Raw genomic sequence first — 71,507 nt, forward strand, 5'->3', positions numbered from 1 at the left:
ACTACAAGCCACTTAGTCTACTGAGTGTACTTAGCAAACTATACACCAGACACTTGTACTTTAAGTTACAGGACTGGTTAGAGCAAGGTAACATTTTGCTAGAGGAATAAGCAGGCTTTTTACCTGGTTGTTCAGCGTTGGACCTGAGACTCATCCTGAAACATCTGACTGAGAAATATACAGCCTCGTATACTGGCGAACTTCATGCAGCGTTCATTGACTTTAAATCTGCTTTCAGCTAGATCAGTAGAGTCCTATTCTGGAGGAAACTGCAAGAACTATCCATAGATAAAAGACTGTTAATCCTTTCTTGGGGGTTGACGATGGTGACATCCCCAAGGATGAGCCATAGCCAGGGCCAGCCACTATGGCCCTCTGCAGCCAGGGTCCTTTGGCAACAGGTAGGTTCCCAAGGGGAGGGGTGGTAGTTGCATGAGTGCATCTTTCACGGCATTCCTGTCCTTTCCCCCCATGCCAGCTTGGTAAGTTGTGTCTCTCCCTTTTACAGGACCTGCTGCTGCTGCTGAGGAGGAGCCTGGGCCCAGCCACCGCCTGAGACGCAAGGAGGGGGAGATGGCCCTTGATGCCAGGGCCCTGGACAGCCTCCTGCAAGAGCAGCAGAGCAGTAAGCATGGCAGAGATCAAGGGGAGGGAGTGGAGAAGGGGCACCAAGAAACCCTTCCCGTGGGAGTGGGTGATTAGAAGCACAGCCCTCTCCTAACCACCTTCTTTTTCTTTCCCCTGCAGATCGCCAGCTCAAGGACAGTGTCTGCGTTGGACGATAGCCTGCAAAAGATTTTTGAGGGCATGCAGATGCTCCAGCAATGTCTGCAGGCCATCCTTCAGCGAATGCTCAACCCACCCCCTTCCCTCTCCTTAAACCAGCTCCCCTCCCTCATTTCCCTCCCCTGTTTCAGATTGTTATTGTTGTTATTGTAAATAAAAAACCATTTTTTAAAAAAATGACTCCTTCAGCGAAGCTGCATTGTTGTACCACCAACCACTGTTTGTGAATGAACTGTTTATTTTGTGAATGAACTGTGACATATTTTGCACAGTTGTGCAGTTTCAATGTAGGCAGGATCACCATAGGGGAACAGTGAGGTGGGCATGGTGGGAGGTGGGAAGGGACGGGAAGGGGTGGGAAGGAAGGGATACCCTTAGGAGGGAAGATGTCCTCATTAGGGAACATCATGGTGCTCAATGCCTTCTTAGGTGCCATTCCCACTGGGCAAAAAAGCGGCTTATTTAGTTGCGATTCTGACTCGGATTCTGACTCGAATCTGACCCATCGTTCCCATTAAAAATGGGTGCAAACAGGTTTTTTTAACCGGGTTTTTTTACCCCTGTTTTCATTCCCATTGGTATTTTCCCTGTGGTAATTTGAAGCGGTTTATTTTGCTCCCCGTTCCCATTGCCCTTCCAGAACCTCTTTTTTTTATAAAATCAGCTGTCAATCAAGCGCTTAAGCACTTGACGTCACAGCCAATCAGCTGCTTAGGCGCTTTTCCCCTCCGGGAAAGGAAGAAAGAGCCTCTATTTGCCCCCAATCCCTTGGCATCCAGCCTCTTCTTTGTCTCCCCATAGTTCCTCTGAGAAAGAAAGGAGAGGAGCCTCTATTCCCCCAAATCCCTTTGCCTCCCCCATTGCTCCCTGGGCTGCCTGGGCTGCAATCATGCAGACATGTACTGCAAAGCCCATCTGCTGCTCAGGCGCTCAGGCAGAGGCAAAAAAAGAATAATAATAATAATAATAATAATAGTTAAAAATGGTGTTCAATGGCTCTCCTCACACATCGGTCTATGAATGTGGAGCAGAAGGGAGGTTGCAGGGGGAGTAATGTGTTTACTGCATTTGGAGCTCAATGTAGCATGATCGCCTTACCCTGCTTCCCAATCCACTGAGGGAAAGGCTGTGAGAATGGAAGGAAATGGTGCCGGCGATGCAGAAGGAGAACAAAGAGGGTGACACCCCCAGGCCAGTCCCTTGAGCACTGCTCCTCCCATCTCCAGGTTCCCGAATCAGACACCCTTTCATTCCCATTCATTTGCCCCAATCAGATTCAGGAGGCACATTTTAATAATAATTAAATAATTTATAAGGCTAAAACATTAAAAATATTAAAAGTCATTAGGAGACTACATATTTACAAAAATTACTAACAGCACCACACAGCATTAAAATCCCAATCCCAGTCAAAGTTTTCAAATTGTACAAATATAGTTATGTACAGAATTCCCTCATCTATGCTGAACAAGACTATGCCTAGAAGAGTATGTATACACTAGCAGCTTAGAGAGAGCATTTTTAATTTCCTTTTTCTCATTGCATAGACTATGGGATTCATTAGAGGTGGAACCATGGAATATATCAGGGTCAGTGCCAAATCAAGAGGTAATGGGGCACCAGAGGAAGGTTTGAGGTAAGCAGAAAAGCCTGTGAATACAAATATGGAGAAAACAATGAGATGGGGGAGACAAGTTGACAAAGCTTTTTGTCTTCCCTGAAGAGAGGGGATTTTCATCACTGTCATGAAAATGTGCACATAAGTAATAATAATGAAAATGAAACACCCAACACCAAGCAGACCACTTAACAAAAGAGCCCCAACTTCCACCAAGTACAAGTCAGAGCAGGTAAGCTTGAGTAATTGTGGGATTTCACAGAAAAACTGATTGACAACATTAGAACAAAATGGAGCTACAAAGGTGCCAGCAGTGTGCAATGCTCCATAGAGGAAACTGATGACCCATATAGTAGTCACTATCCTGAGGCAGGCTTCCAAATTCATCACCATCGCATAATGAAGTGGATTGCAAATGGCAACATAGCGATCATAGGCCATGACTGTTAGAAGAAAGAAATCAGTAGATAAAAAGAAGATATAGAAGAGAACTTGAGCAACACATCCAGAATAAGAAATGTGTCTTGTATTCATGAAAATATTAGCCATTGTTGATGGGAAAATAACTGAAACTTGGCCCACATCATTTGTCGCCAAGGCCATCACAAAGAAGTACATGGGAGTGTGCAAGTGATGGTTAGAAGCTATGGCAGAGATGATCAGAAGATTTCCTGCAGCAGTTGCCAAGTAAAAGACAAGGAATCCAACAAATTGTAGAATCTGCACCTCCCAAACCTCAGAGAAGTCCAGGAGAAGAAACAATGACAATGAGGATTTATTCAGTGGACCTTGCTGCTCCGTATGCATGTTGCCTGTGAAAGAAAGCAGAACAACGGTTCTCAGAATGAGCATAGGAGAAACAGAGGGACAGTACTTTAAGTTGATCTGGTATTGTTATTGTTGTTGTTATTTTTATTATGGTTGCAAATTTATTCTTTGTGGATGCTTTCAAGGGACTATTTTATTTTAAAGTTTGAAATCTGGATGAAATTAACCCTAAATAATTGACAGTCACAAACTGGCTTCTTTTGAACAATACTTCACAGGACCAAGCATATTGTTTCGAACGCGTAGCATATAATCCATACAAACATATGGATCAAGGTGGGAAACAAGAACAGACCAACCAGTAGACAAGATCAGTTAAAAATATACATCACTTTAAAAAAACAAATATGATACATATGTATTAATAAAATCCACATTTAAAATTAATCATTTAACATTTACAATTTACAAATCACCAGGATAGGCCTGCCAGAAGAGAATGATCTTTAATGTTGTTTTAAATTTGGGCAGCGTATTCAGCTGTTGAATCTATTCTGGCAAGTGTTTCCAAAATCTAGGAGCAGCTAAAGAAAAAAAATCCTCTTGTTGACAGTTTCCAGTCTAGCCCTGGTTGACTGGGGTAAATTTTCCCCAGGACCTGGGTGTACAGGATGGGTTATAGAGGAGGAGGCCATCCTTTAGGTAACCTGGACCCAAACCATGTAGGGTTTTAAAGGTAATAACCAAAACTTTGCACCTTGCCCAGAAACTAATTGGCAGACAGTGGAGTCATTTTGATATTGATGTAATGTGATCAGTTCTGGATGTGTCAGTAACCAATCTGGGTGCCATGTTTTGAACAAATCAAAGTTTCTGAACTTGATACAGAGGTAGCCCATTGTATAGTACTGTACATTTAAAAGTCCAGCGTTGAGGTTAGCAGCCCATCCAGTGGAAAAAGCAGGGATTTGAACCTTGTTCTCCAGAGTCTTTCTCTAACACTTAAACCATTACACTACACTGACTCTCTTTCTCTGTTTTGCCCCTATGAAAAAAGGATGTAACCACTCTCCATATAAAATGAATTACAGAAACACACACACAAAGATTCCTCACCAAGATCCCTCTTCCTTCTCCAAAATAGTGTTTGAGGGGGCAAAGGAGTCTGTGCCAGTGGCACAGCCTTTCCCTCACTGCCACCAGCACTCCCTCCCAAAAGGAACAACAGCAACACAAATCCAAGCAAGCAGGGCTGTTATCCATGACCTGTTCCTGCCCCTCTTTGCCCTCCTTTTCCTTCTTACCAAGTGTGTGATCTCAACCCAAATGTGCTCCTGCTTCATCTCCTTCCTCCCAACCAGGCAATGATATGGATAATGGGGGGAAGGATCTATTTGGTGACACAGGAGTGTGTGTGTGTGTGTGTGTGAAATGTGTGCATGGTATTATAGAGGGAAAGTGATGTTATTGATGCTCTGCAATTATAAGTTTAATTTTCACTTTCTTTAAAACCTCCTGAAGAAGGAATCCCCATATCAATATCAGATTTCATTTTAACAGTTCAGTCTACTCAAGTAAGACCCACCAAGTTCAGTCCAATGAGTATAGGGCTGCAACTGAAATCCCTTTCTGAAGGCATGTTTTGGTATATATTGTGTGACCTTGTGAGAAATTATTGAATTCTTAAGAATGACATGTTTGCCTGCAGCTAATATTAGAAAATGTTTCAGCATCCTAATAATGTGGTCGCACACATCACTTACGCTATGTTAATTTCAGAAGGAATCACAAGAAAGGGCAAAAATGTGAAGAGAAAATGTACAGAAGGAAAAACATGATAATGCTGAAGGAAAAGAAAGCATGTGAGAACATTTGAGCAAGTCCCAAAAATGGTAAGAAAGGTTCCGAATCACTTACTACTTTTCTTCACAGTTGATCCTAACTTCAGATGCACTTTATTTCTTCAATGACAAGCTAGCTGTGTATCTGGTCAGATAGACATGCCATTGTATGAAAGACTTCTACTTTAATGAAAAGAGTCTTCATTTGAGGAGAAGATTTATTTATCTCCCTTTTGGGTTTCTGGAAAGCTGCTCCCAGGGGTAGCAATTACAACTCAACAGTAAAAGTGTGTAAAAATGAAATTTAGTTTTGGCTTGTTAACTTTGGTAATAGCACTAGGAAGATTAACAATATTTAGGTACATTAAAATGTGAAAATTACTAAAGAAAGCTAATTCTTTCCATCTTGCTATTTCAAAAGCTGTATAATCTATTTAAAGCATTCCTTCAAAGTACAGATAAATTTTGCTGACCAACCATGGGAATAAAGAGAGCAAACACAGTGGGCCGGTACACACAGCCAAAAAGCGGTGTCCTGGCAGCGATAGTAGGGCAGCGCCATTATAAAGTGGCACCACCCACACGGGGAGTGTATAGATGATGTGTGGGCATCTGAGCACCCACTCATCACTTACAGGAAGCGGCGTCATAAGGTCTGCAACTCATCCCTTATCACACTGCAAAAAGGAGCTGCTCTAGGTGGCTCCTTTTTTGCTGTGCAGCGTTCCCGTGCTGTTTGGTTGCTTCGGCAAAGCAGTGCAGCAAAGAGGGGCAGTGTACAGCCCCAGTGATTGAGTTGAAATTGACCACTTTATGTTAAATATAAACCTATTTAACCTTTAACCCCTAAAAGCTGCATAGTGCAGGGAGAGGCAACCTAGCATAGGAGCTGCTGAGGCAGTAGTCTCAGCCAGACCTCCTCCCCAGCTAGGTGAAACTACCTGAGTGCATGGTGAAATGCCTTAGATTCAAGTAGAACCCAATAGCTAGATTGCTCCCCAGCCAGTTCACAACTGGAAGGCCAACCTAAGACATACATACCCACGTTCCATAACTTAAAGTGAAGGCTCAGCCTCCAGCCTAGCCCCAAGTTAAATATTCCATGGTAACATGACTAGAGGCCCCCTCCCTTCACTAAATGTGTGCCACAGGTGTACACCAAATTCTTACTTATCTCCCCATGCTACCTGCCACGGGTAAGGAGTAAGCATCTGCTTAGCCCCTATCCCCAACCAAACTGACCAAAAGGCCCTCTCTCCCTATTACACATCTCCCAGGAATAGAGGATTATCTGACTCTGATAAGTGAATGTCATAGGCTCTGTAGAATTCAGACTTCGGAAAAGTATCTGAAGATGTGACAAAAAGTAGCCCAACCTCTTAATTAAGGCATTTCTAATTTCTCTCCTCATCTTTCTACTCACTTTGTCAACGCACCCTGGATTTCCTTCTCCCCATCATTTTGACAGGGCAAAATGGTAGACCACATTACATAAATCCCCTGCCAGTTGGCCTGTATGATCCTCATATCATAGATGTCCCGAATAATAATGGCTTTGCTAGGTCATCAAATTTACCATGTGTAAATTTTGCACAGAATATATCCCAAACTGCAAAGATTCTCATCAGCCTAGGATTTTCTCCTCAACTGTTTCCTCAATATGCAAAATGTATGTTTTTCAACCATTTGTGCTTCTCAAGTGAAGAGAAGCACATAAAACCACTGCAGATACTGTGCAAAAAAGTACAGATATTGTAGAACTCCTACTTGTAAAACTGCAACAAGTACTATGTAATTTCATTTGTGACAGACTAAAAACCACACAGAGAACTTTCAGAATGCAAACGGTGTTTTATTATCACTATGTAAATCTGTTTAGAAAGAGAGAGGGATTGTATAACATAGTACTTAGAGTATTTGGATAAGATAAGGAGTGGTCTCTTTCACACCACACATACAATTTTAACTACCATAACTCCATCCTGTGAAGTCCTGGGATTTGTAGTTTATGGATGAGTATTTAGAATTCTGTGCCAGAGAGCTATCGTGACAATCGTGTTAACTTTCTTTAGAGGTGAGCTCTCTTAAACTAGTAACAATATTAGATTTTTATTCCAAGACCCCTGGAGAAAATCCATTTCTAAATTCTATGTTCTGTGTTGTTCTAGTAGTATGGATACAGTTTACAAATGGTCTTTTACCTTAAGACAATAATCTAATTATGTCTGCAAAATCTTTCCTGAATTGCAGCTCAAAATCAGTTGGAACATTAGTTGGAAAATATTGTTTTGTTGTGTTGTTTTGCCTATATGTGCAGTTGAAGAGGATGGAAGGCTGTCTCTTCTCCCAATACTATGTGGCTTCCTGTCATTTAATTTAATGTCACTCAGGAACAACGATGGCATTGATTAACGCGACTTCCTCCCCCCTCAAATTAACAAATGATGATGCTTGTTCTTTCAATAGAATTTGAATTTTTCCAGTGATGCTAGTTTTTCTGTATTCTTTTCTTCCTAAAAGAGCTGTGAACCCTCATGAGGAAGAAATCTGGAGGTTGGGCAGCTTCAAGATGCTCCAGGGGATAAGATCCACTCCTTTTTTGGCCAGGAAAAAGCTGGCCCCCCACAGCCCCATTGTGGCTTCATGATGCTCTGGTGGTGTGTGGCATGTAAATGCTTTGCCGCTAGAGCATCATGAAGCCACCCATGTCTGGCCAGCAGGGCAGCTTCAAGCTGACTTCTCAGCATCATTGGGCTGTCTGTTCTGGCCCAATCTTTGCCACTCCTTTTTCAGCCAGCTTCAAGGTGGATTGGGGCTGCAGTGTGTGTTTGCTGCAGCCCCAATCCATCTTTGGATGGGGCAGCTTCATGTCGCCCCTTCCTGCCCGTCTTTTCCCCCCTTAAATAAATAGAATTAAAATTAGTTGTGACTTGAGTTCCAGTGCCTCCAGTGGACCTCCTCCAAGAAGGAGTAAATTTGGATTCAGTTTTGCGATAATATGCTCACAATATCAAGTGTATACAATTAGCACTTACAGCATATACAATTTTTTTTTGCTTACTTTATATTCAAAAGGTGTCCAAACTTTTCCTCTAAGTAAGTATCTATTCCATATCTGGTTATGAAAGTGAACTACATGTTTTAAAACTAGACCTAACAAGGCTATAAATCAAATTAACAATGGAAGAACTTCCTTGATGCCAGAAAGGAGTCCCACATTGAAACATTTTCCAAAGCGCAACTTTTATATCCTGGTTTCTCATAGTGTAGATAATTGGATTCATCAAAGGGGGTACTACAGAATATAATACAGTCACTACCACATCCAGCTCTGAGGGAGAACCTGAAATAGGCTTCAGATAGGCAATGCTCCCAGTGCTTATGAACAAGGAGACAACAATAAGATGAGGCAGGCATGTTGAGAAGGCCTTACTGCGTCCTTGAGTGGTGGGGATTCTTAGTACTGACTTGAAAATCTGCACATATGAAGCCACTATGAAACCAAAACAAGGGAAGACTATAAATATACTGAAAACAATGACTCCAACTTCAACAAGGTACATATCATCACAGGAGGTTTTCAGCAGTTGTGGGATTTCACAGAAGAACTGACCGATGGTATTGGAGCAAAATGTAATTGCAAAAGTGCTGCCAGTGTGCAAAGCTGAATAAAGAAGGCCAGCTAGCCATGCACTGGTTGCCAGCTGAATGCAGACTTTCCTGCTCATCACTGTTTCATAGTGCAGTGGGTCACAAATGGCAACATATCTATCGTATGCCATGGCTGTGAGGAGGAACAAATCAGATATCAAGAAAAAAAACAAAGAAAACACTTGTGCAACACATCCATAATATGAAATATCTCTTGTGTTCCAGAGAGAATTAATCATGGCTTTGGGGATAGTGACAGAAATAGAACCAAGGTCCACAATAGATAAATTTACCAAGAAAAAGTACATGGGTGTATGAAGCTGGTGGTCCACAAAAATAGCTGAAATAATTAGAAAATTTGCCATCAAGACTGCCAAATAAATCACTAAAAGAAGGGTGAAGTACATAATATTTTGTTCCTCAGTGTCAGAAAAACCCAGAAGAAGAAAGCTTGTAATGGAAGTTGCATTTCGCATTTCTTTCTAGGGTGCTGTACTGCGTTTCTGTAGAGGAGAACAGAAGTAGAACTAGATTAGTAGTAGTAGTAGTAGTAGTAATAGTGATACAGCTTGATCATTCTTTATCATAATAACTAGTAGAAAAGAAATGAAGGAGAAGAGATATAAATAAAATGAGACCAAAAACATTTTAAAAATAAACAGATATATCAGTCTTATACATGGCACCTAAATACTCAGAAGAAAATAGACTGCAACCCATTAAGCTGTATATTTGGCACTATTCATAAATCTTTGCTTATTTTGTTTTCACAGATCAGAATGAAACACTTCAAAAGTTTTTTTTTTTTCAAAGTTAGGTGCAGTTACAAAAGCTTTCATAAATTTCTTAGTCATTCTTTCATTCTTGCAAATATTTCATTTGCAAACAAATAATATTTTGTGCAAAATTCAATATTTTGCACACATTTTTTTTATTTTGCACAAACACATGTTGTGCAAAAAAGTGAGCTGCCATCCTTTCAGTAATTACGAGACCACAACCAGACTTACAATCTCATAACTTTGAGAATGCATGTTTATAGTTATTAATGACTTACTGTTACCATAAGAATCAACCTTTTCATCTAGGCAGAAACTCAACTGATGACTTTCTGAGGCTGCAGATGAAGGTGCTGGAAAGTGACATCTTCAGCCCTGTCCTGGTTAAAAGACACATTGAGAGAAGCAATTGTGGCAGAACCCCAAGAGGTCTCTCCATCTGCTTTTTCTCAATGCTACTCATGACCAGGAGAGCATTGCAAACTTTGTTTTCCAGTGCTCCAATCTGTAGCACCTCAAAAACATTTCAGTTTGGGCACTCCCTAGCTGAAAGGATTTTGAAAGTTAGGGCACTATCTAGCTGAAAATGTTCCGGGGGAGTGACATTGTCCAATGTAGCTTCTATGCTTGATATAGTTATGATACAGGACCTTAGTCCATGCTGGACCTTAGTCCATGCTTTTTGCATGACGTTTCCCTGAAATGCGAAGCAAGAAAACCCTATCAAGAATGAAAAAAACTTTTGTAACACCATGAAACATTTTGAGACACCCTTTCAAGACCAAGAAAAAAAATGTGAATGCTCTTTACATTACTGCTTCAAAGCTTCCCAATGTGAGCTGTTTCAAACATTTCAGAGCTCTGAAACAGAACCAGGTTAACACATATTATCCAAGATGGAACAAGAATAGTACCCAAGACCAGGCATTTTGTGGCACCTTATGCTGAAAACCTCACAAGTATCTCTTCCCTGCCTCTAACAATAACAATGCAATAATAAAAAATGTAAAAAACGAAAAGACAGTTGCCTTTTCATGACACGCGAAATCAGTTTTCTCAAATAGCTGTCTCACTATGTCTGTTGGTATAGCCAACGGTGAACCTTCATATCAAGCAGAGGCCAGCACTATAAGGCCTCTGAAGTCCTCTTTACTTCAGATATCTGAGGTAGAAAAGACAGGTGGGGATGTGGTGGCTTAGTGGTTAAGACATAAGGTTGGCAGTTCAAGGTCTGGGTGCTTCATGATGGGGTGAGCTCCTGTCACTAGTTCCAGCTTCTGCCAAACTAGCAGTTTGAAAGCATGAAAATGCGAGTAGATAAATAGGTACCACTTCTCAGTGGGAAGGTAACAGCATTCGGTGCAGTCATGCTGACAACCAGAGCAGTCCTCAAACAATGCTGGCTCTTCAGCTTAGTAATGGAGATGAGCATCACCCCCTACAGTCAGTTACAACTAGACATTAATGTCAAGGGACTACCTTTGTATGAAGACAGAGGGTGCATCTACATGGTAGAAGTCATGCAATTTAACACAATTTCAAATGTTGTAGCTATAGCCTATGGAATCCTGGGATTTCTAGATTTATAAGGGCTTTATCCTTCTCTGCGAAAGAGTGCTGGTGCCACACAAAACTACAAATCTCAGGATTCTGTAGGATGGAGACATGGTAGTTAGACCAGCGTCAAACTGCAATGTTTCTACAGTGTAGATGCACCCAAAGTCAGCCCAATAAAGAAAAGATTAGGCAAAGACAAATATTATCTTAATCAAAGATAAACTAATATTATCCAAATATTTTGTTTAAATAGTTACAATAGTTAACATTTTATACCATATTTCAAGTAGTAAGTTTCAGATTCATCATTTCATGCACAAGCTAAGCAGCCAGTATTTTTTCAACATTACAGGATATGGGGTTAGAGGATAAGAACAAGTAATTGCTGACAAGTATCAGATTGAGACAGCTTCAAATATTGTGAACTATTCTAATGGCATTACAGAAGAGGTCTGGAGAAGAAAAGCAGGGGGTGGAAATTGAGATTTACCTCTTACTGTTGCATTCTCATTCTTATCATTCTTTGTTATCTTCCCTGAGGCTTCACTCAGAAAGTCACATAGCCTATATTGAACTTCCTTCTAATCCATGTATTCTACTGTATAATTGACGTGGATTGTAGTAAATGTGTTTCTTTTATGTCTGTCTACTCTGCATGCATTTTTGGAAATAACCTCTTAGAAAGCCCAGCAGAATTCAGTGATTAAAATCTCAAGAGACATTATTAATGTTTGTAGGCTGAAATACCCCTAAGAAAAGCAAGGTGCTAGATCAGGTGATCAATAGCATGGTGTTTGGATTTGAAGAGAAATTAGAAGAATTCAGTGATAAAAATCCCAAGAGACATTATTAATGTTTGTAGATAGAAATGCCCCTAAGTAAAGCAAAGTGCTACATCACATAGTCAATGGAAGAGTGTTTGGATTTGTATAATCAAAGAGAATCCTGCTTTCCTTCCCTTCTTCACGTGCATGGCATCATATACAAAAAGAGTTCCTCAAGTAAGTAGTCATTAAAAGCCTTCTTGAACAATTTATTCATTCATGTAATTGATATCCTATTCTTCTCCTAACATAGTACACAGGGTGGCTTAAAAGATGCAGGCTTTTGCATACAGTGGAGGGTGTGGCTTGCCAAAACAGCACTTTTCTGCATGGCATTCAATGTTTGAAATTGCTGTTTTAACTGATGGCTAAGATTTAACTGGATTCTACAAAACCAGATTCTAGAATGGCTTTTAGGAGCTTTCAAAGGCCTTGTTCCCACTATGTTTAAATCCGGATCATGATCTGGGTTAAACAGGCACTTCAGAAATTTATTCAGAAACAGGGGCCATGCTTTTTGCCCATTTTTGCTCATTTAACCCACATCAAAAAGACGCTGAGAAAATGGGGGCCTTGTTCTCACTACATTTAAATCCGGATTGTGATCCAGGTTAAATGGGCATGGTTCACCCTGAATTTGATTTCAGAAATCGATTAAGAAAGGGGGTAAATGCTTTTTGCCCATTTTTGCCCATTTAACCCATGTCAAAAAGATGCTAGGAAAATGGGTGTTTTTTGGGCTGAATTGATTTATTTAGAAATAAATCATTTCAGTCCAAGTGGGAACCAGGCAGATTCAAATCAGAATCAAACCTGCGCTGGTTCCCACTGGCAGCCCGGTCGGGGGGGGTGGGGGGGGGCAGCTGGCATTGACCAGTCTTTCCTGCCCCCAAAATCCCCAGCCCAGGATCCTTACCGACTTCTTTGGCCCTTGACCGAGTTCCCTGGGCTTTTTAAAAAATTTCAGGAAGGGAGAAGGAAGGTAAGGGAAAGGGAACGAAGGAAGGATAGATGTATAAATATCCAAATACAGATAAGGGAAGAGAGGGAATAGGTTGGAAGCGATAGGCAGGAAAGGGGGGGAAGGGTGGAAAATAGGGGGAGGGAAATGGGAAAGGGAAGGGGGAAGGGAGAAAGAGAAAGTAAGGGAATAACTAAAGTGGAAGAAAAAGGAGGACATGGTAAGGTAAAAGTAACAGAAGTATGTATGAATTTTGAAAGGTGTGTAAATAAGTGACAAATTTTACCTTGCTTACATAAATGTAACTGTATGTAAATAAATAAATTTTAAAAAATTTAAATTTTTTTCCTGCGACCGGGAAGGCTGGAAGGAAGTTGCAGAGATGCCGGAAGGCTTGCGACCTCCTTCCTGGCTTGACCCCAGCTTCTTTGCGACCTCCTTCTGGCCTCCCCAGCCATGGGAAACTTTTTTAAAAGGTGCAGGGAAGCCGGGAAGTGGCTAAAGAAGCCAGTAAGGAGGCTGGCCCATGGATTTGAGGGTCAGGAGAGGCCAGAGACAGACTGGGCCATCAAGCTGCCCCCTCCCCGGCCATTGAACCGATTTCTGAAACCGGTGCAAACATAGTGGGAACCACGTTTTTTCAGAACCCGTTTCAAGAATCAGTTTAGGAAACAGATTTTCTGGTAAGTGGGAACAAGTGTATTTTAAGCTGTTTTTAAAAGTTTTTATCTTTGTGTTGTTTTACTTGTTTTCTACTTGTTGTTCGTCTCAGAAGCCCTTATGGTCTGGAAAGTGATACAGAAATACAATGTAAAAAATTGGTCAGCTGAGTGAGACTTCGACCCGGGATGCATCTGGCTGGCAGCATCCCACCTAGATCAGTGGCGATTTAGGTATGATAACATCCAGTGGCATCCTGGATCCAAGTGATAAGATCCTACGTAGATTGTGGATTGGGCAGAGCCAAGCCTATTTATATGCACCAAACTCTGCCTGTGTGTAGTACTGTACATTTCCTTGTATAAATTCATTTTGTCAGTACTGGCACAGCTTTTTAATCTCCTGAGGTCATTTTAATTGCCCCTTTAATTTGGTGTCATCTGCAAATTTGATAAGCATGCCTTCTATTCTGTCATCCAGAATAGAACAGCTCTGGACCCAGGACAGACCCCATTTGTTTCAGAGAAGAAAAAGACATATTCCCAGGATAATTGTGTGATCACGCTGAAGATTTTTATGACATTGAGCTTATTTAGGACTTATCCTGGGAAGAACCAGGAATATTCCAGCAACAAATCTTTTCCAGGACTTCCCCATGAATGTTTTGTTACTAGAGCATTCCTGGATCTTCATGGGTTAAGTCCTGGATAAACATGATGTGTCTGAAAATTTGAATGTGATAATACCCGCCATTAAAACTAAACATGACTTTATCCCATTGGGGATAAGTCATTTTAAAACGAGTGGGATAATCTCCTTAGTTTTGTCAGGTTTTTGAAATAACAAGAAAAGACAGTTGAAATTGATGGCTTGCAGGGCTGACAATCAGCTGTTGCTATTTACAAGTTTGTGTTCTACCTAAATACTAAATCAATGGCAGCTTTCCGTATTTACAGATTCTGCATCCACAGATTCAATGGGACTTCAGCATCCACAGATTTTGGTATCCATGCAGTGGGAAGTCCTGGAACCAATCCGCAGTGGATAACAAGAGCCCTGGTGGCACAGTGATTAATAAATGCCTGTACTGCAGCCACTCACTTAAAACCATAGGTTTTCAAGTTCGGTACCAGTGAAAGGGCTCAAATTTGACTCAGGCTTGCATCCTTCCGAGGTCATTAAAATGAGTACCCAGATTGTTGGGGGCAGTTAGCTTACAGTTGTAAACCGCTTAGACAATGGTGGCTTAGTATGAAGCGGTATATAAATTAAGATGTTTTGTTTTTTATTATTTTTAGTTAACTGGTTATGTATTTCCATGTAAAATTGACATATAATCAACATTCATAAATAACAACATTCATAAATATGAAGGGCCCACACGTCAGCATACAGAATTTTTTGGGTTCATGTTCAGCCTAAATAAATGCAAAAGCTTGCCAACCTTCAAAGGATATTTATTTTAATAAGGAACACCTGCTGGTCCGATAAGAAACAAGCTTTCTGACAATCTAATAAGGTACATAACTTATAATAATGAAAACTTTGCAGCCCTAATGTGTCTGAAATTATGTGCTATGAACAAAGGAATTGCAGCTACAAAATTTACTAGACACAAATGACACTGAAACATCCTATAATTGAAAATTATTCTTCATTCCAAACATGGAAGGATTGCTCACTTCATTAGAGCTTAAGGCAGAATTTACCAAAGAAGACAAAAAAAGCTATTCACAAGAAAGAACTTCAAACCCAGCAGGTTTTTCAGAGCACTTTTTAGCTCCCTGTTTCTTAAGCTGTAGATGAGTGGATTCATCAAGGGTGGCACCATCGTATATATCATGGTCAGGGATAAATCAAAAGATGATGGGGAATCTGAGGCAGATTTAAAGTAAGATGGATATGAAGTAAATACAAATACAGACAATACACTGAGGTGTGCCAGGCAAGTTGAGAAAGCTCTCCTCCTTCCCTGCCCAGCAGGAAATCTCATCACTGTAGTTAAGATGTACATATAACTCACAACAATGAAAACAAAGCAGCCTACTGCAACAACTGCACTCAACAAAAGAATTCCAATTTCAATCAAATACAAGTCAGAGCAGGCTAGCTTAAGTAAGTGTGGGATTTCACAGAAAAATTGGTTCACTCTGTTGGAACAAAAGGGGGATACAAAGGTGCCTATAGTGTGTAACACAACATAGAACAAGCTAATGATCCACACAGCAGTAACCATTTGAAAGCAGGCATACTTGTTCACCACAGCTTCATACTGTAATGGTTTGCAAATGGCAACATATCGATCATATGCCATGACTGTCAGAAGAGAGCAATTAGATGCTAAAAAGAATACATTGAACAGGACTTGAGCAACACATCCAGAATAAGAAATATGACTGTCATTTCTAAGAGAATTGACCATGGAGACAGGTAGAATGACTGAAATTTGCCCCACATCCTGTATGGCCAAGTTCATCAGAAAGAAGTACATAGGGGTATGCAAATGGTAGTCAGAGACTATTGTAGAGACAATGAGAAGATTCCCTGTTACTGCTGTCAGGTAAAAGATGAGGAATACAATGAAGTGTAGAATTTGCAGCTCCCAAACATCTGAGAACTGCAGAAGAAGAAACTCTGAAAGAGAGGATTTATTAACTGGACTTTGCTCTTCAGCATACAGACTCCCTGTGAAAGTAAAGAATGAGACTCGTTAGAATGAGTGGTAGCATAGTACTAAGAGTTTTGATTCTAAGCTGGTATTATATGGTTATGGCTGTTACTGCAGCTGTTACACTTAAGAACTCGCATCCTGTGTGTATGACATCAAGGCAGTATCTTATCTGAAAGCCTGAAATTTGAAGGAAATCAACTCTAAAACAGATTGTGGAGGGTGTAATCATATAGCACAATTTTATATCATTGATAGTATTTTAATTGTCATGAATCTACCCTATGGAATCCTGAGATTTGTAGTACTGTGAGTAATTGAGAATTCTCTGCCACCAAGCTATTGTGTTGTCATTAGAAAATACCCTAGGAAATTCTAAGAACTTCACCAAAATAAAAATCACAGGTTTCTATAGGGTGAACACATGGCTGTTTAGCATGTTATCTAACTGGTTCAATTATGCAGAGTGGATACAGACTGAGGAGTTTATCACACACATTTTTCTATACATTCTCAGAACGAGTAAGTAATGTGCATGGCTGAGTGAAAACGGAGTTTATCACATGCTAAACTACCGGCAAGGCATCCCCATGCCGTCACGGATCCTAACCCATTCCCGAGCCAGGCTGAGGTGTGTGAATTTTGCTCAGCCAGAAAGTTTTCTTGCTCAGCAGGAATCTTTACAGCTGAGCAAAATTCATGCGCCTCACCCTGGCTCGGGAATGGGTTAGGGTCAGTGATGGCAGGGGGATGCCTTGCCAACAGTTCAACATGCTTTTGATACTGTTCCCAGATCTAGATTGTGGGAAAAACCTATGAATAGTTCAATTGACAAACAGCTACTCCTCCTGCTTATTAAATCGCATGAGGATAATCGGCTGAAAGTGAGATGTAGCTCAGCAGGCCATATGTCCAAAGAAATCCAAGTTAAGATCGGAGTTAGACAAGGATGTGTTCTAGCCCCTATTCTGTTCAATTATTATATAAATTCCTTAGTTCCCCATTTGAATAAGATCTCTTTCCACCCTCCCAAAATAACAAATAGACATGTAAATCTACTTCTTTATGCCGATGACGTTGTCATATTATCTCTGACTCCCATCGGATTAAGAAGAGCTCTGAGGTCGCTAGTCACTTATTGTAGTGAAGAAAGATTAACAATAAATTGTTCTAAAACTAAAATCATTACTTTCTCTAAGCAACCCAGAAGAAGAAATTGGAAACTGGGAAAAGAAACTATTGAACAGGTTAAGACATTCAAATACCTGGGAATTGTGCTTCAGGCCACGGGTAATAGAACTGCACACTTGGGATATGTTTCAAAAAATGCACAAAAAACAGCTAATGTAATCCAACAATACTTTTTTTCTAAGGGAACCCAATTTATTCCAGCAGCAATTAAACTCTTCCAGGCTAAGGCCAGACCACAACTCTTATATGGGGCTCAATTAGGCCCTTATAAGGATCTTATGCCCCTTGAACGGGTGCAAACAAATTTTTTAAGGAAAATCTTTCAAGTTGGTAGCAGCGTTCCCAACGTGGTATTGAGAAGAGAGGCTGGAGTCAGTAAAATTGAAACAAGTATGTGGATTTATGTTTTATTCTATTGGCTTAAACTAAATAAAACCCCGGATGGACTAACAAAATATATCTTGACCGATACCTATAAATCTTACTGGGAATCGGCCATAAATAAGAAACTATTATCCATAGGCCTATCGAAAGAGTTCATACTAGAATTAAATCTCGATCAGGCCAAACTGTCCATAAAACAGAGACTACTCAATATAGAAGGACAGATAGAGACTGCTGCCTTTCCGGGGCGCTTTCTAATCAACAGATCAATTTCTATGCTGACACCTGCTTCATACTTGTTCCAAATTACAATACCCAAATTTAGAAGAGCTTTCTCTTTAGCCCGCTTTAACGCTCTCCCTTCAGCGGTTTTAGAAGGAAGATATAAGAAAACTCCTTTCAAAGCACGGCTTTGCCCTTGCAACAACTGTGATACTGAAACCCTTGAACATACTTTCCTGTATTGCCTATTCTTCAAAGATATCCGGTTTCAACTGATTACCCCACTTTTGGAAAAATTCCCAGGAAGCTCAGACACTGTACTTGTTTGTAATCTCTTGAATAGCCAGTCGCCTAGTATTGTATATACAGTGGCTAAATTTTGCTACATCGTATGTAAAATATGCCATCTCATGACGAGACAAAACCTCGAAGGCTAATAGAAAGTGTCACTCACACAGGCCAAAATCTGGACACTATCGGAGCTAGTAACATATTGTGCTACTCAACCTTCGCTGCTTTAGCCGCATGTATACATATTCTATTTTTATCCTCAATTCTGTTTTTAATGTTTTTATTATATAAGTAGCAATGTACAATTAATACAATTACATTCTGTTTTGTATTGCTGCAATTGCATTCTGTACTATATTGCTGGTCAATGACCGAATAAAATTTTAAGTAAGTGATAAACTCCATTTTCACTCAGACACACACATTCCCTGCTACTGCCCAGAACAGATAAAAAAGTGTGTGCAATAAACTTCTGAGTCTCACACTGGTTCTACTGTTGTGATATTTCAAATGGATGACCAAAAATGTTTATCCCCCAAATGCCTGATTTTTAATGCTCATTCCTTCCCATACCTTTACTCATCTATGTTCTTGCTACCCTAATCATGTAGGGCACCTTGACAACAGCTGATAGAGGATTTTATAGTTAAAAGTAAAAATATCACTTAAAGCAGAATGAAGCTTTATAACTGCTTATGTGAAAGGGTTATACTCATTAGTCAACAAAGGAATCAATCAAATATCTATTGATCACTTTATTGACACTTTTCATTTTCCACAAGACTAGGATTTAGGGTGATTTACAGTTTAAATATCTACTTTTAGTATCAGCTAAAGGAATCTATCTTCAGTACTTTTTTCGTTCAGGGAAAGAAATCAGGCACATGCACGGTCTCTGTGACACTAGACACCACTATAGGAGCAGGTGCTGAAAAAACTCCTACCAAAAGTCCTCTTACATTTCAGAATGCAATCAACTTAATAAATGACTGATGATAATTGGGAAGCAATAAACAGGAATAATTATTTAGCTGGTAGTCAAGGCTAAAAGAAAATTGGGAATAATTCTGCATCCAAAAAGCATTTGGCCTCCTCATCTTTCATAGCCAAAATATTCTAAACATGACACCAGATATTCTAAGAGTCAAATACAAAAGAAGGTGAATTTTAGGATAAAGCTGTTGAAGAAAGACTACTATTTACCACATAACTATTGTCAAATGTTAACTCACCAGTAGGCTCATGAAAACCAATCATTTTTGATTCTGGAAATGGTGCAGAGGATGTAACTTCTTTCCTTCTCCCGGTCTCTGATCAGATGTACCACATACCATATGGCAGCAATTAGTTAGAGGTAAAGAAGCCAGTAACTAATAAGTAAGGGATCAATGGTATAGGAAAAGGGTTGGAATGATAGTTCCAGTTTTGTTTCCAGATACTTTCAAGCAGGACTGGAAATTATCTCTGTTTGAAAACTTAGATAGCTGCTGTACATCCATATAGGGGATACTGAGCAAGCTGATTAGACTTTGAAGGTTATCGCATGGGGGCAAAACCGTCCCCCGATGTGTTCTAACGAGCACGAGCGCGGGCGCGCACGGAGCGTGACGGGAACCCGATGGGGCCCAGAATACTAGTTTACCGCACGGTGGAATGCCGCCGCTGCCGCCGGCGTTCCCATCGGGTTCCCGATGTGTTCCAGGAGGCGCCATTTCTGGGAACAGTTTCAAAAGCGTTCCCAGAAATGGCACCTCCTGGAACACATCGGGAACCCGATGGGAACGCCGGTGGCAGCGGCGGCGTTCCACCATGCGGTAAACTAGCGTTCTGGGCCCCATCGGGTTCCCATCACGCTCCATGCGGGCCCGCGCTCGTGCTCGTTAGAACACATCGGGGGACGGTTTTGCCCCCATGCGATAACCTTCTTTGTATAAGGCAGTTTTGTAGATCACAGGTAATCTCTGTATTTAACAAGAGAGAAGGTTATGAGAAGAAGAAATAAAGATTAAATAAAGGCAATTGAGCAGTGGGTATCCATAGATAAGAATGAAAGAAGGGAGAATTCTAAACATTGTAAAAGTGATATTTGTGATTGCTGCACAGACATTACTCACATAATTACTTATTGTATGAGCTATGATAAACTAGTTTGAAAGGAAAACAAGTGCCTAACAGTATATTCAAATCCAACATTACAACATGCAAGTCACACTACTCAACTTGATAGCAAATTCATTAGCACAAAAATAATCAAGAATAAAAGTAAAACTATGGAAAATAATATAACATAGCAGAGAAGGAAACAAAGGACTGTGTTAAATTTTCCATTTCAGAACACTGAAGAAACTCCTGAAATTACAACAATATGAAAAACTTCCAAGCCACTATTTTCTTCACAAATTTCTCTTACCTTCAGATGCACTTTCTTCTCCATTAATGCTTGATGGCTGTGTATCTCTCTAAACATCCATGCTACTTTATCAACATCCTCCCTTTTGATCTATGATGAAATCTCCTAAGGAGACCATTTATTTGCCTCTCTCTTCAGCTTCTGGGGATTTGTTCCAAGGAGTGGCCATCACAGTTCAGCAGTAAACGTGTATATTTCTGGCCTCACACTGTACTGATACAGTTATAAATAAATAAATGGATTTCTGGTCCTATACTTCACTGAGCACCTGAAAATGACAGAGCTTGAAAAAAAATTCCATCCTGCCATTTAAAATGTTAATATGAAGCAATTTCTGAATTCTAGTAAATTTTTATCTCTGTAAGCTGAAACAATATTTTTATTAAATTCACTCATTATTTGGAACTGACCATATTCAGTAGTTAAAGATGTTATACCATTTACTAGGGAGATGCAGGACACAGAAATTAGAACTACTTTATTAACTAAGTAGAAAAGATCTGCACAGATTTTATGTCTCTGAGTCGGAGCAGAGTCCCTCAGAAGTGTCTCATCTCATCCTAGCAAGCCATATGAAATAAGCTTGCCATCAATTGGCCAGTTCATGCAAAATAAACAAATTCCCCTGAGTCTCAAGATATAAAGAGAGTGTGTCCTACAGGAGAATTAAAGTTTTGGCTCACTACTTTTATCATAATGATATTTGCGAGTGCTCCCTATTGTTTCTGGGCAATTCCTCCCAATGTGAGATGTCTGTCAAAGAGCTGCCCATCTATCTTGCTAAGCCACCCAGTAGATTAAGCTGTGCTAGCATATCACCACAACTCAACAGGCTTCCATGCCAAATGTCCCTAAAACAACCTACGTCTTACCCATAGGAGCTCCTCTCAATTAGAAAGTGAGGGGTTATATCTGTTAAAACACCCATGTTTTTTGCCTCTCTAAACCCTGACTTGAAGATTGGGGCAAACCCCACAGCAGGAAGTATAGGTGCTGATCCAGTTCTAAATAGAACAAGTATAAAATATCTACGCATTTAAGGCAAGCTTTTCAAAGCCCCTACTGGTCAGTGCCCAGAAACAAAATATGATAATGAACCACTACTCTAGTGAATGAAAAGAGGGATGTCCTTTCCCCCTTTGAGCTACAAGCAGACTTACAGAGCTTACCACTTGGGCAAATAAGCCAGCTTACCTCTTCCGGCTTCAATGCTGGATCCAGGATGCTCCCAGATGTTATCATACCTAAATCACCACCATTCTAGGTGCAATGCTGCCACCTGGATGCATATTGGGTCGAAGCCTCATTGAGCCCACACTTTTTGAAGTTGGGGAGCTTCCAACTTAAAAAATTGGCCAGCTGAGAGAGGCTTCAGCCCAGGATGCATCTGGGTGGCAGTATATCGCTTAGATCGGTGGTGATTTAGGTATGATAACATCCAGTCTAATTTTGTATAATCAGACTGATTATATTAATATATAAGAATTTGCATTATTTTTATATTTTAAAAATTTTCTAACGTAAAGGGTTATCAAAATTACATGTTCCTGAAACGATCTCCCAAGAGATAGACGTGTCGATAGTGGCTAGTTAAATGTCCATACTAAATTTATATTTTGGAATATTAGCGGCTATTCTTACAGCAAATATATATAGCCTATATCCTGAGGATGAATGTTGTAACCACATTTTATTTATGTTCTGTACACATGAGCATATTCTCCTTGAATTTCCTGAATACCTTTTACTGTTTTGTGCTGGCTGTGTGCCATTATAAATGTTGTTGTTGATAACATCCAGTGTCATCTTGGATCCAGAATTGCAGCCGGAAGAAGTAAACCACTTTATTTGCCAAAGCGATATGATCCTGCATAGATTGTGGCTTGGGCCAAGAAAAGCCTATTCACATGAACCAAACTCAGCTAACATCTCCCTGCCATTCTAGTCAGTTTTAGACCTAGGTATGAGGAAGTTTCCTGTGACAGAATGCTAGCGTGTATACAATCAGAGAGAAAGTCTTGAAAAAGAAAAGAGGGCTGTAGAGAGGTGATTCTGAAATGGTTATAGGAAAGTTAAGGATAAGATGAGAGGGGGACATGATTAAAGGGTCCTTTTAACTGACAAACAAACATGAATATGATTAGATAGACAGACAGACAGACAGACAGATAGATAGATCATAGAGTTGAAAGACACCCGAAGGGCCAGCTAGTCCAACCCCTGCCATGCGGGAACTCACAATCAAAGCACCTCCAACCTCTGTTTAAAGACCTCCAAAGAAGGAGACTCCAGCACTCTCTGAGGCAGTGTGTTACTGTCAGGAAGCTCATCCTAAATTTGAGGTGGAATCTCTTTTCTTTAACTTGCATCCATTGTTCAGTGTCTTATTCTCTGGACCAGCAGAAAACAAGTTTGCTCCATCCTCAATATGTCATCCCTTCAGATATTTAAACAAGGCTATCATATCACCTCTTAACCTTCATTCTCCATGCTAAACATACCCAGCTCCCCAAGTCTCTCCTTCACCATTTTGTTCACCCTTCTCTGGACACACTTCACCTTTTTTGAATTGCGGTGCCCAGTGGTATCCAACACTGGGACCCGGTATTGGGGGGGGGGTCCTTGGGTAGAGCCAAAAGAGATCCCTCCCTCTCTGCCCTATGTGGTGCTGGACCCTCTCCCTCCCTGTTGCACACCATGGCACATGGCAGAGACATGGGGCCCCCCTCACTGGATGTCACCCCCCTTTGGGGGTATCAACCCGTGTGGCCCACACACCCTGCACTTTCCTAGTGATGCTACTGGTAGTGCCCAGGACTGGAAACAGTATTCCAGGTGAGGCTTGACCAACGCAGAATAGGGTGGCATTATTATGTCCCTTGATCTAAACACTGTACTTCTACTAATGCAGCCTAGAATCGCATTGGCCTTTTTAGCTGCCACATCACACTGTTGACTCACATTCAGCTTGTGGTCTACTAGGACTCCTAGATCCCTTTCACACATAGAAGCTTATCACATGCACCTTTAACCCGACTGCACCATAACGGGATACAGCTGGGATGTGTGATACAGGTGAGAATTACTGCATGTAATTTGCCACCGATTTCTGAGTATAGCCCAGCTGCATCCTGGGAGCTTTCTGACTTGGAAAAAGCGGCTGCTGAAGCATGCCTGGGAGCCAGGATGCAGCCAGACTGTACTTGGCCGACAGAATTGGCCACGAATTACATGTGATAATTCCCACCTAAATCCTGTGTCCCACCTGCATCTTATTAGGGTGCAGTAGGATTAAATGTGTCTGCAATAAGCTCTGTAGTCTCATTAAACTAGGTGTCCCCCTTCCTATATTTATGCATTCCTTCTTTTTTTTTTAACCTAAGTGCAGTACCTTACATTTCTCTGTGTTGAAATTCATTTTATTAGCTTTGGCCCAGCTTTCTAATCTATTAAGGTAATTTTGAATTTTGATCCTGTCCTCTGGGGTATTAGTATTCCTTCTAATTTGGTGTTATCAGCAAATTTGATAAGCATGGTCCCTATTCTTTCATGTAAGTCATTTATAAAAATGTTGAATAGTACTGGGCTCAGGACAGAGCCCTGTGGGACCCCACTGGTCACTTCTGTCCAGGATGAAGAGGAGCCATTGCTGAGCACCCTTTGAGTTCAGCCAGTCAATGAATTACAAATCATTTAAAGAGTTACTTTGTCTAACACACATTTCACTAGCTTGCTTGCAAAAATGTCATCAGGGACTTTGTCAAAGGTCTTACTGAAATGCAATATCCACAGCGATCTCTTCATCTACCAAGCTGATAATTTTATTTTAAAAGGGGATCAGATTAGTCTGGCATGACTTGTTTTTCAGAAACCCATGTTGACTTTTTGTCATTATGGCATTCTCTTCTAAATGTTCACAGACTCTGTTTAATGATCTGCTCTAGAATCTTCCCTAGTATTGATGTCAGTGTAACTGGGCGATAATTGTTGGGATCCTCTTTTTCCCCCTTTTTGAAGATGGGAACAACATTTGCCCTCCTACAGTCTGCTGGGACTTCTCAAATATTATTGCCAAATGGCTCTGAGATTACATTTGCCAGTTCTTTTAATACCCTTGGATGTAGTTCATCTGGTCCTGAGATTTAAATTCATTTAGATTAACCAGGTATTCCTGTACTACCTCTTTACTTATTCTGTGCTGCATTTCCCCTATTGTGTCCTCTGCTCCATATTCCTTAGACTGAGCACCATTTTCCTTTTATGAGAAAACTGGGGTAAAGAAAGTGTTGAGTAACCTTCTCTGAGTGTTGAAATAGATAAGGATTGGAATGAAGTCCACATGGATTTGAATTGGTGCTAAAATATATTGATATGCCCTCTAGCAAGCAAATAAAAATATTAATGTAAAATTAAGTAGGAAGAAATGGAATGAAATCCAGAGAGAGACCACAGAAGCCTTGTTTGCATACAGTCAGCCCTTTGTATCCATGAGGTTTTTGTTCCGGACCCTCCCATCCCCTGCAGATGCCATCCATGGATCACAAGCCCAATGAGACCTCAAGTCCTGTAGGTTTTAATGGCAGTGCACCATGCACATGGCTGTGACCATGGCCATGCAGTGTGACCACATGCATGCACCACCATTAGGGACAATGGGCAGGGCCATCCATGGTTGCTCAAATCCATGGATGGCAAGCCCGTGGTTGACAAGAACTGACTGTATTTTCCATTAATGTGAAGTCCTTGCTGTAAGGAAGAAAGACAGAATTACATTTACTTATTTATTTTATTAGAACTAGAGTCGCTGGAAATGGCTTGCTGTTGTTGTGTGCCTTCAAGTCATTTATAAGCCTAAGGAGAAGCTATAATTGGGTTTTCTTAAGCAAGATCTGTTCAGAGGAGGTCTGCCATTGCCTTCTTATAATCCATTTGTTCTTTCTCCTTCTGGTTCTGTTTTATTTACTTCTCTCTATTTTTCTTTTTGTTCAAAAACTGATAGTATTTTGAAAATGTTAATTTTAATATAGATATATATATATATATATATATATATATAGAGAGAGAGAGAGAGGGAGGGAGGGAGGGAGGGAGAGAGAGAGAGAGAGAGAAGGAGGGAGGAGGGAATCCCATTATTTCTGATGTGCACATGTGGAATACAGGCTTAAAAAACAATCACCAGTTGCATTGTGAACCAAGAAAATTATGGATTTCTAATGCCAAATTTCATTTACTCCCAAGGTATTTATCAGTTTTTTAACAAAAATATCGAGAGACAATTTCCTGCACATTAGTAACTTATCCTAAAATACTAATGTGAATGTTATACTCCTGGAGGAGATTGCAATCTCAGATCTGATGCAAACATCAGATTGTTGTTATAATAATAATAATAATAATAATGTTTATTTATATTTCCCGCCTCTCCCAAGGATTGAGGCGAGATTACATCAATAAAATAATACAATAATACAAATACAATTGATAAAACACTAATACTGAATTTACCACATTCCTATTAGTTCTCTAAAAACAGTTCATCAGTAGCCAACAATCATAGTCAAGAGTGGAACAACATCATAAGCTTTTATATGAAGTCTGATGGATAAGCCCGCCAGAAGAGATATGATGTTCCAATAAGCACTTCCCTGATGTTCTGAGAGTGCGGGGTGGATTGTGTAGGGAGAGGCGTTCCCGCAAGTAACTCGGGCTTGGTATAATTGGAAATAGTAGGAAAAGAAGAAGACTGTGTTACAGACTGATAGACTCAAACAAGGAAAACACTGGCCTGAGTTTGTAGAACCTAAACAGGATGGTTGATAACAGGGAGTCTTGGAGGCCTCTTAATCATAAGGTTGCCATAGACTGAAGCCAAGTTGATGTCAATGAACAATGGAACTCCACTTGATGTTTCAGAAATCTTTCAAATCCTCTAGCCTTTCGGTTTTTCCAGCAAAAAAATGGGGGGAGAGGGGTTAATAATGTGTTTCAGAGACTATAGGTTAACTAGCAAGCCATGATCATATTGTGTAAAATTAGAATAGGTGTCACTTTAAGTGAAGCTTAGTAAGATGATCAGTTTTAAATTATTTATTGACCCATTTGTGTGTGAGGAAAGTTCCATTAGTTTTTATGAGCTTCAGTAATAGGCCCATGGGTGAAGAAATTCTGCAACATCAAAATGTTCAAGAATTTGTAACAATAGACAACAGAAGAAGAAAAAGAAAAATCACATATTTTAATTTTGACATGGTTGATCTAAAACATAAGACTTACCTTAAAAGATATAGGTTCACTGCTGCCAGTGTGATCCAAGTCTTAAGAACAAATAAGCAATTTGGTGAAAAGATTTATAAATCTCCTATTATTTTTTTCTAACAGAAATACAATATAGCATGCTTCCCAACAACATCAATGTTTATTTAAATAGAATTTTATTCATTTTTAAAAATAAACCTCATGTCCTTTCACATTAGTTCTTTCTTGGCCAAAACACACTGATGTAATTAACAGGATCCTTGGATTAAATTTTCCGATTTAATAACATCTGAAAAGCAGTTTTTATGTCTTTGTTTCTCATGGTGTAGATGACAGGATTTGTTACTGGTGACAACACAGAATAAAGCAGAGCTGAAACGAGGTCCAAATCAGAGGCTGATCTGGCAATTGACCTGAGATAGGTGATAATGCCAGAAGAGACAAACATGGAGACTACAATGAGATGTGGTATGCAAGTGGAGAAGGCCTTTTGTCTTCCTTGAACAGAAGGAACCCTTAGCACTGCAGCAAAAATATGCACATATGAAGTAATGATAAAAACAAAGCATCCAAGGACCAAACCTGCAGACACAGCAATGAACACAGTTTCACCTCCATACCCATCAGAGCAGGACAATTCAAGGAGCTGAGGGATTTCACAAAACAAGTGGTGGATGATATTTGAGCAGAAATTCAAAGAAAATGTACCTGCGGTGTGAAATGCTGCATTGAGAAAACCACTGATCCAGACACCACAAGCCATTCTGAGACAGGCTATCTTATCCATTAGGGACTCATAATGCAGAGGGTCACATATAGCTTTATAGCGATCATATGCCATGACAGTAAGAAGAGAAAAGTCTGAAGTCATGAAGAAAAGGAAGAAAAACATTTGAGCTGCACACTCCCCATAGGAAATGGACTGATTGTTCATGATGGAATTCGACATTGCTTTAGGGAGAGTGACTGAGATGGAGCCAAGATCAACAATGGATAAATTCATCAGGAAAAAATACATGGGAGTGTGGAGGCGGTGATTGAGAGCTATAGTTATGATGATGAAGATATTCCCACCAAGTCCTGCCAAATAAATGGCTAAAAACAATACGAAGTGCAAAATCTGGAATCCCTGGGTGGTGTTAGTTATTCCCTGAAGGAGAAACTCAGCAATTTTGCTTTTATTTGACATATTTTCCTTTGATGTGAAGTCCTTCCTATAAGGAGGAAAGAAAGAATTATATTTATTTCCTAATTCCATTAGACCTGGGATTGCTGGAGATGGCAACTCTAACTTTAATGGTTGTGCAGAAGAGGAAATTGCAGCAGGTGTTGCTTGACACACAACCAGGTAACAAGCAACACCTGCTGAAATGCTCTCTTCTGTATGCCCTTTAAAGGGACAGGAACCATCTCCAGCTTTCACTCTAACAATCCTAATTTATACCTATTGGAATAGAGGGAGGAAAGAAAATATTAGGACACTGTATTGCCTGCTTTGGGGTGTCAGATATGTATCTTCATTATAGAACAAACAAAGATTTTTTTCTTACTTTAGCAAAGATAATGTTGTGCAGTATGTGCATTTTATATTGGGTGGGGTCCACATTAAGTTAGTTAAGCTACATCCCTATGGACACTTAAAATCATGGATTACAATCATAGAATCATAGGTGGAACTGCTCTTGAAGATGACTTAGAAGCTACAGTACAAAATATAGCAGCAGGATTGGTGGTGTACCATTCAGACAACACATAACAATTTCTTTCCAGCCTGAATTCAAGATGCTGCTTGATGACATTCAAACTCTCAATGGCTTGGAGCCTCAGTGTGTGAAGGAGTAGCCTTCTTATAAATGTCTGCCAAAGAGTGAAATCTGCTGGAGAGCCCTCCTATGTGCCCACTAGTGTGTGTGGAAGGGAGAAAGAACACAATAGAGGGCCTTGTCACCTGTGGCTCCCCATTTTTGGAATGCTCTGGCAGGCCTGACTGGTGATAATATTGGCCATCCAGACTCTTTTTACAACCTCCAAAGAAGGAGAGTCCATCACACTCCAAGGTAGCATATTTCACTGTCAAACAGCCCTTACCATCAAGAATTTCTTTCCATTTTTTAGGTGGAATATCTTTTCTTGTAGTCTGAATTAGAAGAAAACAAGCTTGCTCTATCTTCAATATGATATAACTTCAAATATTATCTGGGAGTATTTCCCACTGAATCAAATGGCACTAGATTCTGAACAAAAATACTGAGGATAGTCTTGTTAGTTCCCTTTGAAATCATTGGAACTTATTTTTCTTTGGTTTTTTCATGCTATGTGGCCATGTTCTAGAAGAGAACTTATATTGGAACTTATATTTCACATATATTTAAGTAAGGTTTCACTATATCAAACCCATTGTTTCCTTAAATTGCAATCAATTGCTTTGACCTAGCATCAAAAATTTACATGAGAAAAAATATATTTCTGAATGTTCAGTTGATGCTGAAGTTTACTGTAGATTTCCAATGTTTGTCTGGGTTCTACTGTATTATTCATCTCTCTCTATATATATTTTTATACACATATCCATTTGAAATTAGTTGTTGAATGCAACAAGTGATATACTATACACATTGCGCATCCCTTTTGTAAATGTCTGGATTTGGAAGTAGGAAGAAACTACTAGTTATGATGAAATATTAAGAAATGTTCCATCTATGTGTGTGTTGTATATCATAAATAAGAAGTATGTTGATCAGTATTTTCATTCAAGCAGGTAAAATGCATAAAGGCAGAGGTAGAAAATAAACTTACAAAACATGGATTTGTACGCCTGCCGGTGCCTGTCGTTGCTCCAAAGTAAAAAGAACCCAGAAAAAACAGGTTCTTTTTCCACCAGCATAGTTACGTTGTGAGTGTGCCAATGGCGCACTCATAATGTAACTGGCGTGGTGTGACATGTGGACGCTATGCGTCCATTACGTCATAATGGCAGCACCTGTGTACACAGGTGCCGCCATTATAGCACCGCCAATATGCAGTTGCCATGCGGTCCCTAACCCTAGTTGCTCCGCTGCCATGCCACAAAAGGCCCATCTGTCCTGGGCCAGAATCACAAACTATATGGACACAGCATTGGACAGTCATCTATAGAGTAATCTGATTAAATGAACAGAACATAAAGTAGTCCTGGCTAACTTATGTCCCATTGATTTCAAACTGACTCCTCTAAGAATGTCTAAATCAAGATCTAATCCATGCAACATAATGACAACATAATGACATTTCCTTGCATATACTTGCAGGAATTTAAAGAAATGTTAAAAGTTATGAGCAAAAGCTGCAGTCTTATGTCATCTTAACTGAAGATAGTAAGATCAACTTCAGAGTTAACATGTACAGTATAAGATTTCATTTTATGTCTATAATCCTAACCACACTAATAAGGAACCATGGGACTTGCTTTTTAAGTAAATTGCATTTTACATACCTGCAGTGCTAAATACAAGATTGGATCCAGAGATCCAGTGGTAGAAACTCCTCCATCTGAAGAAACTTTTCTAGATCCAAACTGTATTTATTGGAAAGAGAGTTCCATTAAACATTGGTCATTTACTTCTCGTTGGGTAGGAAAAGAGACACAATTCAGATATTGTAACATGTATGAATAAGGCAGCACAGGTATAGAAAGTTATTCTAAACTGAAAAATGAGATACTGTATGCAGTCTTGTTATGTGTGTGTAAAAAGAAAGAAAACTCACAGACCCCTTGTGGTGCGTTGCTGATTTCTCGAGAAGTCCACATTATCTGCCTGTATATCTATCTAGAGAGCCAGCATGGTGTAGTAGTTTGAGAGTTGGACTATGACTCTGGAGACCAGGGTTCAATTCCCCACTCACCCATGAAACCCACTGGGTGGCCTTAGGTGAATCAGATTCTCTCAGCCTCAGAGGAAGGAAAAGACAAATTGCTGCAGTAGCAATCTTGTCAAGAAAACATCATAATAAGTCAGAAACAATTTTAGGCCCCACAACAACCTATCTATCTATCTATCTATCTATCTATCTATCTATCTATCTATCTCACATATATAGATTAGCAATTATGTTTCTTGGCATTTATTTTGTCCAAGGACTGGAGAGGGGGGAAGAAAGGTTTTTTTGTATCAGGTTAGACTAGGACAAAACTGACTGAGGGTGAATCTGCACTACAAGGTTATATCCAATTCATATCACTTTAATTCTCTTGGCTAATATGTATGGCAAGAGCCAGCATGGTATAGTGGTTTGAGTACTGGACTATGACTCTGGATACCAAGGTTCAAATCCCTGCTCAGCCATGGAAACCCACTGGGTGAACTTGGGCAAGCCACACTGTCTTAGCCTCAGGGGAAGGCAAAGGCAAGCCCCCTCTGAATAAATCGTCCTGAGTAAATCCCATGATTATGGCCTTAGGATCCCCATAAGTCAGAAATGACTTCCAGACACACAATAACAAATTATGAATGGGATCCTGAGATTTTCAGTTTGGTAAGTAATTACTCTTCTCCTCTGAAGAACTCTAGTGTACAGACAGGAATTGCAAGATGTTGCAGTTCCCACAAACCTAAGGCAACATAGGTAATGGTGAGGAAAGCTGTGGCCTACAGTTCAACAATATCTGGAGAGCCTCATAATTCCTTCTTCTGCTCTAGTGCCTATCTATAAAGAATTCCAAACACTTCATGAAACTATAAATCCTAGCATTCCATAAAATGAAGCACTGACAATTAAAGTGGTATGAAACTTGTTGTTGTTATTGTTTATTTGTATAGGGCCATACATTTACATGGCCCTTTACAAAAACAGAAACAGTTCCAAACATTACATCCTGCCAATGACGTACAATCTAAGGATAATTTTTTTTACAGTAATTAGAAAGTATTGTATGAAGATAAAACACAATACTATAATAGCAGAGAAATAACAGTGGGCCCAAAACGGAGCCCTGTGGAACCCAACTAAAAGAGGAAGATACATGTCTTCCGGCTGCCATAGTAAATGAGTGATTTGAGAGATGGGATGTGAACCAGCTGAGAACTGAATCGGTAAATCCTAAATTATGGAGCAAATCCAAGGAAAGATCATGGTCAGCTGTGTCAAATGCTGGGCACTGCATAAAGTCTCTTTATCTGTCCCCAGACAGTAAATTTTGAATCTCTTTTCCCAGGGAAGTTTTCTGGGGTTCACAGGGTGAGCAAAAAGCTAAAAAAAATGGGAAGTTTAAGGAGATGAGATTATCAGGGTGAGAGAAAGGGATATTGATGGGATGGATGAGAAATTGGGTTTTCTAAAATTCATACAGTTGTCGCCCCTCTTAAGCTTAGGACAGAGATAGGGGAGAAATTTGAATAAAATCGCCTATGACATTTTTCAGTTTCCTTTTGGTAGTGATTTTTGTGACAGAATATTGTTAAATTGCGGGAATAGAATGTAATTTTTTTAAGCTTATTAATAAATAACCAAATGCATTAAACTCTTTTTACTAACTTTCCTTTCTTGGATGATAATGCACTTGCTCTCATAGTGCTTAGGAACACTTTTGTTGCTGTGTGTCTTCATGTCATTTCTGACTTATGGCGACCCTAAGGCAAACCCTAAGGCTATCACAGGGGTTTCTCAGCCGTTTTCTTCAAAGAGGGTTTGCCACTGGAATCATCTGAGGCTGGGAGAGTGTGACTTGGCCAGGGTCACCCAGTGGGTTTCATGGCTGAGTGGGGATTTGAACCTTGTTCTTCAGAATCATAGTCCAACACTACTACTTGTGCAATCAGTTTAGAATTGCTTGTATGATTATTCATGCAACTAGTAGAACTAGAAACAGAGATTCCCCATTTGCAGAACAGAGATAACAATGTGAATTGTACTAGAAAAATGACTTGTCCAGAGTGACCGGTCATTTCTCACATAATTATGCAAACTTACCATCTTAAGCTAATAATATTCTCACAGTTAGATGAGTGTCTATTGAGTGCACAACTTGTTTCACATTCTGGAGACTAACAAAGCATCTTTTGACTGTTTCAGCAAAAAGGTAAAGTATTTCTTTCATGTCTTGGGGAAGTCTGAAGAGCTACACAGTGCTCTCAAGTGGCTGTCGAAGGAAGATTCTATCATCGATTTACAAAGAAACACAATGGATACCAGGCGCTGTGGGCTATACTCCAGAGAACCATCTCTGAGGATTCCTTGCCTAAGAAAACCCAATAAAATTCATGGGGCTCTTATAAGTCGACAAGAGACTTGAAGACACATAAACATGTATACTTTGTTATTTATATAGTTCTTCTTTCCATGCTAAATATGATAACTTTTTTGGAGAGTCAGAAGATCCGTTTGTCAGAGGTGAGTCAAACTCATACGCAACAATATTTTATTTATTTGTATTTATTCATATCCTGCATTTCTTCAAAGATAGAATGACAAATATAATTTATTTTTTTAAAAGCGTGGGGAAATGTTTAAGATACTTTAAAACATGCTGGTCTATCCCACTGAACACATCATGAAATGAACTCTATTTTTAAAACAATAATAATAATAAAATAATGATGCATTGTCTTCTAAAATGAATCAACATGGTGGCAGAAATTCTGTGCTCTGTTATGAATTGTACATAATCTCAAATAGTTGGTTTTAATCTTTGTTAAAGCAGCTCTTATAGTTTTATATTACCAGTATTTTTGGAATGTTTTTTGTTAAATTGTATATATATTGTACTGATACAATTATTATTTTAGCCACCCAAAGCAAGTATCATTCTTAGATTATTGAACAGCAGGGCAGTCCTGCACTTGTCAATGCTGAAACAAGTTTTATTGAATTCATTGGAGCTTATTCCGAGCATGTATAGCAATATCATTGAAGTAAAAAGGTAATTATTATAAGAAAAGTATGCTAAATGCTTATAGTTGCAGTTTTGTTCATGCTTATGTCGGTATATTTTGTTGTTGTTGTTGCTCTGTTGTTGTTGTTGTTGTTGTTGTTGTGTGCCTTCAAGTTATTTCTGACTATGGGGACCCTAAAACAAACCTATCACGGAGTTTCCTTGGCAAGATTGGGTCATGTAGGCATATGTCCTAGCAAAATTAAAGGATCTTACCTCTGAGTTTATATGTTTAGGATTCTCCTACTAATTTTCTACAAAAAAGGAATACTTCCAATTCAAGATTTTATTACAAGTAATGTCTCTTTAAAGTTGGTTTCTCCCCCCCCCCCCATTTTTATTGGGTTATAACATTTTAATTTTTTAATTGGATTATCACTTTATGCGGGCCCTGACTCAGGTCTCTGGCATCTTATACGGAAAGACAATTATACCACCCTATGGTCTAAAAATATCCAGGAGAAATTGCTGAGATTGGGTTTCTCAAATAGTTTTTTAATGTCACAAGACCTTTCGAGAGCCCAGCAGATTATGATACGCCGCATAAAAGATATTGATACTCAATATTCTTTATCTTCTGCTTGTACCACCTGCTCTCCCATTAGCCTAGGGCTACAGTTTAACTCAGAGAAGGAGGCATTTTATCTGCAAAACCTGACTATTCCAAAGTACCGAGCTGTGTTCTCTAAAGCCAGATTTAATGTAATTGCTTCAGCACTTCTAGAGGGTCGGTTCAAGGGAATCCCCCACCATGAACGGGTTTGTCCCTGTGGTGATGGTTCTATTGAGTCGTTAGAACACGTCTTATTCTTTTGTACCTTCTATAAAGACGAGAGGGCAAGATTAATCTCTCCCCTCCTGCTCAAGTCTCCAGGCAGATCGAACAGTTGGTATATGGAATACCTGCTGAACGATACTGAGAAAAGTAAAACGGAAACAGTGGCTAAGTTTCTTTGTTCGGCTGTTAAAACACGCAAGACTATGAGTCAACATAATTGAACAGCTTGGCCTTTTGCAACTTGCACTTATCTAGGCTCTGTGCCTAAGGCCTTGTATTATACACTTTTTTTTTCTCCTTTTAGAGCTTTTCAGTTAAAATAAATATAAATTTCTATCCTTTGCGCAGGTTATGAATATATATTCCATGATTTTATTTTTAAAAGTCCGTGTATTTTAATGTTTTTAATGTTTTTTTTAATTGGATTATCATATTTTTTGAGAGCCAGTATAGTGTAGTGGTTTCTGAGACCAGGGCTTGAATCCTGACTCGACCATGTAAACCCACTGGGTGACCTTGGGCAAATCACACTTTCTCAGCCTCAGGGTAAGGCAGCGGCAAATCCCCTCTGAAGAAACTTGCCAAGAAAATCTCCTTGATCGGTTCAGCTTAGGGTTGCCATAAGTTAGACACGATTTGAAGGCACACAACAATAAGATATGTTTATTGGATTATCCATAAAGTGTTATATTCCACAGTGTTTTCCATCTCTACTTTATTTTTGATCTCATTTACACACATACAAACACATACATATGGGAAGCATCAGATTTCAAGGACATTTGATTGGCTGCCCTGGTTCTCTCTCCAGGCATTCTGGAAATTGAAGTCTATAACAACTGGACAGCAAATATTTGAGAACCATTGGTCTAAATGACAGATCTGAGTACCACAAAGCTATGAAAGATTGGCGCTACATGCTGCAAATTCTACAATGCTAGCCTATAGATCTCTTGTGTATTATAGTGTTAACCAATATAAATTTGGGGGGAGGGGTAAGAAGTGTACCTCTTGATAGATCACCAATCATCAAAAATATTCTACAGCAAAAAATATTCTCTGTTTCATAACCTCCAGCAAATGTCCATTGCCTGTGAACACTTCAAGGGATTTATATGTTCTAACAGTACAGTTCTTATTCATGCTTAGCCAGAATAAATTCCCATCCAACAAGACTTTCTCTGTTATAAATGTAAATTATGAAGAAGTAGTGGGCAACATGCTTCCTTTTTCCACAAATATAATTTCCAGTTGAAGCAAATGGAGTGATACAAAGAGTGAAATGGAAAATGCTGAACATGTGGGATATAAATAAACTCTTGCACCAATTCAGCAAGAAACCTCTATCACGTTATACCTATGTATTCCATGCTCTTGTAAGACTCCATATCTGGACAGTTAAATGAATATGTGAGTAGTTATTTAATATATGTATTGGGTTTTTGTTTCAGTTTTGTGCTTTCATGTAATGTCATATACAGCTCAAATGAGAAGAATGGAAATACACTTTGTAGCATATCGCATGATGAAAGAAACTGGAGGTTCAGCTGGACAGTAGTGGCTTTCTTTGTGCCTTACTGCATGATGTCGTAGTTTTTCAGTTTACTTCCCATGGGAGTTGGTCATAAAAGCATGTATTTTGTCAAATGGACTTTTCCAGCTGGAAAAAAAATGGTCAATTTTACAACCATCTCCTGCAGGATGAGAACTGAAGAACGGCGATGTCATGCAGTAAGGCACGTAGAAAGGTGCCACTATCCAGCTAAACTTCCACTTTCTTTCCTCGTACTATAAGCTCTTTAAGATCAACACTTTATTTAAAGTCTGTCTTAATGAAACAGTAGATTAGATAGTAACTTTTAAACTATATTTTTATTGCCTCTCACATTCACAGCACAATTTCTGTTTAGTGCACAATGCTGAACCTGTCAGAGGCTGGATTTCTGCTCTTGGAGTTTACAGAGGTCCGGGAACTGCAGATCCTAGTTTTTGTTGTCTTTCTGATACTCTATTTGGCAACAGTAGTTGGAAATCTTCTCATTGTCTTTGCAGTAGCTATGGATCATCACTTGCACACTCCCATGCACTTCTTTTTGATGAACTTAGCCATACAAGACCTTGGCCAAATTTCAGTCATTATCCCCAAGTCCATCTCCAATTCTCTCATGGATACCAGACACATTTCTTATTCAGGATGTGTTGCACAAGTTCTTTTCTTTCTCTTCTTTCTAGCATCGTACATCTCCCTTCTCACAGTCATGGCATATGATCGGTACGTTGCTATTTGCAAACCTTTGCACTATGACATTGTGATGAACAGAGGTGCCTGTATCAAAATGGTTGCTGGTTCATGGACCATTGGATTTCTCTATGGAATGTTACACACCAGTGGCACCTTTGGAATCCCCTTCTGCTCAAACATTGTGAACCAGTTCTTTTGTGAAATTCCACAGTTACTTAAGCTTGTCTGCACTGACTTATACTTGATTGAAATTGGAGCTGTTGTACTAAGTATTAGCATTGTCTTTGGCTGCTTCATCTTCATTACTGTAACGTATGTGCACATCCTCATTGTGGTTTTGAGAATACCTTCTGTGGAGGGGAGGCAAAAAGCTTTTTCCACTTGCCTCCCTCACCTTATTGTCTTCTCCACATTAGTAATCACTGGGTGCTTTGCCTACCTCAGGCCACCTTCCTCTACCACTCCATCATATCTGGATCTAATCATTAGTGTGATCTACTCCATCTTTCCACCCATGTTAAATCCAGTAATCTACAGCATGAGGAACAAGGAGATCAAAGCTGCCTTGTCAAAACTATTAGGTTTGGGGTAGCCTTCTGTGGTTGCATCTACACTGAAGAATTAATTCAGTTTAACACCACTTTGATTGCTATGACTCAGTGCTATGGAATTCTGGGATTTGTAGTTTTGTGAGATATTTAACCTTCTCTGTCAGAGAGCTCTGGTGCCACAACAAATCTCAGGATTCCATAGGTTGGAATCATGCCAGTAAAAGTGGTGTCAAATTGCATTAATTTTGCAGTGTAGCACCAGCCAAAGGCAACATGATCTCGGTATTAGTAACAGTGAATGGAATTTTGTATGTGCTTGGTTGCAAGCATAGTGATCTACAATGATAGCTGAATGAATATTTGTATTGTCAGTCATGTGTTGTAAACATATCCTTATAGTTTCTTGCATATTTTATATTTATTTATTTATTTCAAGCAGTTTGTTTATTTGCTTGTTTGTTTGTTGCATGGCTGCCCAATATTCGCAAATCAGCACACTCCTCAGTCCCTGACTATCAATCACTGACCAAATATTGGAACTAACATAGTACACTATGGAACTACAGAACCACAGGAGTAAAATCAGGAATATCCCAGTTTTAGGTAGTCTGGAAATGACCTTTGTTAGACCAATCTACTTGTCAAGGCTATTAGTACCCAAATTTAGGTCACCCTTCACTGCAGCCCACTTTAACCTTCTTACCTCAGCAGTTTTAGAAGGGAAATATAAGTTGCTCCCTTATGAGAAGCGGACATGCTCATGTTTTGACACCTCAGTGGAATCACTCCAGCATATTGTATTGTACTGCCCTTTCTACCAAGGTATGCGCTCCTCTTTAATTCACCCAATTTTACAAAAATTTCCAGTTCAAACAACTAATCACTACCTGACACTACTACTCAAGGATGTAGATCCACAAATTACTGAATATATGGCCCGATTTTCTGCTGTCACTATTGCTACTCATAAACAAATCACTAAGGAGCAGACTTATGGCTAAATGGTGGAATGAGAAGTTAAAGGATTGCTCCCTCTATGTTCTCCCTATGTTGGTGTGTAATACCTCTTGTGTACACATGCATTTGGGGTTAAATTTGTTTTTTACTATTTTTTTCTTTATCTTTTTTGTAAGAGTGCTTTTATTGATAATGTTTATATAACTTTTATATTGCCTCTACATTGGTGTGTAATGCTTCCTGTATACATATGCATTGGGGTTTTAATTTGTTTTTATTACTTTTTATAAGAGTGATTTTACTAATAATGTTTATATAACTTTGAGATATTTGAGTCAAAGACCGTAAATAAATAAATTCAATTCATAGTACTTTGATATGAAATACGGATTAGAAGAATGATTTTTATGAGCTGATACCAAAAATTCCATTGTTTCCTAAGAAGGATTGAGTTCAAGAGGTGTCATTTCTGATATGAATAAAGAGAGTTCTACTATATTCCAGTGTCTCACTGCTACGTTTGTAGAGTGTAGAGCAAATAAACTAGAGATTGGGGAAAAATATGGCTATCTAGATACTGTTGGATTGCAGCTCCTCTCAGCCTTCACTACTGGCTGTGCTGGTTAGGGTTGATGGGAGTTGCAGTCCAGTAAAACCTTGATTGCTATATGTTATGTATTCCTAAAGTAAATTACCAGTGCAGAACTAATGCATAGAAATTGCTGCCACAGCATGTAGTGATGAATTCTAACTTAGACAGTAGATCATATGGATCCATGGTGGAAAAGTCTATGATCAGCCATTGGTCATCATAGTTGTATATAATGTTTAGGTCAGAAACAGAGCTGCAGAAATAATACAGCTTGACATCATTTTATCTGCCATGACTCTATGACATAGAATTCTGGGATATGTAGTTTTGTTAGCTAGGTAGTCTTCTCTCAGAATACCCTCAGGGTGCCTCAACAGACTACAAATCCCAGGATTGCATAAGATTGATCCATGGCAGTTCAAGCAGTGTCAAAATGCATTAGTTCTGCAATGCAGACACAGCCTAGGTTGTTGGGAAGAAAGAGGCATCAATGCTTGTAAAATGGTTGTCAGAAAAGACAACTCTAGACAGCATGCCTGCATTTTTGTTTCACTTCTCTCTCTCTCTCTCTTTCTTTGATCTATGTACTGAAACCTTTTTGCTTCCTTTTTGCCTTCAAAAATCACTTCCCCCAAAGACTAAAGTTAGTTACTCCTTTGTCTCCCTTCATCTTGGAAACTAGCATCTGTGAGGCTCCACCCTAATAATAGCTCACCCCTACACATAAGAGCCAGCTTTTTAGGGTTCTTGTACTGAATTGTAGATAAATGCATTTCACCTATCTCCTTTCCTATCTCATGATGGATTTCCTGAAACAACAAATGTAAGTTTCCTTATGAGAGCAGCTCAAGTACTTTCTCATGTTCCTACCACAAGCTCATATTGCACTGACTCTGCTTGAAATAAATACCAAATATTCCTATTGCTACACCTCTTAGTATTGGGCACTGGAGGTATGACAGTCGAAGACGCCTGTTGATCTCATATGGATATCCCAGAGGCATCTTGAGTATTGGACTTCATTCAACAGGTCTCATACATTCAGGAAAGCAAAACCTGGTTCTGTGACTGTGAGAAAATTTTTTGTAAATTTGGTTTCCAAATTTTGATTATGGAGTAGTGAAAGCTTACATTCTCATCTCATGACAAATTTTGAGACAACATTCTTTTCCTACTCCCAAAGGAATTTCTGCATATTTCTTCACATGTTTGTAATGTATATACGTTATACACATCTTGTTCATGGACTGAAGTGTGCTTGTGTGTACTTTTCAATTATATACTTGGTTTCCTTTTGATTATATGCACAGGTTTTAATATTTATTCATATACTCATGCTTGTGTAAGATTACAGCCGCTGTTACTTTGCTCCAGGTAATGTAATTTGTTTTCACCAGTCTGGCATCTGACTAAATGGTCCAGATATGGTTGTGAATAATACAGAAATACAAACACAGACCTCCAGACAAACACACTATTTTATGCCAGGGGAAGATCTATGGAAAATGTGCTGAGTTTTATAATACCTGCAAATACTATGAACATGATTGTATTTTTGATCAGGAAATTACCAGCTTTGGCAACATTTCTGTTTCTAAATGACAATGGGCTAGAATTTTGTACAAATAATAATAATAATAATAATAATATTTTTATTTATATACCGCCCTTCCATCAGATCAGGGCGGTTTACAACAATTAAAATACAATAAACAATAAACATTAAAATCATACACGAATTACATAAAACATAAAAACAAAAGGCCCCAGGTTAGCCAATCCCGTTGCCGGTGCAGCGGGGGGGGGGGGGGGGCCTATGGGACCTTATTCAGGGAATGCTATCCCAAACAGGTAGGTCTTCAAGTCCCGTCTGAATTGGGCCAGGGAGGTAGCTGAGCGGAGCTCTATGGGCAGCGTGTTCCAAAGGGCCGGGGCGGCGATGGAAAATGTCCTCCTGGTAGTGGAGACCAATCTCGCCCCGGGAACCCTAAGTAATTGCTGCCCAGATGTTCTGAGGGTGCGGGGTGGAATGTATGGGGAGAGACGGTCCTTCAGGTATCCTGGGCCCAGGCCATTTAGGGCTTTATAGGTCATCACCAACACCTTATATTGCGCCCGGAAGCGAATGGGCAGCCAATGGAGAGCTTTTAATACCGGTGTTATATGGCTGGCCCTGGACGTGCCAGTGACCAGCCTGGCTGCCATGTTCTGCACCATTTGAAGCTTCCGGGTTTGGTATAAGGGTTGCCCCATGTAGAGTACATTACAGAAATCCAGTCTCGAGGTTACCAGGGAGTGTACCACAGTTTCAAGGTCCCTCTGGGCCAGGTATGGGCGCAGCTGGCGAATAAGCCGAAGCTGATGACAGGTGCTCTTGACCGTCGCATTCACCTGAGCAGTCAGGCGAAGGGACGAGTCAAGAAGCACCCCCAGACTGCGCACGGAGTCCTTCACAGGGAGCGTGACCCCGTTCAGGACAGGTGGAACCACCGCCATTCCTGGACCAGGGGAACCTATCACGAGTACCTCCGTTTTCTCTGGATTCAGCTTGAGTCGGTTTTCCCTCATCCAGCCCATTACTGACTCCAGACAGGCCACGAGAGGAGAGACGCCATCCTCAGTCACTGCATCAGTCGGAGACATAGAGAATATTATTTGGGTGTCATCAGCGTACTGATAACCCCGCGCCCCATGTCTCCGGATGATCTCTCCCAGCGGTTTCATGTAAATGTTAAATAGCATGGGAGACAGAATGGCTCCTTGAGGGACCCCAGTTTTAAGGGCCCTCTCGTCAGAGCACACGTCTCCCAGCTGCACCATCTGGGACCTCCCGGAGAGGTAGGACCGGAACCACTGGAGCGCAGTGCCGCCGATTCCCACCTCTGCCAGGCGCCCCAGAAGGATACCATGGTCTATGGTATCGAAAGCCGCTGAGATGTCCAAGAGCACCAACAGGGACACGCTTCCCCTGTCGATGCCCAGACAGAGATCATCGACCAAGGCGACCATGGCCGTCTCAACCCCGTAACCCGCCCGAAAGCCAGTTTGAAATGGGTCCAGATAATCCGTTTCATCCAAGACCGCCTGAAGCTGGATTGCAACCGCCCTCTCGATCACCTTCCCCAAAAATGGCAGCAGTGAAACTGGCCGATAATTATTATGTACCAGGGGGTCGAGGGAGGGCTTTTTTAATAAAGGTTTTACGATGGCCAATTTAAGATCGGATGGAAATTGCCCTTCCCTCAGAGAGGTATTAATAATCCGGCGTAACAATAAAGTTACAGCCGGTCCCCCCTGGGCTGCTAGCCACGAGGGACAGGGATCGAGAGAGCAGGTTGTCTTCCGAACACTTCCGAGGATCTTGTCCACATCATCGGTACTTACCAACTCAAACCGATCCAGTTTAATAAAGTCCACGGAGGCCCTGGATACCTCTACTCTAGGTTCTGCCTGAATGTCGGCGTTAAGACCTTCGCTTATCCGAGAAGTTTTATCCGCGAAGAAGTTATTAAATTGGTCACAGCAGGCCTTAGAAGGTTCAAGGATCTGGTTCAGGGCAGGAGGGAGCTGAGTTAGCTCCCTAACTACCCTGAACAACTCTGCTGGACGCGACTCCGCAGACGCGATACGAGCACCATAGAATGAATTCTTTGCTGCTCGTATCGCCTCTCCATAGTCCTCTAACAGTTGGGCTAGGAGAGTCTTGTCATCTAAGCGAAGGTGTTTCCGCCAACGGTACTCTAGCCGTCGCAGCTCCCACTTCCTTGCCCGGAGATCTTCCGTATACCAGGGCTTGCGTTTGGAAGCGGGTCTGAGAGGGCGCTTGGGAGCGATACTGTGTATAGCCTTTGAAAGACCGGTATTCCAGATACCAGTCAGGGCATCAACAGAATCGCCGTCACTTCCAACCATGTGTCCCTCTAGGGCTTCCTGGAACCTTTTGGGTTCCATTAGCCTTCGAGGGTGGACCATCCTAATAGGTCCACCACCCCCGGGAGGGATCTGGGTAGAGACCTTGATTTTCGCCTCAACCAGGAAGTGATCCGTCCATGGCAGGGGGGAAATATTAGATATTTCCACCCACGGATTTTCCACATCAGAACAGAAGACCAAATCGAGAGTATTACACAATGCACAATGCGTAGGACCCAGAATCAGCTGGGACAGGCCCATGGCCGCCATGGTATCCATAAATAAATAAATGGACAGAATTGTTCAATTTCTTTTCTTTTCTTTTTTTGTACAGTCTTCCTTCCAACTCTTTCAAAACACTTCACTAAATAGCAGGCAATGGGGCTCAATGGTGTGAAATGGAACACTTGGTACAAAACATTGGGTTCTTTTGGTGTGAGTATACAGAGAAGAAAAGCATCAGAGGGGGCATCCTGCAGTATTCATCTGGACTCATCTTGCATAATAGGAGAACCAGTATCTCCCATTAATATCTAAAGAAGACATGTGTGAAACATTTAAGTAATTTCAGTTTCACAGCGTCATTTGACCAAAGTTAATACTATATCCCCATTATTTTGGGAGGGGCCAGGGTTTTCCTGTCATGGAAATGGGATAAAAAAATAATTGGAGTTTATATTTGACAGTTATTTATAAATATTTCCCTTCAGCCAAACAGGCTCCAACAGCAGCTTAGAAATTGTTAATTTGACTTTTCCTTGCCCTCGGGTTTACAATCTAAAAAGACACAAAATACAAAGGAAAGGGAATGACAGTGGTGGTGGTAGGGATTAAATCCAGAAGATGCCAGCTGCTCTTCCCTTCCCATAGACTGGAACAAGGCTAGTTGCAATGGAAAGAAGGCTTATCACCAGGTGCTGGAACCAAGGCAGGATGGTACTCTGCCAGGATGGTGTGGATGAACTTGATGGATACTATTTATCCATTAGGCATAGAGAGAGAAACAGAACACAAAAAGAAAAATGGAATAAAGAAAAGAATAGATAGTTCAGAAAATAATCTGTGTGACAGAATGTTGATTAAGTTAATGTTTATTATTGTTGTGTTCCTTCAAGTCATTTCTGACTTAGAGCAACCCTAAGGCTTAGAGAGCCAGTGGGGTTTTCTGGAGTTGAGAGTAAAAGAACTTTATCTCATTGCACCCAGAACGGCCCTGTCGCATTCCAAAAAGGCAATGTGACCAGAATGAGGTGGGGCTAAGAACAGATGTTAACACAGAGAGGAACACTGCCGCCAGACGTTCCCATCGGGTCCTACATCCATTCCAGAGGGCGGGATTTTTGAGAATGCTTTTGAACAATTCTCAAAAATCGTGCCATCTGGACAGATGTAGGATATGATGGGAAAATCTGGCAGCAGTGGCGGCGTTTCTCTGTGCGATAACATCCGTTCTTACCCCCTCCCGTTCTGCTCATGCCCCCTTTTGGGAACGTGACAGGGCCATTCTGGGGGAAATGCAATAAAGTTCTATGACTCACCCAAACTCACCCAGTGCATCTCTATGGCACAGTGAGAATTTGTACCCTGATTTCCAGAGTCATAGTCCAACACACCAACCACTACACCATACTGGCTTTCAAAGTGTTTATGCCACAAAGTTACAAATACAGGATACAATTGTTCAGTTCTGAAAATTATTGAGTGGTGTTCTTATAGAATGATTTAAAATAGCCTTTTAGAAATAATTGTGAAGTTGAACAGTTTCCACAGAGCACTCTTGATCTCTTTGTTTCTCATGCTATAGATGAATGGATTCAGCATGGGAGGAATTATAGTATATACCACAGCAAAAGCTATATCTAGTTGAGATGATGTACCAGTGGGAGGTTTTGCATAGGCAAAGAGACTACTGAATATCAATAAGGAGACAACAGTCAGGTGGGGAAGGCAGGTGGAGAGGGCTTTTTTCTGACCTTGAGCAGAAGGAATTCTAAAAACTGTGGCAAAGACTTGACTATATGTTACAGTGATAAAGATAAAGCATCCTACTGCCATACCAAAACTTATAACAATAAATCCAACTTCCACTAAATAAATACGAGAGCAAGAGAGTTTTAATAACTGTGAGATATCACAAAAAAACTGGTTGACAATATTAGAACAGAAGGTGATGGCAAACGTGCCACTAGTATGTATGGTGGCATACAAAAGACTGACCATGTACCCAGTAGCTATCATCTGAAGGCAGGCTCCCTTGTGCATAATTCTCTCATACTGAAGTGGGTTGCAAATTGCAACATAGCGATCATGTGCCATTATAGTTAGCACAACTAGATCCAATGACCCAAAAAAGTAATAAAAGAAAACTTGAGCAACACACTCAGAATAAGAAATAGATCTATGATTCTTCAGAGACATAGCCATAGATTTTGGTACTATTACTGAAATTATTCCAAGGTCAATCATGGCCAAATTGAATAAGAAGAAGTACATAGGGGTTTGCAGGCGGTGATCAAGGGCAACTGCAATGATGATGAGAAGATTCCCTGTCACTGCCATCAGGTACATTGCGAGGAACACAAAGAATTGGAGAAACTGCAGCTCTCGAATATCTGAGAATTGGAGCAGCAGAAAAGTGGACACAGAAGTAAGGTTGCTCATGTTGTCTTTAGCCCTTGCAAACTACCTGTAGGAGAAAGAAGATGAGAAGTCTTTATTAATAAACAGTTTATCTGCTAATAAATTTTGAATTTCCTTGATTTAACAATGAATGTTGTTCCCTCCTCGTTTTCTGTATCGTTTGTAGACAAACAGTTGCAACTGACTGTTTCTCCTGAGATATTATGACAGGTATTCATTAATATTAGTATTAATATTAATACCCTAGTCTTACAACCAAGAGGCATCCAGAACAATAAAGGAAATAATGAAAACAGAACACATATTCATAATATAACATAAGCCTCAAACAGATGGCCCAAAAGGGCTGCTATCAAGCCAATCTGGGTGTAGGGCATGCCTCTGGATCACTCAAAGGTCAGCTGAACACAAACCAAAATCAGCCACGAAAGGAGTGCTTTCTTATGGCTCCTTATTGCAGCCCATTCAGGACCACAGCACAATTTCTCCTTGCATAGGAAATAGCTGGCAGGATGGGGAGGAATCTCCAGTCTGCTGTGCCTCTGTCTACTGGAGAAGACCTCTCCATTGCTCACAATGTCTTTCCAAGAGGAACTGTTTTATAAATAAAGAAGGAGATTGGTTTTGGGGAGAGAGCAGGTAGGAAAGAAAAAATTGAAAAATAACTCCACACCACCACAAAATCAATCAAACATTCCAAAACACTTCAATACAGTTTGAAAGAAACATTTGTAATGTATGAGTCGGCTTACCCTTCAGCTTCCATGTGGAAAACACTATGTGAGTCCATTCAGCATCTCATCCCAGCTCTTCCTGTGTCATTATTGTCACAGGATGTGCTGTTGTCTTTAGGACTACACTAAGTATTAGGAATCCATCATAAGTAACAATAACAGAGAGTGAGTCTCCAGCTGCAAATAATTGCCTCATGCCGTTTTAGGAGACTCATTTAAAGCCTATCTAGTTCCTTGAGATCTTACTCCCTGGAGTGCAGCATATTTCATCAGAAAACATAATTGGACCTCCTCTTTTCCTTGCTCTTTGTCCCTCTTCTCTAAGCATTCTTAGCAGAAAATCAGTAAATAGCATGTTGTCCGAACTAGGGGTGCCCTTATCACATTATTTGTACTCTCAGGGGAAAGTGAATATTTTCATCATTTTATCTCTTGCACTGGGAACACATTCAAAAACTGGAAAGTTTTTGAAGTATTTCTCAGAGGAGGAGATAGTGCCCCCCTCCAACTCATCTTTTTCTTATCCTCTCAATGTAATCAGGAAGTGGACAGGAAGAAGATGGTGATGCATGTGAGGATTGTTGCAACATTTCATTTCACTATTGTTTGTGTTGTTGTTGTCATGTACCTTCAAATCATTTCTGACTTATGTCAACTCTAAGGCACACCTGTCACTGGAATATTTTTGGCAGTATTATTTCAGAGTGGGTTTGTCATCACCTTCCTCTGAGGCTGAGAGAGTCAATCTTGTCCAAGGTCACACAGTTGGGATTCAAAGTGTAGTGTCCCAGTGTCCTAGTCCAGCACTCAAACTAATACACCATGCATATGTGTGCTGTGTGTCTTCAAGTCATTTCTGTCTTATGACAACCATACCGTGAACCTATCGTGGTGCTTTTCTTGGCAAGATTTGTTCAGGGGAGGTTTGCCATTGCTTTCTCCTGAGTCTGAGAGCATGTGACTTGCCCAAGGTAACCCAGAACCAGTCTGATTCTGGGCATGATGTGTTCTCCAGGGAGTGGCTGTAATGGGGAATATTTACATACTCCTTTGAAGGAAATGTATGTTCCAACACGATTCTGTCACATCACAATCCTGGGCAGAAGGATGGACCTTAGAGTAGATATAAAGCCCTCTATGGCCCTGAACTCCCCCAGTTAACTCAGCATTGAGCCAATTCATCCAATGCTTGATTGGATGGAAATAAGTAGGTTAGCCATGCCAACCACAGAACTGATTTGACAGCATCATGTGCAACCGAAAGAAAGAGGACACTTGTGACAATTGCACCTCATGCTGGATGGAAATGTCAATCAGCTGCATCCCAATCAACAGGGGAACAGACTCTCATAGACTGCAGCAGCTGGTGCCCAGTAGGTCACAACTGAGGAACTTTCATAGTTCCTAGAGGCTACATAGGGATTGTGAATAAACAACAATCATGAGTGCATAATTCTAGGTTATGAATTTGTAGGTTATGAATTTGTAACTACCATTGAGGATCCCAGCCTTTTTCTCTAAAGGTGGAAAAATTTCTTGCCCTCTGTGCACTGGAAGGAAAATGTTGAGGGTACAAATTGCTGCTGCAAGCAAAGGGTTAAACATTCATATATAATTTATGTGTGTTTGTAGCAGCAGTTTTTTAAACTGGAGAGGTGTTGCACTAAAAACAATGGGAGAGGAGACTGTCATATAACTACATGCAACCACATGCAGTTTATCTGTGATTCAAAACAAAAACATGCTTTCTTTGACACTGTGGGTTGAACAAACTGAAAAATTCCTCAGGATTACTATCGAAAAAATTGTGTTGCATTTTAATCCACTGGTTCACAATTCGTTGAGCTGAAACACATATGACAGTGTTTTCACAGCAAGTATTTTGCCCATACAGTCCCAAATTCAATCAATGATGTATAGCAGGCATTGGAAAATGAATGCACAGTGAATGATATCATGCAACCAACTTCCAGTCCTATAGACAGTTGAGGAGAAAGAGGAGAACGCCAACACAGAGCTACGATTTTCTTTGAGAACCTCCATGTTTTAAAATTCTGGCAGGATGTAGTATTGTGGTGACAAAAATTATAGAGCTACTCATTTGTAACTGATTTGTGCTCATGAAGACAACATATTCATGAATGTGGTACTATTGTGGCACTTGTCAAGGTTCTCCCATCCTGCTTTACCAGGTAGCATCCCTGAAGGAAATGGAGGTCTGTTGTCTCATTCACTGGGGGGAGCAGACTGATGTTTCCAGTCCTCTCTGCCAAGTGATCTCTGGTGTGAGCTGATACGGGAGCCTTTTTGACTCAAGAGCACAGTATGACTGCTATAACTAACTAACTAACTAAATAAATAAATAAATAATCCTCTTGCTTCTGACTGATGCAGATTAGGAAGAGGTTTTGGCCATTAGATATTATTTAGTTACGTACTATATACTTAGTGAGAGAAGAATGAGTGAGACAAGAATTTAGTGAGAAAAGAATTTCTCCATCTCTGTATGCTTCAAGGAAGACTAAGAAAAGATGAAAATATAATTCTAGTTTTCAGTGAGAACCGTTACTTTTTTGTCACATCTAACACAATGCATATTTACATGGTATTCCCCTCTCCTCTTCTCTGTCCCTAGGACTGGGTCAATTATGCAGTGATCCACACGTATCAACACCATCTTTGCAGCTTGTGGGGTTGAGATTTTTTGCACAACATAACAGGAGAATTAACTCAAATTGAGTTAGGAAGCTTCACCCGCTTGCATTAAGCTGGAAGGAGCATGAGAAAAGGTTCTTGTATTGTTATATGGATGACCCTGAGGAATCATGATCAGAAATTTGTAATTATTTAAATTACATATAGATTTCAGTATAGATATGTAAATATCCCAATATAATTCTTCTCCAGTGTGATTTTAATGATTTATATATTTGAAGCATTTATTTCCAGTTATTCATTGAAATAAGTTCCAAGAGTATCTTAGAAATTCTTAATCTGGCAATTTCATGCCCACAGCTTTACAATAAAAAAGACACAAAACACAAGGAAAAGAGGGTGACAGTAGGAGAGGCGATAATGTCAATCAGATGGCAGCTTCTCTTCTCTCTCTAGAGGCCAAAGCAAGGCCAATTGGAATGGAGGGGGTTTCTTATCAGGAGCCATAAAGAAGGCATGATTGAGCTATGCCATGCTGATGTCAGTGATCTTGATTGGTGCAATTTCTCACTTAGCCATAGAAAAGGTTGAGGAACATGAAAAGAAAAATGACACCAAGAAAAGGATAGAAAGCTCAGAAAACAGTGTGTTACAGAATTAATATGTGTGGAATAAGTGTTTATACCACAATGCTAGAATTAAAGGATACAATCATTCATTTGCAATGATTATAAAATGGTTTTCTTATAGAACAAATTAAAACATTATTTTACAGATAATTGTGAAGTTGAACAGTTTCCACAGGGCACTCTTGATCTCTTTGTTTCTCATGCTATAGATGAATGGATTCATCATGGGAGGAATTATAGTATATACCACAGCAAAAGCAATATCCAGAGTAGAAGAAGAACCAGTGGGAGGCTTCGTATAGGCAAAGAGACTACTGAATATCAATAAGGAGACAACAGTCAGGTGGGGGAGGCAGGTGGAGAGGGCTTTTTTCTGACCATGAACAGAGGGTATTCTATACACTGTAGCAAAGACTTGACTGTATGTTACAGTGATATAGATAAAGCATCCTACTGCCATACCAAAACTTATTACAAGAAATCCAACTTCCACTAGATAAATACGAGAGCAAGAGAGTTTTAGTAGCTGTGGGATGTCACAAAAAAACTGGTTGACAATATTAGAACAGAAGGTAATTGCAAAAGTGCCACTAGTATGTATGGTGGCATACAAAAGACTGGCCATGCAGCCAACGGCTACCATCTGAAGGCAGGCTCCCTTGTGCATAATTCTCTCATATTGGAGTGGGTTGCAAATTGCAACATAGCGATCATGCGCCATTATAGTTAGGACTACTAAATCCAAAGACGCAAAGAAGAAATAAAAGAAAACCTGAGCAACACACCCAGAATAAGAAATCGATCTATCATTCTTCAGAGACATAGCCATAGATTTTGGTACTATCACTGAAATTGTTCCAAGGTCAATCATGGCCAGATTGAATAAGAAGAAGTACATAGGGGTATGCAGGCAGTGGTCAAGGGCCACTGCAATGATGATGAGAAGATTCCCTGTCACTGCCATCAGGTACATTGCGAGGAACACAAGGAAGTGAATGAACTGCAGCTCTCGAACGTCGGAGAATTGAAGCAGCAGAAAAGTAGACACAGAAGTAAGGTTGCTCATGTTGTCTTCAGTCCTTGCAAGTTACCTGTAGGAGGAAGAAGATGAATATTGTTAATGAATTTTGCAAGGATCCCCTGTTATTTAATCATAAGTGCTGCCTCCATCCTCCTTTTCTGAAATGATTGTGGGACAAACAATTACAATTAATTGTTTCTTAACAAATATTATGACAGGAGCTCATTAATATTCATATTCATATTCATATCCTAGTCTTGAAACCAAGAGACATAGAGAGCACTAAAGAATATAATTAAAACAGAATAGATATACATAACATAACATAGCATCAGTCAATCAATGTTGGCTGGAATCCTGTTGGTTAATCCCAGTTAAAGGAGACCCGTTCAATGAATTGTTGAATCATAAATCAACACATAGGTAAGTCCCACTGATTCAAGTTTAGGTAGGGCTAGCAATAGAATTCAAGCCAATATCTATAATTAAGGAATAAAGACTTTGGAATCCAAAACCAAAGGTAACACTGGTCCAGGCACGAGTATATACATTATCCAAAACATCAACCATAAAACTCTACTAGAAACCTAAGCTAATATAAGCATTCTTAAGCCATCAAGATTTTGGAGTCAGGTTATATTTCTGAAATCCAAGTGAGAAGGTATGGTCAAGATTCTACATCAGCTACCTAGGAGTTTTCCACATGGGCCAAATGGCCCAGGTCCCCTCTGGCCTGATGTCACCAAGTTTAGATGAGGCAGGCCAAAATCCCCATGATGAGATCAGCTCAATCCCCCCCAGCACAGACATTTATACATGTCTAACCTGGGAGAGCACCAGGGGAAGAATAGCACCGGCCTCCTGTAGACTGTGGAATGACCTGGCAGGAGGGATTTGACAGCTTAACATGCTATCTGAATTTAAAATAGTATTAAAGTCTTCTCTCTTCTGGCAGGCCTTCCTTATCGATTTTAAACTATGAATTTTAAATTGGGATATTTTAATTTTAGGCTAGATAATTTTCATGTGTCCTATGTTTAAATGTTTTAGCTTAACATGTTTAAATAGTTTTATGTGTTTAAATCTATGTTGTACCCTGCCTTGAACCTTGAGCAGAAGTGAGCAAGAAATAAAATTATCATCATCATCATCATCATCATCATCATCATCATCATCATCATCTTGAATGGTTAATTCTACATTATGAATTGATAAATGCAGTCACAAGCTCTAGCCTAAGATTTTGCTTATTATAAAAAATTCAGCAATATGAAAACCAAGCACACACTAGGAAAGATATTCCACAGTCAGGAGCATGCCCTTGAGAAAGACCTGTCTTGCATTACCACATCACAGGCTGCCATAAGAGTGAGAGATTCACTGCTCAGAGGAGTGGACCAGTTAGCAAGTGAAACAACCAAGGAGAAAATAAAATTTTATTTCTGCAGAGAAAGGGTAAACACTCTGAGGAAAGTTGCAAATGAGAATGTAATCCAGAGACCACCTTGTTTACAATTCCTATAGTTCATTTTACACATAGACACTTAGGAGAACATTAACAATCAGTTCCAAAATGTTACATTTTTACATCTGTAAACTAAGAATTCACTATATATTCCCAGGATGTTCCAGAGACATCTTCTTTGCTCTAGGCTTTTATCAGAGAAGATAGTAGTGTGTGATTCAATCAACAGGAAAGTTAGTATGACTTACTCCTTTACACAAATCCTTCACACAATTCTTCCAAAAAATTCTGAAATGTGTGGGGAGGGGGGGGGGAGGACTTGCAGCTTTTAGCTTTTTTCTCTCGATAGTGCACTGTCGTCATGGCCTATATCAGAATTTGCCATTTCCAATAGTTTCTGTAGTCAAGATTAAATCTATTGATAACATAGTGTTAAATGCACATAGCAAGTGCATGGAGATCAGATTACAATCACCAGTACTATTCATGATATCTGAAGATGTTCAGAACAGGAGCATGCATGCATACAGTGGCATACACAGAAATTCAATCCAGTCAGTAACCTCTTACATCAGAATGTCTCACTGCAAAGGGAGCAAGAGATGGGGCATCTAGGTAAATACCAGATCACACTTGTTTAGGCAGGCTTGTCTCTTTGACATACTCATGAAGACATACTTGTTCCTGACTGCCCATTAAACATATATACTATAGATATTTAGGGGGTGAAGAATGCCTTCTGACTTCCCATTCAGCAAAGTGTCTCTTCAAAGGTAAATAGTTGAACTTAGGAGTATAGTGACTTTGGTCAAACCCCACCTGGAATATTGTGTCCAGTTCTAGGTACCACAATTGAAGAAGGATCTTGACAAGTTGGAGCATGTCCAGAGGAGTGTAACCAAAATGGTGAAGGATCTAGATACCATGTTCTATGAAGAGTGGCTTCAGAAGCTGGGGATGTTTAGCCTGGAGAAGAGAAGGTGAAGGGGTGACATGATAACCATGTTTAAATATTTAAAGGGATGTCATATTAAGGATAGAGCAAGCTTGCTTTCTACCGCTTCAGAGACTAGGACATAGAGCAATGGCTTCAAGCTACAAGGAAAAGAAATTCTACCTAAATATTAGGAAGAACTTCCTGACAGTAAAAGCTGTTTGATAGTGGAATAAACTGCCTCAGACAGTGGTGGCATATCCTTCTTTGGAGGTTTCTAAGCTGAGGCTGGATGGCCACCTGTCAGGAGTATTTTTACTGTGTATTCCTGCATGGCACTGGGGTTGGACTGGATGGCCCTTGTTGTCTCTTCCAACTCTATGATTTTATTATTCTATGAATTTATAATTCTGGAGCTTCCAAAAATTAATAACTAACATTCTTTTATTTTTTAAAAAAGGAAGTAAGGGCAAGATCTTACATTGTCCTTGTACAGTGTAAATCTACACACCTGCAGTTACATGCTCATTGTGCTACACTTCCCTTTTGCCAAACACAGTCATTGTGCGACTGATTTTGAATATGTCAATGGACTTGTGATTCCATTCTGTGATGTGGAATTCACTGTGGCTGTTTCTTCAATCTCAGTCAAGAAAGTGGTACTCTGACGGCTCTGGCAAATAGTTACACAGCATCCAAAGATGCACATCTACATGTGAAATGTTTATAGTTATGGAATTTCACTCCAACAAGTATGAATTTAATAGTTCTCCAGAGCCCCACTGAATACATCCTATTTCACCACAGTTAGAAAAATAGAACCATATGTGTAAGAGAATTATTCCAGCTTAACTCTTGAGTAAGAGGTTGTTGTTGTTCTTTTGTCAGAATGGTACAAGATACTGAACTATGGCGTAAAATGAACATAAGTAGTTAGACCACAAACATCTTGCTGGTATAAATTGACTAAAATAGTTACAACTGCACGATAAAAAAGGAAATACTTGCAAGTAAATTATTATTTGTAAACAGCTACTTCCAAGCTCTGTTATGCTGTAATGGTTATTTTATTCAACTGAAGACCTAAAGGCAGAAAGACTTCTTAAAGCAGAATGCACTTGTGGTTGAGAGAGAGCTGACAGGAAAGGGAAAATTGGGAAATAATTCTGCAATCCACCAAAAGTCAAAACTTATCTAAACATCCAAAAACAATTTGAAATAAAAATTTCTACTGTAAAGTTCATCTTACCCTTCAGCTTCCATGTGGACATTACATGACCATTGTATGAGAGTCCATTTGTCATCTAATGTCTTCCTATCATATTTCTCATTAAATGTGTTGTCTTTTTATCTACATTAAGCATTAGGAACACATTATAGTAACAATAACAGAGATTGACTCTCCAGCTGCAAATGATTGTCTCATCTTTGGGAAGGGGAGTCACTTAAAGCCTTTCTGGTTTCTTGGGATCTTACTCCCTTGAGTGCAACATACCTGATCAGAAAACACAACTGGAACTCTTCCATGTTCTTTGTCTCCCTTCTCTAAGCTTCCTCACCAGACAATCAGCACTCACTAAGAATGTCTATATTTAAATTATTTATACTCTCAGAGGAAAATCAATAATTTTCATCAATTTTCTCCCTGCTCTAGGAACAAGTTCAAAAACTGGACTGGGTTTTTTTCCTTTTTTGTTTTTTCTTTTCTTTTTTCTTTTTTTTTGGGGGGGGGTGTTTGTTTGCTTGTTTCTAGAAAGTGTTTGAAGTCATTCTCACAGGAGAGAGGTTACTCACTTTTTCCCTACCCTTCTACAGCCCTGTAATGAACAGGGACAAAATGAGGTACAACTGAAAATTGTTGCTTATTAGCTGCTGCTGCTGCTGCTGCTGTTGTTTTTGTTATGTATCTTCAAATCATTTCTAACTTATATCACCCCTGAGGCAAACTATCACTAGGTTTTCTCGGCACAATTTGATCAGGAGGTGGGGTTGTCATGGCCTGAAGCTGAGAGGGTGAAATTTGCCCAAGGTCACGCAGTGGGGATTCAAATCCTGGTCTTCCAGAATCCTAGCCCAACACTTAAACTACTACACCATGCTGACTTTCATATATTTTGACTGTTGGCACACAATAATGACATCATCCTCTGGGACATCTGGGGGTTCTAGATAATGGCTGCATTATTGTGTATTAGTTCTCACAACACAGCCTAAAATGATCCTCATCTGCACTTTCCTCCTCCTGGACACAGCTGTGTAGTGGCCAGGGGAGATCAGGGACAGCCATAGTTTTGTTGGGGGGGGGGGGGGAGAGAGCAGTGGACCATCCAGCTGTATTCTGAGAGTCAGACAATCCTCTGCCATCTCCCACCTTACCTTTCAGTATGGCCATTTAGAAACTAAGGAAGGAGTCAGCTAATGATACATCTGACTATCTATCACAACATAGCTAGATTACTCATAGCTGACTCTTAAACTCCTGACATATCCATGACATATCCAGGGGAGGACAGGGAGCACTTGACAATCATCAGGTTCCCGCCCCCCCCCATCCCTAACCCAGCCATGCTAAACTCCTGTGGGACTTCGTAGGGGATCATCTAGAAGGCCCAAATGGTGACCACCCCATAATGCACTGGCAACAATAATCCTCAACTATGGAAAGCGACAGGAAAATGCTATGTCAAGGCTAGAGGGTAGAAGCAATTCTGTGAGCCCATTCAAAGACTTAGAGAGATGAAAAGGAAACATTAGGAGAATCCTCATTAGGACTTCCAAACAGTCCAGAAGCCTCCTCCCTTTATTTCATTCCAATTCTGAATTTTTAAATATCTTTTGTAGCTTTTTCTAAAGAGAAGAAAATCAATTAGAATTCTGTGCATGGCATGTCCTCCAGGGCAGTGGCATCACTAGGGCTGGTGTCATCTGGTGAGGTAACTCATGATGTCACCCCCCACTGACCTCCTCCCATACTACACCATACAGAATTCTTAGTAAAGTTTTTTGTACTACTTTACTCATAAATCCTAATTCTCACGTATCACTGGATGTAATGGTAATAGTTGTGACAAAGAACTAGCAAAATTAAAAATTATACCTTTAAATTACAACATCATACACATAGAACAAATTTGTTTACATATACATAGTTTCATGTAGTTAAAGTGAAATTTGGTAAAATGTGATGTTTTTAAAGCAAATATGAAAAAATTAAAAATTAAAAAACAATATAAATTCGAAATTTAGTATTTTTTTTAAAAAAACCTGGGGTGTCTCCTTTCTGCACCCCCTGTGCCTCATCTCACTCACACAATCTCTCACATAAGACACCAACTTTAAAACAGAAGCAAATAAAGAGGCATCCAGTGCTTCCGCTATTACTGTTAGACAGGATCAATTTGAGTTGGTAAGTACTGAGGAGGTGGACAAGCTCCTTAGTAGTATGAAAAAGATGGCTTGCCCTCTCGATCCTTGCCCAACCTGGCTGGCCATCCAGTGGGGCGTTATAATCAAGCCAATGCTGGTAAATATAATTAACACATCCTTCAAGGAGGGCACCCTGCCTTCTTGTCTTAAAGAGGTAGTGGTTAGACTACTCTTTAAAAAGCCCTCCCTGGACCCCTTGAACCAAAATAACTATAGGTCAGTATCGTTGTTGCCATTTTTGAACAAGGTGATCGAGAGGGCGATCACCAATCAGCTACAAGCATTATTGGAGGAAACTGATTTTCTGGATCCATTTCAAACCAGATTCAGGATGGGATACGGAGTTGAGACTGCCATGGTCACCTTAGTCAATGATCTCCGTCTGGGCATCGACAGGGGAAGTGTGAACCTGCTGGTGCTCTTGGACCTTTCAGTGGCCTTCGATACCATAGACCATGGTATCCTTCTGGAACACCTGGGAAAGTTGGGAATTGGAGGCACTGTTTTACAGTGGTTCCGTTCCTACCTCTCAGATGGTGGTGCTAGGAGACAGTTGCTCTTCTAAAAGAGAGCTAAAATTTGGCATCCCTCAGGGCGCCATCCTATCTCCCATGCTGTTTACCATTACATGAAGCCACTGGGCAAGATCATCCGGAGACATGGGGCAGGATGTTACCAGTATGCTGTTGACATTCAAATATATTTCTCTATGTCTTAAGACGGATCTCTTCTGGCAGGCCTTCCAAAACTAGTTTCCTCTCCCCGAATATGAATATGACTCACTTGTGATCCATGTCTCTCTGTCGACTCAATTTCCCCCAATTTTTATCCTATTGTATTTTACTGTTTTTGAATTGTGATTATTTTATATTATAGTTTTAGAATTGGGATGGCGGGTTGGGAAGGGATTAATTTTGAATTTTATTGTATTTTGAATGTACTTTTACTGTTGTAACTCCCCTGGATTCCTCATGATTGGGTGGGCTATAAATAAATCTATTATTATTATTATTATTATTATTATTATTATTATTCAGTGTTTTTAAAGATTTGCAGGCAAATACTGCAGCCCATTTTTGGCCAAAATGGAGATGTTTGAGCAAAAGTGGTGTCACCACCACCCTTAGGGTGCCATTTGGTTTGGTCTGACCCCCCCCCCCAAAAAAAAACCAGGGTCTTTCTGATGCCACTGCTCCAGGGGATGCTTTGTTGGACATATTTACATACACATTAGAAGGTGATATATGGTGTATAATGATGCTATCAAGTCACAGTGTATCCTAGTGCAGCACTCAAATTACTACACCATGTATGTGTGTGTTGTATGTATTCAAGTAATTTCTGTCTCATGGCAACCCTAAAGTGAACATATCATGGGGGTTTTTTCAGCAAGATTTGTTCATTTTTGGTGCTTTACAGAGCGTCCAAAAAGGGTGCTCTGCCGGCGCCCATGTTTGCTGCGCAAGGGAACCGTAGCGGACAAACCGTGCGGCTCTCCCGCTCAGCAAAAAGAACCCGCAAAAAGCATGTTCTTCTTGATGCGCAGTTGTGACGCTGCAAGGCACCAATGACCCACTTGCAGCATCACAACTACACCGTGATGTGCAGATGCTAAGCATCCATCACATCAAAATGGCGGCACCCATGTGTATAGGGTGCTGCCATTTTTATGGGGTGGAGCAAAGACAGGCCTTTGCTCCACCCCCAGTACATACTAGGGGTGAGGCCTGATTGGATGCTGCGTCCTGGGCCAACCCCTAGTATGTACTGGGGGTGGAGCAAAGACCTGTCTCTAATGGGCCTTTGTTTGCCATTGCCTTCCCCTGAGGCCGAGAGCATGTAACTTGCCCAAGGTCATCCATGGTTTCATATCTGAGTGGGAATCAAACCCTGGTATACAGAGTCAGGGTCCAATGCTCAAACCACTAACCTACTACACCATGTTGGCTTTCATTTATTTTGATTGGTGGTGCGCAACAATGACATCCTCTAGTATCACTGTCTTGTATGAGGGTAACATTATTGTAGTCTCACTGTCAGAACACAGCCTGCAGTAACAAAAACAGCAACAAACAACAACATTTTATTAATATTGTTTTCTTGTTGTGGTTGTTGTTATATTTATTTATATCCCCCTTTTCCTCCAAAATTTACTCCAAAAATGATACCGAGAAAAGGATAGATGGCTCAAAAAATAGTGTGTGTTACAGAATTAATATATGTGAAATAATGGAGTGTTTATACTACAATGCTATAATTAAATGATACAATCATTCATTTGCAGTCATTATAAAATGGTTTTATTATAGAACAAATTAAAAATTTACTTTACAGATAACTGTGAAGTTGAAAGTTTCCACAGAGCACTTTTGATCTCTTTGTTTCTCATGCTATAGATGAATGGATTCACCATGGGAGGAATTATAGTATATATCACAGAAAAAGCTATATCTAGATGAGAAGATGTACCATTGGGAGGTTTTGCATAGGCAAAGAGACAACTGAATATCAATAAGGAGACAACAGTCAGGTGGGGGAGGCAGGTGGAGAGGGCTTTTTTCTGACCATGAACAGAAGGAATTCTAAAAACAGTGGCAAAGACGTGACTGTATGTTACAGTGATATAGATAAAGCATCCTACTGCCATGCCAAAACTTATTACAAGAAATCCAACTTCCACTAGATAAATGCGAGAGCAAGAGAGTTTTAGTAACCGTGGGATATCACAAAAAAACTGGTTGACAATATGAGAGCAGAAGGTAATTGCAAAAGTGCCACCACTGTGTACTGTGGCATACAAAAGACTAGCCATGCACCCAATGGCTACCATCTGAAGACAGGCTCCCTTGTGCATAATTCTCTCATATTGGAGTGGATTGCAAATTGCCACATAGCGATCATATGCCATTACAGTTAGCACAGCTAGATCCAATGATCCAAAGAATAAATAAAAGAAAACTTGAGCAACACACCCAGAATAAGAAATGGAAATATCGTTCATGAGAGACATAGCCATGGATTTTGGTACAATCGCTGAAATTGTTCCAATGTCAATCATGGCCAAATTGAATAAGAAGAAGTACATAGGGGTATGCAGGCGGTGATCAAGGGCAATTGCAATGATGATGAGAAGATTCCCTGTCACTGCCATCAGATACATTGCGAGGAACACAAGGAAGTGAATGAGCTGCATCTCTCGGACGTCTGAAAACTGGAGCAGCACAAAAGTGGACACAGAAGTAAAATTGTTCATGTTGTCTTTAGCCCTTGCAAATTACCTGTAGATTGAAGATGAGAAGTCTTCAATAATATTTTTTATTATTTATTTATTTATTTATTTATTTTGCTAACATATTTTGAGATGACCCCCTGTTATTTAACAATAAATGCTGCCTCCCCCCTCTTTTTCTGAAATCATTTGGAGGCAAACAATTACAATTAATTGTTTCTCCAACGATTTTATGACAGGAGCTCATGAATATTCATATTCATATCCATACCCTAGTCTTACAACCAAGAAACATACAGAAAACTAAAGAAAAAAAATTAAAAACTGAATACATATTCATAATATAACATAGCATCAGTTGATGTTGGCTGGAATCCTGTTAGTTAATCCCAGTTAGAGGAGACCCATTCAATGAATTGTTGAATCATATATCAACATATAGAGAAATCCCACTGATTCAAGTTTAGGTAGGGCCAGCAATAGAATTCAGGCCAATATTTATTATTAAGGAATAAAGACCTTGGAATCTAAAACCAAAGGTAACACTGGTCCAGGCACGAGTTGCAAGGAAAATGAGATCACTATGGACAGTGAAGAAATACAGTCACCCCTCCTTTCTCGTGGACTTGGGATCTGCGTTATTGAATATGTGCGGAGAGGCGACCTCCATTATCATCAATACGCGCAAGGTTCCGTTTTCGCAGGGGTGGGGTCTGTAACTGTACCCCAGCGAAAACAGAGTCAACTGTATATACATAATCCGAAACATCAATCATAAAACTCTGCTAGAAACATAATCTAATATAAGCATTCTTAACCCATTAAGATTCAGGGATCAGGTTATATTTCTGAAATCCAAGTGAGGAGGTATGGTCAAGATTCTAGATCAGCTACTTTGGGTTTGTCCACATGGGTCAAATGGCCCAGCTTCCCCTCGACCTAATGGCATCTTGTTTAGACGATGCAGGCCAAAAACCCCAATCCCTCCAGTACAGACATGGATACATAGGACCTAGTTTAATCCTGGGTAAAGAGCTTTTACTCTGAGGTAAAATAGCAATGATTTTCCAAAACCATGGAGAAAATAAAAATTTATTTCTGCAGACAAATGGTACACACGCTGATGAAAGTTGCAAATGAGAATGTAATCCAGAGACTACCTTATTTACAATTCCTACAGTTTATTTTACACATAGACACGTAGGAGAACATTAACAGTTTTAAAATGATACATTGTTTCCATTTATAAACTAAGCATTTGCTAAACATTCCCAAGCTGTTCCAGAGACATCTTCTTTGCTCTAGGCTTTTATCAGAGAAGACAGTAGTTTGTAATTGAATAAACAGAAAAGTTAGAATGATTTGCTCCTTCACACCACAAATGGAGCTAGAAATGCCAAATCTAGGTATATACCAGATCACACTTGTTTAGGCAGGCTTGTCTCTTTGACATACTCATGAAGACATACTTGTTCCTGACTGCCCATTAAACATATATACTATAGATATTTAGGGGGTGAAGAATGCCTTCTGACTTCCCATTCAGCAAAGTGTCTCTTCAAAGGTAAATAGTTGAACTTAGGAGTATAGTGACTTTGGTCAAACCCCACCTGGAATATTGTGTCCAGTTCTAGGTACCACAATTGAAGAAGGATCTTGACAAGTTGGAGCATGTCCAGAGGAGTGTAACCAAAATGGTGAAGGATCTAGATACCATGTTCTATGAAGAGTGGCTTCGGAAGCTGGGGATGTTTAGCCTGGAGAAGAGAAGGTGAAGGGGTGACATGATAACCATGTTTAAATATTTAAAGGGATGTCATATTAAGGATAGAGCAAGCTTGCTTTCTACCGCTTCAGAGACTAGGACATAGAGCAATGGCTTCAAGCTACAAGGAAAAGAAATTCTACCTAAATATTAGGAAGAACTTCCTGACAGTAAAAGCTGTTTGATAGTGGAATAAACTGCCTCAGACAGTGGTGGCATATCCTTCTTTGGAGGTTTCTAAGCTGAGGCTGGATGGCCACCTGTCAGGAGTATTTTTACTGTGTATTCCTGCATGGCACTGGGGTTGGACTGGATGGCCCTTGTTGTCTCTTCCAACTCTATGATTTTATTATTCTATGAATTTATAATTCTGGAGCTTCCAAAAATTAATAACTAACATTCTTTTATTTTTTAAAAAAGGAAGTAAGGGCAAGATCTTACATTGTCCTTGTACAGTGTAAATCTACACACCTGCAGTTACATGCTCATTGTGCTACACTTCCCTTTTGCCAAACACAGTCATTGTGCGACTGATTTTGAATATGTCAATGGACTTGTGATTCCATTCTGTGATGTGGAATTCACTGTGGCTGTTTCTTCAATCTCAGTCAAGAAAGTGGTACTCTGACGGCTCTGGCAAATAGTTACACAGCATCCAAAGATGCACATCTACATGTGAAATGTTTATAGTTATGGAATTTCACTCCAACAAGTATGAATTTAATAGTTCTCCAGAGCCCCACTGAATACATCCTATTTCACCACAGTTAGAAAAATAGAACCATATGTGTAAGAGAATTATTCCAGCTTAACTCTTGAGTAAGAGGTTGTTGTTGTTCTTTTGTCAGAATGGTACAAGATACTGAACTATGGCGTAAAATGAACATAAGTAGTTAGACCACAAACATCTTGCTGGTATAAATTGACTAAAATAGTTACAACTGCACGATAAAAAAGGAAATACTTGCAAGTAAATTATTATTTGTAAACAGCTACTTCCAAGCTCTGTTATGCTGTAATGGTTATTTTATTCAACTGAAGACCTAGAGGCAGAAAGACCTCTTAAAGCAGAATGCACTTGTGGTTGAGAGAGAGCTGACAGGAAAGGGAAAATTGGGAAATAATTCTGCAATCCACCAAAAGTCAAAACTTATCTAAACATCCAAAAACAATTTGAAATAAAAATTTCTACTGTAAAGTTCATCTTACCCTTCAGCTTCCATGTGGACATTACATGACCATTGTATGAGAGTCCATTCGTCATCTCATCCAAGTGCCTCCTGTCATAATTCCCCCAAGATGTGTTGCCTTTTTGTCTACACTAGGCATTAGGAACACATTATAGTAACAATAACAGAGACCGACTCTCCAGCTGCAAATGATTGTTTCATGCTTGGGAAGGGGAGTCACTTAAAGCCTTTCTGGTTTCTTGGGATCTTACTCCCTTGAGTGCAGCATAAATGATCAGAAGACACAGTTGGAACTCTTCCATGTTCTTTGTCTCATTTCTCTAAGCATCCTCAGAGAATGTCAAGGCTGGAGGAGTAGGAGCAGTTCTCTGAGCCCATTCAAAGCCTTAGAGGGATGAAAAGGAGACATTAGGAGAATCCTCATTAGAGCTTCCAAACATTCCAGAAGTCCCCTCCTTTTATTTCATTCCAATTCTGAATCTTTATATATTCTTTGTATCTCTTTTCTAAAGAGAAGAAAATCAATTAGAATTCTGTGCATGACATATTCTCCTGAACAATGGCATCACCAGGGTTGCTGCAGAAACTCATGATCTCGCCCCCACTGACCTCCTCCCACACTACACCATACAGAATCCTTAGTCATTTTTTGTACTAGTTTACTCAAAAAATCCCAATTCTCATATATCACTTGATGTAATGGTAATAGTTGTGACATAGCAAACTAGCAAAATAAAAAAATACCTTTAAATTACAGTGTCATATGCACAAAATAAATGTATTTACATAAACATAGTTTCATGTAGTTAAAGTGAAAATTTGATAAAATGTGATGTTTTAAAGAAAATGTGAAGAAAGTAAAAATTAAAATTAAAATTTTAAATTATATATATATATATATATATATATATATATATATATATAAACTGGGCCTTCTCCTTTCTCCTCCCACTGGGCCTCATCTCACTCACACCATCTCTTCATTGTTTTTAAAGTTTTGCAGGCAAACACCACAGCCCATTTTGGCCAAAATGCAGATGTTTGAGCAAAAGTGGTGTCAGTCTCCCCTTTAGGGCATCGCTTGGTGCAGTCTGAAACCCACCCACCCACCACGCATTGGGAGACTTTCTGATGCCACTGCTTCAGGAGATGCTTTGTTGAGCAAATTTACATATGATATATGTTATATCATGATGCTGTCATGTCAAAGTGTTGGGAAATGCTTGGAATGGGTATAAAGGCCCATTGTGCTCTGACTTCCCCCAGGTTTGTTTTCACTCAGCATTGGGCCCAGTGCTATTCATCCAATGCCTTGTTGGTGGATACAAGTGGCCAAGGCAGAATATCCTCCAATATTTCACAGAGGAAAACTGGGATGTGTGTGGCAAGCAGAGAGTGTAGTCAAGATGACAAAAATTAATAATGAAGATGAACAAACAGACTACAACAGTTTGCTTCTTCCTGAGTCTACTGGGAAGGGCAAAATTCAATCCTCTCCTCTCTTTTCCCACATGCTGAGTTGAGTAAAAATTACTTTTTCACTTTGAACTCCATTTGCAGAAGCTGAAATAAGCTGAGAGCAATGGGAAAATGTAGAGGGAGAAGAGAAAAACTAGGACATTTTAAAAGCAGGTGAAAAGTGGCAAAGGATTAATCAGGACTGTTTCAGCCAAATTGGAATAGTCCAAATACAGTCTTAGAGCCATGACTGCAGATCAATAGGATAGAGTGCAGTGGTAGACTTGAAGCTGTTAGTGTGGCAGCTGCAAAGGTCAGGTTGATGGGGAATGCAGAGCTACATGAGCAATTTCCATATACTGGCACAGACCAATAGTCTGTGGGAAACAAAGAGAGCATTAAAGGGCTACAATCCTGCTGCAAAAAGGCTAGGTGGTGGTGGAACAGGTGTGGCCTCTGGGGCAGCAATGAGCATTAACCTACTTTATCTCTATTTCATTGTGCCCTGCTGAAGTGAAGTCAGCATAGCCCTTATCAGAGGATCTTGTCACTCATAGCTGTACAATGTAAGATCATGGCAATGAATATTACATTACAGCCTGAAATGGACATTAAAGAAGAATTCTACAAATAAATAGTCATTGCTACAGCATTGCCTCATTGAACTATTTATCCTGGCATGGCATCAAGGATGTGCAAATTCACTGGGGCAAGGGTCTGATTTCCCCGCTCCAACTCCCACCCATAGGCCACACTCCCATGACAGTGCTCTGAAATGCCTCTACCTTTCTTGAAATTCTTCCCAAAATGGCAACCAGAGGTCATGTTGCATAACTTTCAGACACTGATTTGTGAAGGTCTCCAATGAATGTGGGTGCATTTGGGAATGAAGAAAGGTGTAATGGGGTTCCTGTGAGAGACTGGGGTATTTTTCTACATCGGGGGCTTTCTGCATGTTTTGGAGAGCAGAAAAGTCTCCAAAAGAATTGTCCATGTTTAAAAAAGCATTAACAGCTGTGGCTTCAGAAACTGTGATAGACTGGGGAGGGGGGTCCTTTATTGGGAAACATATGTTACATCCATGAAACACCAACAATATTTTTTTGTATCTACATGAGGTTGTTACATACACGTGTTGATATCCCGATGGGAAGTACTCCCCCCCTTCTCTCTTTCGTGATTTATTGGCATATATTTGATACATTTAATTATAGAAAATGTTGTTTTTTCCCCTGTTTAATTATTAAATTATATTGGGTTGTATTTAATTTTTTAAAAAATTAAAGGGCTTTTCCTGTTTCAGTCTCTGTGCCAGAGGAAGGAAACCTTTATGATTATTAGGAAGATGGCCCTCTAATTTGATATCAGTTTGGGCCGTGACCAGCAGAGCTCTCTCTGGACATGTTTTTAGGGAGCCAGCATGCATTTTGGAGCAAGTTGAATGCAACAGTATTTTCACAAAGCTAATTGCGAAGATGTTTAAATCTGATTTTTGGAAAAAAGCTCCAAATCTAACAGTTTCCACAATGCAGCCTTCAGCTCTTTGTTTCTAATGCTATAGATAAACGGATTCAAGATAGGAGGGATTATGACATATATTACAGCAAAAGCTAAATCCAGATCAGAAGAAGTATTACTGGGAGGTTTTCCGTAGGCAAAGACTGCAGTGAATATAAACACTGAGACAACCACAAGGTGAGGAAGACAAGTTGATAGGGCTTTCCTCTGTCCATGTACAGAGGGGATCCTGAGCACTGCAGCAAAGATCCGAACATATGTGATGATGATGAAGATAAAACCTCCTAGTGCTATAATACAACTTATTATAAGAAGCCCACCTTCAACTAAAAAGATTTTAGAGCAGGTGAGTTTTAATAGCTGTGGGACTTCACAGAAAAACTGACTGATTACATTAGAACAGAAAGTATTAGTAAAGGTACCACCAGTGTGTAATATGGCATAGGAAAGACCAATAATCCACACAGTGGCTACCATCTGAAGGCAAGCTCCTTTATGCATAACGCTCCCATACTGGAGTGGGTTGCAAATTGCAACATAACGATCGAGGGCCATTATAATGAGGAGAAAAAAATCTGATGATAAGCAGAAGACATAACAGAAAACCTGAGCCACGCATCCAGAAAAGGAAATTGACCTGTTATTTGTGAGGGAAATAGCCACTGATTTTGGTATTGTAACTGAAATTGTTCCAATGTCCATCATAGCCAAATTTAAGACAAAGAAGAACATAGGAGTGTGTAGACGGTGATCAAGGGTAACTGCAAGGATGATGAGAAGATTCCCTGTTATTCCCATCAGGTACAAGGCTAGAAATACAAAGAAATGTACAATCTGTAGCTCTCGGATATTTGAGAATTCCAGCAGCAGAAAATTAGATATGAAAGTAAAATTGCTCATTTTATCATTCATCCTTGTGTACTACCTGTAGAAAAAGAAAAGGAGAACTCTTAACATGCAAGTATTAATTAGTATTAACTGTCAGTTAATTTAAGGCTGATACACCCAATTTAACAAAAATTGCTATCAAATTTGTCTCTGAATAATTGAGGAACAATTGTGATTATGAGTTCATTTTTTTCTCTAAGAAGTCATAATAGTGACCCTACCTGTATATCCCTATCTTTATTACTTAGGATAAATAAGTATGATTTCAATCTGAGCTCTGAAGGACTCCCCAAAACAACATTTTGCCCAAATGCAATTTGTGCTCTGAAATCTTCCTCTAATCTTCCTTTTAGCTTTGGAGACATCCACTGAAAAAACATGAATATTTTGAAATTATGTTTAGAAATTTTGACAAATTCCAGTTAACAGGGGGTTCATTTCAACTCAGCCTTTTGTAGCCACACATTTTTCATCCATGGATTCAATCATCCACAATTTGAAAATATTATAAACACAGAGAGAGAGAGAGAGAGAGAGAGAGAGAGAGAGAGAGAGAGAGAGAGAGATTCCAATAAGTAAACTTTTATTTTGTCATTTTAAATAAGGAACACGATTTTACTATACTATTTTATTTAAAGGGACTTGAGCATCCTCAGATGTTGGTATCCACAGGGGTTTCTGGAACCAAACCCCAGCAGATACCAAGGGACCATTGTAATTTATGTGTTGCTCTGAGAATGGCATGATAGCAATCCTATTCACCTATTCCAGCACTTATCCTTAAGATGAATGAGAGACACTTTCACAGCAACTTGGAATGGACTACACCTCTGGAAACAATCCAAATGAAGCTTCTGCTTTGGTATCCCTTTTTGAAAATTAGATGTGGATGAATCTGTTGGGGAAAAACATGAATTTTGGAAATGTGGGCTTAGGAATACAGTGAACTGTTCACAGGGAAAACCCTATTTTTGAAACATGTTTAGCACCTTGGATAGCTCCTGCAAAGTTCAAATGAACACTCTGACCAGACCATCTTCCCACTAACATCAAAGCCATTAGTAACTGCTCAGGACTGGGATTCTGCAGAGTTTGATAATCCTATTTGAAGGACTGAAATCAGTATTTGTAAAATTTATAACAGACAACTTTTACTTTTTTAATTAAAATTTTATTACTACATTCTAAAACAAAACATAACAACAAACAGTACACCAAACCAACAATAAATACAAGAAATAACCCAGATAAGGCCCTGAAAATTATAGATAAAAGGTGTATTCAGGAATCCTGAAAGACATCTTTCCATAAAAATTTAGCTAAAATTGGTGGATGTCTAGAGACTAAATCTTTCTGGATGTATTCAATAAATGGGGGCCAAATCTTATGAAAAGTCAATCCAGAGTGTAAGCCTCTCACTTACACTTTTACTTTTTGATAAAAAAATTACTTAGTCTTTATAGACTCATATCCATTTAATTTCTGAATTAACGAATTATAAAATTCTATAAAGAGGTAAAATAAATGGATAGCTTGAAGGAGACACAATCCTGACAGTAAAAATGGAATACGCTGCCTCAGACAGTGGTGGCATATCCTTCGCTAGATGTTTTCAAGCAGAAGCTGGATGGCCATCTGTCAGGAGTATTTTAACTGTGTATTCCTGCATGGCACTGGGGTTGGACTGGATGGCCCTTGTTGTCTCTTCCAACTCTATGATTCTATTATTCTATGAATTTATAATTCTGGAGTTTCCAAAAATTAATAACTACAATTTTTAATTTTTTAGAAAAGATCTTACATTGTTCTTGTACAGTGTAAATCTACACACATGCAGTTACATAGTCATTATGCTACACTTCCCTTTTGCCAAACATTGGCACTGTGCGACTGATTTGTGTATCTTCCAATGCACTTGCGATTTCATTCTGTGATGTGGAATTCACAGTAGTTGTTTCTTCAGTCTCAGTCAAGAAAGTGGTACACTGAAGGTTTTGACAAATAATTACACAGCATCCAAGGATGCACATCTACACGGGAAATGTTTATAGTTATGGAACTTCACTTAAACAAGTACTTTACTTAAACAAGAGCCCCATTGAAAACATACTATTACACCACAGTTAGAAAACTATGGCCCGGTACAGACTGTCCAAAAGCAGTGGTCTGGAGCCGATTTTAGGGCTCAGGAGTGCAGAGTGTCCGTACGCTCCCAAGCCCTACTGCACACCACTGGCACCATCATGGCATGGCTCCGTCCACATGGGGGCTGCCATGATGGCACGAGCCTGCCACAGCGCCTAAACTGCACTGGCCAGAAGTGACACAATCAGGGTGTGTGAGTGTGCCAATTGTGCCCCTGTCAGGAAGCTGCTTTCGGTATCTTCTTTTTGTTCCCAAGAGGGAACACTTCGTTGCCGTGCCTTTTGGTTGCTGCAGCAAAGGTGCGGTGCAAAAACAGGTGGCATGGAGCCGCTTGTCTGTCAAGCCCCTATAACCACATGTGTAAGGGAATTTTTCCAACTTAACTCTTGAGTAAGAGGTTGTTGTTGTTCTTTTGTCAGATTGGTACAAGACACTGAACTACGGCATAAAATGAGCGTAAGTAGTGAGACCACAAACATCTTGCAGGTATAAATTGACTAAAATAGTAACTTCTACAACAAAAAAAGGAAATACTTGCAAGTAAATTGTTATTTGTAAACAGTTTGTTCCAAGCTTTGTGGTGATGTAATGGTTATTTTATTTGTAAGACTTCTTAAAGCAGAATGCACTTGTGGTAGGGAGAGAGCTGACAGGAAAGGAAAGATTGAGAAATAATTCTGAAGTGCATCAAAATCAAAATGTACCTAAACTCCCAAAAACAATTAGAAATAAAAAAATCTACTTTAAAGTTCAGCTTACCCTTCAGCTTCCATCTGGACATTACGTGACCATTGTATGAAAGTCCATTCGTCATCTCATCCAAGTACCTCCTGTCATAATTCCCACACAGTGTGTTGTCTTTTTGTCTACACTAGGCCTTAGGAACACTTTATAGGTAACAGTAATAGAGACTGACTCTCCAGCTGCAAATAATTGTCTCATGCTTGGGAAGGGGAGTCACTTAAAGCTTTTCTGGTTTCTTGGGATCTTACTCTCTTGAGTGCAGCATACCTGATCAGAAAACACAACTGGAACTCTTCCTTGTTCTTTGTCTCTTTTGTCTAAGCATCCTCACCAGACAATCAGCGCATACCATCTTAGTCCAAATTAAGCATGTCTGTATTTAAATTATTTGTAGTCCCAGAGGAAAATGAACAATTTCATCAATTTTCTTCTTGTTCTCGGAACATGTTCAAAAACTGGACAGTTTTTTGGTTTCTAGACAGTGTTTGAAATCATTCTCACACAGGAGAGAAAGTGTCCTCCCCTGACTGACTATTTTTCCTGTCCTCCCAGTACAGCCATGTAATGGAGAGAGACAAGGTGGTGATAAAACTGAAGACTGTTGCTTACTACATTTGCTGCTGCCACTGCTGTTTTTGTTATGGTTGTGTACCTTCAAATCATTTCTGACATATATGGACCCCCAGACAAACCTATCACTAGATTTTCTTGGCACAATTTGATCAGGAGAGGGGTTGTCATCGCCTTCCTCTGAAGCTGAGAGGGTGAAATTTGCCCAAGGTCACACTGTGGGGATTCAAAGCCTGGTCTTCCAGAATCCTAGCCCAACACTCAAACTACTACACCATGCTGACTTTCATATATTTTGACTGTTGGCACACAATAATAACAACATCCTCTGGGACCTATGGGGTTTCTGGATAATGGCTGCATTACTGCATATTAGTTCTCACAACACAGCCTGCAATGATCCTCATCTGCACTTTCCTCCTCCTGGGCACAGCTGTGTAGTAGCCAGGGGATATCAGGGACAGCCAAGAATGCATGCTTTTGTTGGAGGGGAGAGATAGCAGTGGACCATCCAGCTGTATTCTGAGGGTCAGACAATCCTCTGCCACCTCACACCTTACCCTTCAGTGTGGCCATTTAGAGACTAAGGAAGGAGTCGGCTGAGGATACATCAGACTACCTATCAGAACATAGCTAGATTACTCTTGCCTGACTCTTAAACTACTGACACAGCCATATGATAGCCAGGGGAGGACAAAGGGCAGTTGACAATTGTCAGTCCCCTCCCCCATCCCTAACTCAGCCATGCTAAAATCCTATGGGACCTCATAGGAGTCGTACAGAAGTCCCAGATAGTGACCACATCATTGTGCACTGGCTATTGGAACATAGGCAATGATATTCCTCAACTGTCCCCAACGATCATCCTCAAGTGTCCCCTGCTCTCCTCCTGGCCACTGCACGGTCATGGAAAGTGACAGGAAAAGGGTATGTCAAGGCTGGAGGGGAAGGAGCAATTCTCTGAGCCCATTCAAAGACTTAGAGAGATGAAAAGGAGACATTAGGAGAATCCTCATTAGGGGTTCCATACATTCTCAAAGCCCCTTCCCTTTATTTCATTCCAAATCTGAATCTTTAAATATCCTTCGTAGCTCTGTTCTAAAGAGAAGAAAATCAATCAGAATTCTGTGCATGGCATGTCCTCCAAGGCGTCACTAGGATTGGTGTCATCCAGTGAGGTAACTCATGATGTCACCCCCTCACTGACCTCCTCCAATACCACACCATACAGAATTCTTAGTCATGTTTTGTACTACTTTACTCATAAAGCCTAATTCCCTTATATAGTTGTGACCTAAAGAACTAGCAAAAATAGAAATTTTAATTTTTAAATTACAATATCATACATACAGAATAAATGTGGTAACATAAACATAGTTTCATGTATTTAAAATGAAAATTTGGTAAAATATGATGTTTTCAAATAAAATATGTAAGAAATTAAAATTAAAAAAAATAAAAATTAAAAAAATTAAATTTTAGGTTTTTTTAAAAGAAACTGGGCCATCTCCTTTCTCTTCTCACTGTGCCTCATCTCACTCACACCATTCATTCTTTTGAAGTTTTGCAGGCAAATACGATAGCCCATTTTGGCCAAAATGCAGATGTTTGAGCAAAAGTGGTGTCACCACCACCCTTAAGGTGTCACCTGGTGTGGTATGAAACCCACCCCCCAAATCAGGGGCTTTCTG

General features: G+C 39.9%; 8 protein-coding genes and 1 pseudogene across 8 annotated transcripts; 1 reads left to right on the forward strand and 8 right to left on the reverse strand.

Moving 5' to 3' along the window:
• Positions 1 to 2,240: 2,240 nt before the first annotated feature.
• LOC149303454 (olfactory receptor 14A16-like) lies at positions 2,241 to 3,211 on the reverse strand (annotated as a pseudogene).
• Positions 3,212 to 8,132: 4,921 nt separating this feature from the next.
• LOC149303455 (olfactory receptor 14A16-like) lies at positions 8,133 to 10,204 on the reverse strand. The gene is made up of 2 exons (XM_089480721.1): positions 10,135 to 10,204; positions 8,133 to 8,845 (listed from the first exon to the last, which is right to left on the reverse strand). Exons 1-2 carry the CDS (start codon positions 10,202 to 10,204, stop codon positions 8,133 to 8,135), a joined length of 783 nt encoding a protein of 260 aa, XP_089336847.1.
• A 4,946-nt stretch (positions 10,205 to 15,150) lies between these two features.
• LOC149303456 (olfactory receptor 14C36-like) lies at positions 15,151 to 19,458 on the reverse strand. The gene is made up of 2 exons (XM_089480723.1): positions 19,434 to 19,458; positions 15,151 to 16,130 (listed from the first exon to the last, which is right to left on the reverse strand). Exons 1-2 carry the CDS (start codon positions 19,456 to 19,458, stop codon positions 15,151 to 15,153), a joined length of 1,005 nt encoding a protein of 334 aa, XP_089336849.1.
• A 7,273-nt stretch (positions 19,459 to 26,731) lies between these two features.
• LOC149303457 (olfactory receptor 14A16-like) lies at positions 26,732 to 28,055 on the reverse strand. Its single transcript, XM_089480724.1, has 2 exons — positions 27,143 to 28,055; positions 26,732 to 26,835 (listed from the first exon to the last, which is right to left on the reverse strand). Exons 1-2 carry the CDS (start codon positions 28,053 to 28,055, stop codon positions 26,732 to 26,734), a joined length of 1,017 nt encoding a protein of 338 aa, XP_089336850.1.
• An 8,412-nt stretch (positions 28,056 to 36,467) lies between these two features.
• On the forward strand, positions 36,468 to 38,345 carry LOC149303458 (olfactory receptor 14A16-like). The gene is made up of 2 exons (XM_089480725.1): positions 36,468 to 37,378; positions 38,282 to 38,345. Exons 1-2 carry the CDS (start codon positions 36,468 to 36,470, stop codon positions 38,343 to 38,345), a joined length of 975 nt encoding a protein of 324 aa, XP_089336851.1.
• Positions 38,346 to 44,527: 6,182 nt separating this feature from the next.
• Positions 44,528 to 45,466, reverse strand: LOC149303459 (olfactory receptor 14I1-like). Its single transcript, XM_089480726.1, has one exon. It carries the CDS (start codon positions 45,464 to 45,466, stop codon positions 44,528 to 44,530), a length of 939 nt encoding a protein of 312 aa, XP_089336852.1.
• A 4,124-nt stretch (positions 45,467 to 49,590) lies between these two features.
• On the reverse strand, positions 49,591 to 50,544 carry LOC149303460 (olfactory receptor 14I1-like). Its single transcript, XM_089480727.1, has one exon. It carries the CDS (start codon positions 50,527 to 50,529, stop codon positions 49,591 to 49,593), a length of 939 nt encoding a protein of 312 aa, XP_089336853.1. The 5' UTR covers positions 50,530 to 50,544.
• Positions 50,545 to 58,632: 8,088 nt separating this feature from the next.
• LOC149303461 (olfactory receptor 14A16-like) lies at positions 58,633 to 59,565 on the reverse strand. Its single transcript, XM_089480728.1, has one exon. The coding sequence runs from the start codon at positions 59,560 to 59,562 to the stop codon at positions 58,633 to 58,635; it is 930 nt and encodes a 309-aa protein (XP_089336854.1). The 5' UTR covers positions 59,563 to 59,565.
• Positions 59,566 to 65,430: 5,865 nt separating this feature from the next.
• On the reverse strand, positions 65,431 to 66,381 carry LOC149303462 (olfactory receptor 14A16-like). Its single transcript, XM_089480729.1, has one exon. It carries the CDS (start codon positions 66,379 to 66,381, stop codon positions 65,431 to 65,433), a length of 951 nt encoding a protein of 316 aa, XP_089336855.1.
• Positions 66,382 to 71,507: the final 5,126 nt, after the last annotated feature.

Source organism: Sceloporus occidentalis, unplaced genomic scaffold (assembly GCF_023333645.1).
Source record: "Sceloporus occidentalis isolate IW3139 unplaced genomic scaffold, rSceOcc1.0.p SCAF_14, whole genome shotgun sequence".
NCBI lineage: Eukaryota > Metazoa > Chordata > Lepidosauria > Squamata > Phrynosomatidae > Sceloporus > Sceloporus occidentalis.

Excerpts from the sequence above, each read along its gene's own strand:
- LOC149303455 (XM_089480721.1), bottom strand. The coding sequence starts at position 10,204 with ATGTTTCATGGTGTTACAAAAGTTTTTTTCATTCTTGATAGGGTTTTC. Across the intron at positions 8,846-10,134 it reads GCTTCGCATTTCAGGGAAAC|TGTTTTCTTTGTTTTTTTTC; the intron begins GTCATGCAAAAA and ends GTGTTGCACAAG.
- LOC149303456 (XM_089480723.1), bottom strand. The coding sequence starts at position 19,458 with ATGATTGGTTTTCATGAGCCTACTG. Across the intron at positions 16,131-19,433 it reads TGGTTTTCATGAGCCTACTG|GGAGTCTGTATGCTGAAGAG; the intron begins GTGAGTTAACAT and ends TTACTTTCACAG.
- LOC149303457 (XM_089480724.1), bottom strand. The coding sequence starts at position 28,055 with ATGTCAAATAAAAGCAAAATTGCTGAGTTTCTCCTTCAGGGAATAACT. Across the intron at positions 26,836-27,142 it reads TTTTCAGATGTTATTAAATC|TTTCTTTTTCTTCTTCTGTT; the intron begins GGAAAATTTAAT and ends AAATATGTGATT.
- LOC149303458 (XM_089480725.1), top strand. The coding sequence starts at position 36,468 with ATGCTGAACCTGTCAGAGGCTGGATTTCTGCTCTTGGAGTTTACAGAG. Across the intron at positions 37,379-38,281 it reads TTGTCAAAACTATTAGGTTT|CCGATTTTCTGCTGTCACTA; the intron begins GGGGTAGCCTTC and ends TGAATATATGGC.
- LOC149303459 (XM_089480726.1), bottom strand. The coding sequence starts at position 45,466 with ATGAGCAACCTTACTTCTGTGTCCACTTTTCTGCTGCTCCAATTCTCA.
- LOC149303460 (XM_089480727.1), bottom strand. The coding sequence starts at position 50,529 with ATGAGCAACCTTACTTCTGTGTCTACTTTTCTGCTGCTTCAATTCTCC.
- LOC149303461 (XM_089480728.1), bottom strand. The coding sequence starts at position 59,562 with ATGAACAATTTTACTTCTGTGTCCACTTTTGTGCTGCTCCAGTTTTCA.
- LOC149303462 (XM_089480729.1), bottom strand. The coding sequence starts at position 66,381 with ATGAATGATAAAATGAGCAATTTTACTTTCATATCTAATTTTCTGCTG.